We start from the raw sequence: 71,809 nt of genomic DNA on the forward strand, positions 1-71,809 counted from the left end.
GGGGCCAGGTGCATGCATGGGGCAGTGCTCACATTGCATTTTGGGGCTTCACCCCGCACGGCGTTTTGGCTTCCAGGTTGTTGCAAGAGGCCTTCAAAGCCCAAAATGGGGCATTGGGGGGGCGTGTGCACCCCTTCCTCCCGTGCCTTGTTTTGGGCCTGGAAAACCTCCTGCATCAACCTGGAAGCCAAAAATGGGCAAGGGGGGCAGGGCACATGCACAGGGGTGGGGGATCACGGGGAGTTGCACGCACGGGGGGGCGGGTTGCATGTGCAGGGACGCACCAGTGCATGCAGATTACATTATGGGTGCAGGCGCGGGCCGCTGTTGCAGAAGCGTGCACGTGCTTTCAACACCCGGCACCAAAAATGTTAGCCATAACTGGTGTAGAAGTTTCTGTCTCGTTCTGAGGTAATCTGCTTGTTTTTCATTCGTGCTTCTGAATAAAAGAAAAGGTGAGAGAATCTTCACACAGCTGCAAACCTGTGAAATCATTAGACTTTCGGTTCCAGAATTGTGCCACTCAAATCAAGATCAGATCTTGTGATCATAGCATGGCCATGAAGTCATAGTCCCAGGTTTTGATTTTTTTTTTTTAAAAATTGGGCTTCGTGTTTTTTCTCCGTTGGGTACAGTTCATATTTGCTGCCACTGAGGCAGAGGTGGGCTCCTACCAGTTCGCACCTATTTGGTAGAACCAGTTCGTCAAATCTACCGAACCGGTTAGAAGAGGTTCCACCAGTGAACCCGGAAAGCAGGCCACACCTACAGAAGAGGTCCCAAAAACTTTTTGGAAACCCACCACTGGTCCTTGGATATGATTGTTCTACACTATCATGCTCATATTTATAAAACTCAGTGCCTCTGTGAAAGGTAAGGATGACTGCTGCGTTTGTGGTGCAATCAGAACATTGCGTGTGTCGAAGTTGTTTTAACGCAAACCAAAGATGCCTCTTAAAAAACAAGTTTCCATCATATTCTTATGCATGCCAGGGCTGTGTGTGAGGTAATTTAAGGTGGTTCTGACAAGTGTCGTCAGCATCTTCATATCCGGTCACAAGGGGGGCAAGCCACTCCCATCCGGTCACATGGACAGCAAGCCACTCCCACAAAGGAGGCCACACCCACAGAGTAGGTTCGAACAATTTTTGAAACCCACTATTGCACTGAGGCAGTGAGCCTTGCTCCCAAGTCGACACCTGTCCTTTAGCTGTACTCTTCATCTGCGCATGTGCACACTGGGAACAGGCTCCAGCTGTTCCTCTGCCTCACTGATGTCTGACTCTGAAGGCAGCTGCTAACTGGCATACAGCTCTGGCACCTTCTCTGCCTCCGACACAGAGCCCTCATCAGAGCCTTCCCCAGACTCCAGGACTGGCCCATCTTCCTCCCCAACCTCCTCACTGTCCGAATCTGCTGCCAGCTCTGCTGGCCGCTGGCGGGCCACAATACTACCTCATCAATGAGCTGTGGATTTTGGGATTGTTGCAGCTTACGTTAACGCTGATAAATGATGTCGCTTGAATTGATGGGGAGAGATGGACTGAAGGCAACCTGAATTGAAGAGTACATTAACAGCAATGTTAGTTAAGCTGGAGAGCAGCCTAAACTGTTGGCATTTCCCTCATCCACATAACAAAACGCAAACTTTATGGTAATCATAGTTTGGCTGGATTTGCCACCAAAGGGGACCAGTAAGCCACCAAAAGGAAGTGCGATGTCTTTATTTGACTTTTCAATAGAATTATATAAGCCCTGCTGAGTTATAAATAGTTCTTTTGGCCTTACCACACAGGGAGGAAACACAAGGCTGTTTGTTTGTTATGAAGGAATACAATAGGGACCATTCTTCTGTGTTCTTAGCCTCCCAACTCTTCCCAGCATTCATTGGCCAATCGTTTTTTAAAAAAGGGAGAGAAAATAGATCTCGTAAGTAATGCCTGTTTTTATCATGAATTATCCAGGGTATTTCTGGATAACTCCATCATACATATCCAGGGTATCCCTTTGCAACAAAATTTACAAAAAGTTGTAAAACAAGGCAGTCGAATTACTTGCTGTGTAAGCCATTGTGGGACCAATTCAATTTTAATACTTTTGAGATCATAATTTTTAAAAAATTATAGCTCAGAGTTAGTGAAGCCCCGCAGTTAAATCTGTACATGAGGATTTGAGAAAGGTAAATATAATTTAGGAAGAAGTTATCTTGGGCCATTTCCCCACAAGGGCCATGATTCTGAATAAATGGAGTTTAACCTTCCAAATTCCCCCGTCAAGAATTCTGCGAATTGAGGCGCAGTGTCCCCAAAATTGCCAGTGTTGGAGAATATAGTTTTAGTCGTGTTTCTGAACCTCAGCTATTAGAAGATATGTGGACTTCAACTCCTAGGATCCCCCAGTTAGAATGGCCAGCTGGGAAACTCTGGGAGTTGAAGTTCATGGGTCTTAAATTGCCTCTGGTTAAGAAACACCGAAGTAGATTTATTCAACCATCATAAACTGAAGACAGTATTCCTCAACCTATGACCACAATTGAGCCAACAAATTACGTTGCTAAGCGAGACAGTTAAGTGAGTTTTGCCCCATTTTATGACCTTTCTTGCCAGAGTTGTTAAGTGGATCGCTGCAATGGTTAAGTTAGTAACCCGGCTGTTAAGTGAAACTGGCTTTCCCATTGACTTGGCTTGTCAGAAGGTTTCCAAAGAGGATCACACAACCCCCCAGGACACCACAACCGTCACACCACTCAGTTGCCAAGGGTCTGAATGTAGATCCCGTGACCGAGGGGATGCTGCAACGGTCGTAAGTGTGGGAAACGGTCATAAGTCACTTTTTTTCAGTGCCGTTGCCACTTTGAATGGCCGCTAAGTGAACTGTCGTTTTTTTTTAAAAAAATTAATTTTATCAATTTCATATATACATTCACAATTATATGATCTCATAACTGTTATTAATAATATGTATTTATAACAATTTTTTCCCTACAGTTGACAATATACTTGAAGATTGCTTTCTTACCATCCCATAGATCCATCTTATCTTACAACGGTCCTACTTCTTCTTCCCTCCCTCCCTCTTTCCTTCCCTCGTTTCTTCTCTCCTGCTCTCCTTCCTTCCCTCCCTCCTTCCCCCTTCCCTCCTTCTCTCCTTCCCTCCTTCCTTCCTTCCCTCCTTCCTTCTCTCCTTCTCTCCTTCCTTCCCCCTTCCTTCTCTCCTACATTCCCTCCTTCCTTTCCTCCTTTCTTCTCTCCTTCCCTCCTTCCTTCCCTCCTTCCTTCCTTCCTTCCCTCCTTCCTTCTCTCCTTCTCTCCTTCCTTTCCCCCTTCCTTTCCTCCTTCCTTCCCCCCTTCCTTCTCTCCTACATTCCCTCCTCCCTTCCCTCCTTTCTTCTCTCCTTCTCTCCTTCCTTCCCTCCTTCCTGTCGTAACTTGAGGACTACCTGTAATGAGAATGGTCTGCCGGGGGTGGGGGTGTTTACCAGTAGAGGCTATAAGTGACAAGTAAGTGACGAATGACAAAGCTTGAGATCCCATCAAAATGCCGAGAGATTTCCCAGTTGCATCCTTCCAGGAAGGTCTATCCCGCATTCAGGATGATAAACATTTAAACCTTAGTGAAAAAATGTCAGAGAGGCCAAATTAACAAAAAAAAAGCAAGCTCAAAGATTTCCAGAGCAGATATGAATCTTTTTTTAAAAAAAGTCAGATTCATGCTTTTTTTATTCTTTTGCCCAGGTGAAAATGCAGACAGTTCCTATTTTTAAAAAGTCCGAGAGGCCAAATAAACAAAAGAAGAAAGCTCAACCATTTCCAAAGCAGTCTGGAATCTTTTGTTAAAGTCAGATTCATGTTGGTTTATCCTTTTGCACAGACCAAAATGCATACAGTTCCTGTCTACGATCAGAAGTCAGGCTAGAACTTCCACGGTTAAGCAAAGCAGTCCTAAAACGAGTCACATCCCATATTATGGTGTTGGTTGAGTGAACCAAGGGTTTGTTAAGCTCTTCCCCAGGACTCTGTTTGCTGAAAGCTCCCTGTTGTGGCCCACCAGTGGCCGGCGGAGAGTTGGCAGCAGAGTCGGACAATGAGGAGGTTGGGGAGGAGCATGGGCCAGTCCTGGAGGCTGGGGAAGGCTCGGACGAGGGCTCTGTGTCGGAGGCAGAGATGGGGCCAAGGCCATCTGGCAGTTCTCAGCTGCCTTCGGAGCTACATAGCAATGAGGCAGAGGAACAGCTGGAGCCTGTTCCCAGTGTGCGCATGCACAGAGTTGCCAGAGGGAAAAAAACAGCTAAGAAATCAGGGTCAACTTGGGAGTAAAGCCACAGGTGGACGGTGAATGGCCCCTCCCATAGGAAATAAAAGAGGAGCGAAAGGGGAGTGGGCTTTTGTAGGAAACAATGTGTTTGTTTGTTCATTTGTTTCAGGAGTGTGAAGATCTGTCCGTGAATCTCAGAGACTCTGGGCCAAATCTTTCCTTGGCGTTTGGAAAATATTTGCATGGCAGCTTTCCAAGACAGATAAGGTCTGTGGTCATAACTCCACCTTTGAAAGACGGTTTACCAGGCCTTTGCTGAATGTGAATGAGAGGAATTCACATTCATTTAATAAAAGGGGTTTTGTCGGGACCAAGAATCTGCTTGGTGCTTTTTGGGGAAGCCTACGTCAGAACACAGCCTGGGGATGATGTGAGCCCAGGATGCTGCAACTGAAACTCTACGCCGGTTGCCGAGCGCAACATTTTGATTACGTGACTGATGTCTGCAACGGTCATAAATCTGAGGACTAGTCCCAAGTCACTTTTTTCAGCACCGTCATAACTTCGAATGGTTGTTGAAATGAACGGCTGAGGTTTTTCCTGCAGAGAAAGTGCTGTGGGCAGAGTATCTTCTTTTAATATCTCAGCTGTAGAGCCTGTGCCCCTGGTTCTACCTGTTGGACTGGAAGGAATGACTAATAAAACACTTTATGCTAATACAACGCCAGCCGGTTGAGCCGACAGCATTGAATTTAGACTCTTGTTTTGCTGAACGAGGAGGGCAGGTGCCCACAAACCGAAAGATAAAAAATGGAATTAGGAATCCCTGGTTATTGAGTGCAGTCACAACTTTGCTTCTATAGATCTGGAGGGGGTATAGGTAGTCCTTGACTTACAACAGTTCGGTTTTTTTATTTATTTATTTTACTTTTTAATAAATTTTTATTTTGAACACATAAGCACATCAACAGAAACAAACACATAACTTAAAAACAACATAGGAACAATAAGTTCCATCGTATATCATACCGCAGCTCCGAATCGGTTTCTTTACAGTTAGTATTTTCCCTACTATACATTTCTATCTTTTCATTCATAATCTCCTTGTTCGTTATCCATTTTTATGTACAATTCTTTATTTAAGATTTAAGATTTAAGATTTAGTTTATTTGTATGCCGCCCTTCTCCGGGAGGGACTCAAGGCGGCGAAGAACTCAAAGGGGGAAAAAGGGAACATAAAACACAATACACGTGATTAAAATAAACAAGAGTCATACAGCCATACAAGTCGAGAGGGGAGGGGAACTCATCAACCCCAGGCCTGCCGGCACAGCCAGGTTTTGACGGCTTTCCGGAAGGCCTGGAGAGAGGTGAGGGTCCGAATCTCCACGGGGAGTTCATTCCAAAGGATATTTATTTATACCCAGCTACTAATGACCCAATATTATTTACCTATATTATGCTTTATATTTTTACTGTTATTTATTCCCTTACATACAGATTATAGATATACATCCACATAATTATTCTTTTTCTTTGCCATTCTTATATTATTATTATTCCATTTGGAAGGTTATAAGGTATAGTTTGAAATGCTTTGTTTACCATCCTTCGCACCTGCTTGACACCACCTCATTTTCTCTTTCTTTTCTTTTCTCCCTCCCTTCCCAGTTCATTTTAGTGACCGTTCAGTGGAACTGGGAAAAAGTGACTTATGACCATTTTTCAGAGTTATGACCTTTGCAGCATTCCCCCATTGCACACGTGATCAAAATTCAGATGCTTGGCAACTGGTTCGTATTTATGACGGTCGCAGTGCCCTGGGGTCGGGCGATCCCCTTTCGCGACCTTCTGACAAGCAACGTCAATGGGGGAAGCCCGATTCGCTTAACAACCGGGTTACTACTGCAGTGATTCACTTAACAACCGAGGCAAGGAAGATCGTCACATGGGGCAAAACTCCCTTAACAAATGTCTCACTTAAGAACGGAAACGTTGGGCTCCATTGTGGGTCGTAAGTCGAGGGCTACCTGCGTATCCAACGCAGACACAAACGACACAAACACACAAACAGAATGTTCCCATCCCAGGCCCAGATTGCATGAACTTTACAGCCCAAATGGCTGGTTAGGCAATCAAAACACTGAAAAACACCTTGAGAAAATCAGGCACGTAGGAGGCAGCAGTAGAAGAAAGCCTGCAGTTTTAGGGAGCAGCTCCTTCGGAATACGTCTCTCCCTACGGAAAACGTGGTGCCGGAGAATTCTGCAACCTCTTCCTTCAAGATCGATAAATCGAAGCAGCGTCTCCGGTGAACAGCCTGGGGGCTCCTGTGCCGTTGTGAGAAAAATCTCATTTATTCATGCAATCCTCGTAATGGGAGATGCTGCGGGCTGCTTTTAAGCAGGCGCTTTCCCACGGTCTTGCAGGGTTCAGTTCCCCAAAGGCAAATTGCTCTGGGAGAGAAGGGGAGAAGCGGGCAAGAAGTTTCTGCCGGGATGGATCCCGCCTGGCAGTCAAAACTTCAGCGCCAGGCTTCAGGCGTGCCTAAGGAGCCACCCAGTGCGTGCAGGTACCAGGTAGTCCTCGACCTATAACCGTTAGCTTAGCGACCGCTTGAAGTTACAACGGCACCGGGGGAAAAGTGACTTAGGACCGTTCCGTGCACTTGTGACCCAATCCGCACACTTCTGAACGTTGCAGGAGCATTCCTCACGATTCTCGCAGGCGTCGCACAATTTGCACTTGGACGCTTGACGAACTGATTCACATTTACGACCGTTTGCAGTGTGCCCCGGAGGGTGTGGGGCGGGAGGGTGTCACGTGACTTCCCCTTCTGCAACCTTCTGACCAGCAAACAGGAAGCCAGAATTCACTTAACAACTGCCTGACCGATTGAATGACCAGCGTGATCCACTTAGCAAATCCCTCACTTGGCAACCTAAATTTGGAAGGTTGGGGCTACAAATTTCATTGGTCTGAAATGGCATAGAGCAGTGGTTCCCAGCAGTGGTTCCCCTTTGGGGAAAAGGGCGGCATATAAATGTAATAAATCCAAATCCCAAGCCCCACAGGGGGGGGGGGGGGCAGTTTGATTTTTAACTGGGGCAATTGGAACCTTGTTTAAATCAAGTGAATGGCCTTTTAGGCTTTCTCCGGAGTGGGTAGAGTTCACTTTTTGAGTAAAGTAAGAATTATATGGGATGGGGGGGGGGGGGGAGGAAATCGGGATTTTAAAGATGCTTAGACGGGGCATGGCCCAAAAAAAAAAAAAGGATTGGGAACCACTGGCCTAGAGTTTCCTGCCTGAGCAGGGGGTTGGACTAGAAGACCTCTAAGGTCCCTTCCAACTCTTGTTACTCTAAACAAATTAGAGTCTTCCTTCTAATTTTAGGATTCAAATTCTAAAGGGGGTTGGACTAGAAGACCTCTAAGGTCCCTTCCAACTCTTGTTACTCTAAACAAATTAGAGTCCTCCTTCTAATTTTAGGATTCAAATTCTAAAGGGGGTTGGACTAGAAGACCTCTAAGGTCCCTTCCAACTCTTGTTACTCTAAACAAATTAGAGTCTTCCTTCTAATTTTAGGATTCAAATTCTAAAGGGGGTTGGACTAGAAGACCTCTAAGGTCCCTTCCAACTCTTGTTATTCTAAACAAATTAGAGTCCTTCTAATTTTAGGATTCAAATTCTAAAGGGGGTTGGACTAGAAGACCTCTAAGGTCCCTTCCAACTCTTGTTACTCTAAACAAATTAGAGTCCTCCTTCTAATTTTAGGATTCAAATTCTAAAGGGGGTTGGACTAGAAGACCTCTAAGGTCCCTTCCAACTCTTGTTACTCTAAACAAATTAGAGTCTTCCTTCTAATTTTAGGATTCAAATTCTAAAGGGGGTTGGACTAGAAGACCTCTAAGGTCCCTTCCAACTCTTGTTACTCTAAACAAATTAGAGTCTTCCTTCTAATTTTAGGATTCAAATTCTAAAGGGGGTTGGACTAGAAGACCTCTAAGGTCCCTTCCAACTCTTGTTACTCTAAACAAATTAGAGTCTTCCTTCTAATTTTAGGATTCAAATTCTAAAGGGGGTTGGACTAGAAGACCTCTAAGGTCCCTTCCAACTCTTGTTACTCTAAACAAATTAGAGTCTTCCTTCTAATTTTAGGATTCAAATTCTAAATTGAATAGGCGACGTAAAGCAGGAGGAGGAAGAGAAGGACGGTGAACAGCGGGTCCCGGAGCTCCTGAAAGGCACAAATCCCTCTTCCCAGCGCCGTTTTCGGCTACGCTCCTCTCCTCCTCCTCCTCCTCCTCCTGCATCGCCTCTCTAAGACTGGCCTGGTGGGCGGGGATTGCCTTTCTCCTCCCGGGAAAGGCCCGCCTCCCCGCTCGCAATTCGTCCTTCCCGAAAAGCGGCCGCGGCGATTGGCCGCCGTCCACGTCACCGGCGGGGAGTGACCGTCCTTGCCAAACCCGGCCGCCGCCGCCGCTGTCAAAGTGGATCCCGGGCGCTGCGCTGCGATGGAGAGACGGGAAGCGGCGGAGCGGCCGGCGCGAGGGAAGGAGGAGGAGGCGGAGGAGGAGGAGCGGGAAGAAGGCGAAGGAAGGAGGGAAGCGGCCGAGTGAGGAGCGGCCCGGCCCGGGCAAGGCAGGCGAAAGCCCCGAAGCGGAGTCCTCCGTCTGCGCCGCTGCCCTCCTCTTCCTCCTCCGCCTCTTCCAGCCATGCTCTGCCCGGCGCGCTGCAGCTGATCCGCCGATGCCCTTCGGGCGCCTGCCCGCCTTCGGCCTCTCCCTGCCGGCTGCTGCAACCGCCTCCCGCGGGGCCGCTTCTCTCTGCCTCCGCCGCCGCCGCCTGAGCTCCTGCAGCCGCGGCCATGCGGGCTTTCCCCTTCTGAAGATGGCGCTGGGGAACCGCGGCCCCCGTTAGACTCCATGACTGTCAGAAACATCGCCTCCATTTGTAATATGGTGAGTGGAAGGGCGGGCGGAGGCCCCGCGGGAGAGGCGGGGACGGGTCACCTCCGGGGGTCGTCAGGCAGGGGAGCCGCCCGGCCGGCAGGCACGTCCGGCAGGAGCAACTTTTAAGCGGTGTTGTGGCGGTCGTTAAAGCTTCACTCCCCCTCCCTTACGGTCGTTATGCGGGGACTGGGTGTTTCGGGCATGGGGGGATCGCTGCAAGAACGGTCGTAAGCGAGGGTCTTCTTGTAAGTTCTGCGTCCACAGGGAGTCCTTGACTTATGACCACATTATGGTCATTAAGCAGGAAAGGGGTGCCTCGGGGATGGGGGATTGCTGGAAGAACGGTCGTAAGCGAGGGTCTTCTTGTAAGTTCTGCGTCCACAGGGAGTCCTTGACTTATGACCACATTATGGTCATTAAGCAGGAAAGGGGTGCCTCGGGGATGGGGGATTGCTGGAAGAACGGTCGTAAGCGAGGGTCTTCTTGTAAGTTCTGCGTCCACAGGGAGTCCTTGACTTATGACCACATTATGGTCATTAAGCAGGAAAGGGGTGCCTCGGGGATGGGGGATCGCTGCAAGAACGGTCGTAAGTGAGGGTCTTCTTGTAAGTTCTGCGTCCACAGTGAGTCCTCGACCTATGACCACATTATGGTCGTTAGGTGGGAAAGGGGTGCCTCGGGGATGGGGGATTGCTGGAAGAACGGTCATAAGTGAGGGACTTCTTGTAAGTTCTGCGTCCACAGGGAGTCCTCGACCTATGACCACATTATGGTCATTAGGTGGGAAAGGGGTGCTTTGGGGATGGGGGGGGGGATGGCTAGAAGAACGGTCGTAAGTGAGGGACTTCTTGTAGATTCTGCATCCACAGGGAGTCCTTGACTTATGACCAGAGTGGAGCCCAGAATTGCAGTCATGAGGTTGTCGCGGTCATTAAAGCAACCCCAAGTCTCCCCATTACAGTCATTAGGTGGGAAAGGGGTGCTTTGGGGATGGGGGTCTGGCTGGAAGAACGGTCATAAGTGAGGGAGTTCTTGTAGGTTCTGCATCCACAGGGAGTCCTTGACTTATGACCACATTATGGTCATTAAGCAGGAAAGGGGTGCCTCGGGGATGGGGGATTGCTTGAAGAACGGTTGTAAGTGAGGGACTTCTTGTATGTTCTGCGTCCACGGGGAGTCCTTGACTTATGACCAGAGTGGAGCCCAGAATTGCAGTCATGAGTTTGTCGCGGTCGTTAAAGCAACCCCAAGTCTCCCCATTACAGTCATTAGGTGGGAAAGGGGTGCTTTGGGGATGGGGGTCTGGCTGGAAGAACGGTCGTAAGTGAGGGACTTCTTGTAGGGTCTGCATAAGTCCTCGACTTATGACCACATTGCGGTCATTAGGTGGGAAAGGGGTGCCTCGGGGATGGGGGATTACTGGAAGAACGGTTGTAAGTGAGAGACTTCTTGTACATTCTGCGTCCACAGGGAGTCCTTGACTTATGACCACAGTGGAGCCCAGAATTTCAGTCATGAGGTTGTCGCGGTCATTAAAACGACCCCAAGTCTCCCCATTACAGTCATTATGCGGGAACTGGGTGCCTCGGGGATGGGGTGGTGGTGGAAAAAGGGTCATAAGTGAGGGACTTCTTGTAGGTTCTGTAGCCACAAGGAGTCCTCGGCTTATGACCACAGTGGAGCCCAGAATTGCGGTCATGAGATTGTTGCGGTTGTTAAAGCGATCCCGAGTCTCCCTATTATGGTCATTATGCGGAACGGGGTGCCTCGGGAATGGGGTGGAAGCCTTGGGTTGCTGAAAGAAGGGCCGTAAGTTGAGGAGTACTTCTACAGATGTTGTGCCTCGACTTACAACCACTGTTGAGGCCAGAATGGTGGTCGTGAAGGAGTTGCGGTCGTTAAACAAGCCCGTCTCTCCTCATTACGGTCATTATGTGGAGCAGGGTGCCTCAGAGATAGGTAGGCCCTGGGTTGCTGCAAGAACGGTCATAAGTTGAGGACTACTTCTCCAGCTGTTGTGCATCCAGTCCTCGACTTTCGACCACAATGGAGCCCCAAATTTATGTCACTGAGTGAGACATAGGTGAGATGGGTTCTGCCCTATTTTACAACCTGGCCACCTTTGTCAAGTGAATCGTTGCAGTTGTTAACTTAGGAACACGTTGTTAAGTGAATCTGGCTTCCCTCATTGACTTTGCTTGGCAGAAGGTCGCAAAAGAGGATCACATCGCCCTCGGGAAACTGCAACCGTCATAAGTGTGAGTCAGTTGCCAAGTGCCTGAAGCTTGATCACATGACTGTTGGGACGCAGCAACAATCATACAAATGGTCAGAAGACCCTTTTTTCAGCGCCGTCGTAATTCGAACTGTCAGTAAGCAAACTGTTGTTACTCGTGGACTGCCCGGCTGAGTAAGTCCTCGACTTATAATGGTTCATTTAGTGACCGTTCAAAGTTACAACGTCACTGAAAAAAGTGACTTACGACCACGTTTCACAGTTGCAACCTTCGTAGCATCCGTGCGATCCCAGTGATCAAAATTCAGATGCTTGGCCACTGGTTCATACTTATGCCCGTTGCCATGCCTCTGGGTCACGTGACCCGCTTTTGTGACCTTCCAACAAGCAACATCAACGGGAAAGTCAGAATCCCTTAACAGCTGTGTTGCTAACTTAACAACGGCAGTGATCCCCTTAACAACGGTGGGGGAGAAAGGTCGTAAAATGCAGCTCACTTAACAAATGTCTCACTCAGCGACAGAAATGTTGGGCGCAATTGTGGTTGTAAGTTGGGGGCTGCCTGTATTTGGGGCGGAGGGTATGGATCTGCAGGCAAAGAATTGGGATGCAAGAAATGGCTCTTCCCCATTCAAATGCAAAAGTTGCCAGGATAAACAAAAAAAACCCCCATGAATTCAATATTTGGGGCTGCTTTTTGAGCTCTGAAGGGATGTGGTGGCTCAGTGGCTAAGATGCTGCACTTGTTGATCGGAAAGGTCGGCAGTTCGGCGGTTCGAATCCCTAGCGCCACATAACGGAGTGAGCTCCCGTTACTCATCCCAGCTTCTGCCAACATAGTTTGAAAGTGCAAAAATGCAAGTAGGAAAATCGGAACACTCCTTTTGTGGGAAGGTAACTGCGTTCCGTGCGCCTTTGGCCTTTAGTCATGCCGGCCACATGACCACGGAGACGTCTTCGGACAGCGCTGGCTCTTTGAAACGGAGATGATCAGCACCCCCTAGAGTTGGGATCGACTAGCACATATCTGCGAGGGGAGCCTTTACCTTTAATTTTGGAGCTCTACCTCTGCTTCACAAGGAACTGACCCCGGGTTAGTAATTGGAGCAAGGCAGGAAAGGGGCTTTAACCCCTCTTTGTTTTATGAAATGGCTCCAGGAAGGGGCTGAGCCGAGTTTCTTTCATTGCCCCTGGCTCATACTTCATATTTTGAATATCTGCTCCCCAATCATCAAGATGCTCTCCACTCCTAAATTTGCAGCAGGAAATGTCCAAAAGCTTTACTTTCGAATGGATGGATGGAATAATGAGTCAAGGATGGCGGGACCCATCCTGGGAAAACTTGTTAGCTACGAAGTCATGTCCAACCCATTGCGACCCCATGGACAACGTTCTTCCAGGCCTTCCTGTCCTCTGCCATCCTCTGGAGTCCATTGAAGCTCACATTGGTGACTCCATCCAGCCACCTCATCTCTCTGTCTTCCCCTTCTTCTTTTGCCCTTCATCTTTCCCAGCATGAGGCTCTTCTCCAGTGAGTCCTTCCTTCTCATTAGGTGGCCAAAGCATTTGAGTTTCCTCTTCAGGATCTGGTCTTCTAAAGAGCAGTCAGGGTTGATCTCCTCTAGGACTGACCGATTGGATCACCTTGCAGTCCAAGGGACTCGCAGGAGTCTTCATCTCCAGCACCAGAGTTCAAAGGCCTCCATTCTTTGGCGCTCAGCCTTTCTTATGGTCCAACCTTCACAGCCATCCATTGCAACTGGGGAAACCATAGCCTTGACTCTACGCACTTTTGTTGGCAGGGTGATGTCTCTGCTTTTCTGAGAAAACTACTCACTCTTTAATGACATGAATGGAGAACTGAGTAGCGTTAGATAGAATGAAGCATTAAGCAGAACGTCGAGAGGTTATGTTGTGATTTTGGAAACTCGCTGGGATGCACAATGCTGTGGCCTTTTCTTTTATTTGGGAGCAACTTAACCCAATCCCAGATCGGTAGGATTTTGATTCCCCAAATTCCCCCAGCCAGCAATTGAGTTCAACTTATTATTTTTATAAATATCTCAAGATGGTAAAACATATCCTGCCCTCTTTCCCCCCCCCCCCCACTCCTATTTTCTACACAACAACCATTGTGTGAAATGAGTTGGGCTGAGAAAGAGTAAGTGGGCCAAGATCACCCAGCTGCCTTTCATGGATAAGGCAGGAGGACAACTCACAATTTCCTGCTCTTTAGCCCAGGGCCTTAACCACTGAAACAAGCACATTGTAGTTGTCCTGGATTAGTCCGACCACATAGGGAAATCTTAGTCCTTAACCCATATCACTTGATTAGCATCACCTTGTTTCATTGATGGCCAATAACGATGCCTTACTACCGGTTCGCAACCCATGCATGCCCCAGACATGTGCTGGGCGCATGTGTGTTGTTCAATATAAATGATTCTTTGCGCAGACACAGAACAATTTACAGTGAACTGCGCACCCGCAGATATTAAAATCCAAAATGGCGACGGCAGCGGTGAGGGAGCTGGTTCAGGGGCGTGGCAGGCCTGGGTCGCTGCCGGTTCTGCGACCGAGGCCTGAATCCCACTTCCGGTTCGGCTGATCCAGGAGCAACCCACCTCTGTCTGTGATGCAGTTGGAAAGTGCATTGGTGGAATGTATAATTAAAAGGGACGAAGGGCAAGATTGTACATCTGGGTTAGCCTCGGAACTGTTTACAAACAGGGAGTGTTCTCTTCATTTTGATTCATCATGGAGAGCCGTTCGTGAAATGAGGATTGTAATAGTGTCTTGAGTTGTGGATATGTTCACAATCACAGGCTGATCAGACTTGTTTCAGAAACAGGTTTTAGGTTGGGTGCTGTAATCAGTTACAAAAACATCGCTTTTGAAATCAGCATCTTGATTTTATACCCAGAGTTATCCTATTTTGGGGTTATGTTATGTTCCTTTCATCCAAAAGTGTGTTGCTGATTTTAATAGGAAATTAATAAAAATATCAGGCCAACTTCAGTCTGAATTCTCAGACTCGCACACATGTATCTAGAACCAGTTCATTGATAACTTTTTCCTGGTTTTGGCACTGTTGTGAATCACAGCACATCTGAATATAATGCAAAATATACTTTGGGAAGTCGAACTGCAAATGTATTTACATAATATTTTTCCTGCGGCCTCAAACCCCTTTCCCTCTCACAGTAATCCTATGATTATTTTAAACAATGGTGGCTTATGGCTTGCCCAAGCAAATGTTTTGATTTTTTTTCCTTAAATAGGCGTCTGTTAAATATATTACGACAGAAGCTTTCATGGGCTGAAATCCATTTCATCATGTCTATGGTTATGCTCTTACACCTCTTGCTCATGTCTTTCACACACATGGCACACAAGGGTACACATAAAAAAAAACACATAAACAAGCCATAGGGGGAAAAACCAGTCAAATGGCAGAATAATCTGACAGATTGAGCATAAAGGCAGAGATGGACAAAATGACCATTACTAAAAGGAATAAGATAGTGCCTGCACGCAATCCTAATATTTCTGGTAGAACAAGCAGGCAGATTTTTGTTTGAATATAAATGGGTGGAATGTGACATGAAGTACACACACTCTGCCTAAGATGCAATACAGCACAGGTTCGAATCCCAGTAAAGATATGGCTAGCTGATGAGAGCTAAATAGCTTGAAATAGATCTATACTAGTCTCCCTTTATTTATTTATCAGCACAAATACAACATAGATAGATAGATAGATAGATAGATAGATAGATAGATAGATAGATAGATAGATAGATAATGTTTTTGTAGATTTTCACGGGTGTAGGTGTGCTGGTCTTGTTGTATTCTGGTCTTTTCCCGTGTAAGATTGAGATTGGCTTGGCAACGTTTCAGCGAGGTTTCACTCGCCATCTTCAAGCTGGGTTTTGGGCTTAAAGTGTGATCGGAGCTGCCGTCTTTCTATAAATCTTTGGTGGGGGGGTGTGGAGTGCCGGCTTTGTTTCAGTAAGTGGAATGATTGGTTGTGTGGTTGTATCATGACTGGTAGATTGGTGCTGATTGGTGCTGGCTGTGTGTCCGTTGTTTTTTCGTGTTGTAACAGCCTTGGTGGTGGGTGGGGCTCGTTTGTTGACTAGGGCTTTTTTCCGTGTGTGTGTGTGTGTGTGTGTGTGTGTGTATGCTGGTCTTGTTGTATTCGAATCTTTTCCCATGTAAGATTGAGATTGTCTTGGCAACGTTTCGGCGAGGAGTCACTCACCATCTTCAGGCTGGGTTTTGGGACCCAAATACAACAAGACCAGCATATGCCGTCACCAGCTGCTCTTCTGGTTTAAAAAACAGGCTGTTTTCCGGGCCTTTTTTGGGCTGTTTCCAGGCAGAAAACTGGCCTGAAAATGGCCCAAAAAGTGGCCTGAAAACAACCTGAAAAAAGCCCCCAAAACAGGCATGCACGCACCAGCATGCTGCTCCAGAGCCGCAGTTTGCTGACCCCTGGTGTAGTGGATTAAAATGAAGATATTGCGGGACAGAAATGCCTCTGGATAATCTGATCTTCATTTAAGACCTTTCTAGCTGACTGTGAACGAGCTGTTATTTCTCGATGTTTCATCCCTTTATACAGTGGTGGGATTCATTTTTTTTACTACCGGTTCTGTGGGCGTGGCTTTGTGGGCGTGGCGGGGGAAGGATACTGCAAAATCCCCATTCTCTCCCCACCCCGCTAACTTGCTTCCCAGCTCCGTTCTCCTGTTCGGGGCAACAAAAGATCAGCTGGGAGGCAGCGGATGGGGGGGGGGGGGGCAGCCTATTTGCCGGTTCTCCGAACTACTCAAAATTTCCGCTACCGGTTCTCCAGAACCTGTCAGAACTGGCTGGATACCACCCCTGCTTTTATGCTTCTATGAGGTGGCACTGATTATTTTTTTGACCTGCCATAAAGGGTTGTATCAGGGCAGCCTTTCCCCAGCTTGGTACCATCCAGGTGTATTGAGTCTGTAACTCCCAGAATTAATAAGCCAGGATTAATGAGATCACAGATCATGCTAAGGAAAGGGCTATCCAAACTTCATTGGACATTATTAAGGCCGTGACTAAGTTGTTCTGTTGTGTTTAGGGGAGCTTACATGTAGTCTTTTAATTTTCCCAGTGTGTATTAAAGTGGTGCAAGAAGAGGAAGACTGTGTAATTATGAAGTGTTATTATTGTGCATTCCTTTCTGTAGAAATTGTATTGCATTTGGAGCAGCCTCCAGAAAAAAAAATGTTCACTGTCTACACATTCCTCAGGAAGGTGAGAAAATCACTGTTGTCATCATTGTTATTGTTATAAAATTTAGCTGGGAGAGGGATAAGAGATAGACTCTGAAGCAGGGCAAATACTAAAGAGTTTAACCACCCAGTCAAGTATTACTGGCTTCAGAGCATTAATTCAGCAGCTGAAAGATGACCAACCACCTGGAAGTACTCCACATAAACTGAATATTCTCTTCCCTAGAAATCATGAGGCAGTGGCGGAGCAGTAATAGTAACAGGGGGCCTTGGAGGTCATCTAGTCCAACCCCCTGCTCACACAAGAGACCTCTACTATTTCTAACAAATGGCTGTCTTAAAAGCCTCCAGGGACTGGAGCATCCACAATTTAGGAAGGCATTGTTATCACTGTTAAGAATTTTCTCCTTTAGTTCTAGGTTGCTTCTCTCCTTGATTAGCTTCCATCCATTGCAGTGGTGGGTTTCAAAAAAATTTGGAACCTACTCTGTGGGTGTGGCCTCCTTTGTGGGAGTGGCTTGTCGGCCATGTGACTTGATGGGAGTGGCTTGCCGGCCATGTGTTTTCTCTCTCTCTCTCTCCTTCCTTTTGTCTTTCTGTCCCTTTTTTCTTTTTTTCTTTCATCTCTCTCTCACTCTTTTTCTTTCTTTTTTCTTTTTTTATTTATTTGTTTCTTCCTTTTTCTTTCTCTCTCTCTTTGTGTCAGTCTGTCTGTCTCTGTGTCTGTGTCTGTGGGTGTGGGTGTGTGGCAGTGCTGGGTTTCAAAAAATTTTGGAACCTCTTCTGTAGGTGTGTCCTGCTTTCCGGGTCTACTGGTGGAACCTCTTCTAACCGGTTCGGTAGATTTGACGAACCGGTTCTACCGAATAGGTGCGAACTGGTAGGAACCCACCTCCGATCCATTGTTTCTTGTCTTCAATTTCAATTTGTTACAGCCACAACAGACTCTGAACAGAGTACAAAAACAATGAGAACATAAAAGCAGACACAGACCAGATTAAAATTATCTTGGCCTGGCAAGATTTTAATGTTTAAAAGAGGTGGTCTGGATCTCTCTGGGGGAGGAAAAAAAACTAAATTTGATAAAACTCAAGATTTATTTTTTTTTGCATTGTAATAATTTTCAAATTTCCACAACCTTCATTTTTTTGCCAAAAAATAAAAAAATCTAGTAGGAAATCAAATAAGCAAGCAGAATAATGAAGTAGTGTGATGTAATCAGGGGCTTCTGTAAAACTGAATTCAAGTTTTTAGTTTTTTTTAGTTTTATTAAGCATTTATAGGCCGCCCTTTTCCCTGAGGGGACTCAGGGCGGCTTACAATAATAGGGGAGGGGAGTGCAGGACAAAACACAAAAAGAAAATGTGAGTAAAAATAATTAGCGGTAAAAACACAACATTCATTCAACATTCGGGAGGGGCGAGAGTAAAGTCTTATCCCCAGGCCTGACGGGATAGCCAGATCTTGAGGGCTGTGCGGAAGGTTTGGACGGTGGTGAGGGTGCGGATCTCCACGGGGAGATTGTTCCATAGCGTCGGAGCTGCAGCTGAGAAGGCTCTCCTCCGCGTAGTCGCCAGTCGGCACTGGCGACTACGGTAGAAGTTCAGAAACTTCTACTTAATGGCTTTCCAATAAGGCCTGATTGGTCCGTGTAGGAAGAAGATTGGAGAGATGTATGACAGTGTTCCATTGTTCCTCGATTATGATCTCCTACAGTGTGTGTCTCTCCATCACACGTCAACTTCCAGTTTGTCACTGTGTTGTGTGATTGCGGAAGTTCAGGAAAATTATTTTTCACCGCTACTAACAATCTCCTCTTGAAGAAATCTGCATGCCTTCCCCACCACTGTCTTCCCCGGGAATCGGAACTACACCTAAAAGCCATTTATTGGAATTCAGTGTAAACATTTCAACATGCTACATTAGTTTCCAATGGTTACAGCTACTTGGAGGCTGAGATGAACCATTTGTCCAGGCTTCCCACCAGCCGCAGTTGTAAATCTCATCTCCCCAAACATAATCCCTTATTCAAGATTTGCTTTACTCCACAAAAAGCTCAAACACAATACTACTCAGCAAAAATTAAATCTCTTTGCTGCAAACAAGAATAAAGCTGAATAAGCAGATACTGCAGTACAAGGCCTAGAATAGGACTGCAGTCTAGGATTTAAAATGTAAAGTTTTTCCTTCCACTTTTCCCGGTGAGCAGATACTTGGCTGTTTTCTCGATGACTTTAGAAAGCATCTCATCTATGTTTTTCTTCTATGATCTAACAGTTTTCTCTTACCCTGGGAAGAACTGATTCCTGCCTCAACAGCCTTGTTCCTACAGTAATGTTTACCATTTCCCTTTCCTGCGACAAGAAGATAAATAAATCTCATCATGTTTTATATAAGAGACCTAAGGATGGAGAGTCGGGCCTTTGAGGTAGACCAGGCCTGGGAGCCAAAATTATGAATGCTAATACTACCGTGTTTCTCTGAAAATAAGACAGGGTCTTATTTTCTTTTGACCCCCTGAAATAAGCGCTGGACCTTATTTTCGGGGAGGTCTTATTATTTTTGAGGTGCAGGAGGCAGTGAGTGTGGTGAACCTCATGGCTGCTGCTGTGTTGCAATATTTTTGGGGAGGGCTTATTTTAGCATATGTACTCAAAAGCCTGATTGGGCTTATTATCCAGGGAGGTGTTATTTTCAGGGAAACAGGGCACTTTTATTATAAGGTTACTGTTCTGTCCCCCCCTCCGTAAGGTGAGTCACCTCGACACAAGATTACCGCTAGACAATTTATTCACAGTAAATTAACACATCGACAAGACTTTGGCAGCAACCCAGACTTCCACAGATAAGAAATACACACCAGAGCTTCTCCAGCTTTAGTATAATAGTTGAGTCCTGCAAACAGCCTCCTCCCAAAGTCTCTTCTTATATACTCTCTTGGGAGGAGCCTAATCACAACCACCTGGCCCCAATTATCTTCCATATCTCCGTAGTTGCTGTTGGCGCTTATCTGCCCGTCTTTGCCTGGCGTCCAGGACCAACTCCTTTAGCTCCTCCCCACTGCTCCAGGGCCTGACATCAGGGACCAACTCCCTTTGACTTTCACCACTGCTCCATGCCTCAGGCGCCTCCTGGTGGCCAACCAGCCTCTCTGGTCCCTGCTCGGAGTCTGAACCCTGCCCAGGGTCCTCCACATCTTCCAGAGCCGACTCATAGGGTCCCTCGCTATCGGAGTCCATCGGCAGCTCCAATGGCTCCTGCTGGCCCACAACAGGTTACTATAACAGAATTTTGCAAAGTCTGGATGCATATCCCAGCCTCTCTCCCTTTGTTTCTGAGAAATACCGTGTTTTCCCGAAAAAAACGACCTGCTCCAAAAGTAAATCCTAGCTTTATTTTTACACATGCGTCCAATATAAGTCCTACCACCCCCAAAATAAGCCCTAATTAAGATCCTGCCCACTCCAGGGTGCGCTAGTAAAAATTAAGCTAGTGTGGGGATGGGGGAGCTGCCCTACTACTTACCTTCGGATAGTTGTAGCCAGACTTCGCACCCCTTGGCCCATTTCTCATGCAGTCAGCAAGTCTTTCCCAAAGGCCTCTATAGCCAATAACAGAGCTCTCTTATCAGCTACAGAGGCCTTCAGAAAGCTTTGCTGGCTGCAGAAGAAATGGGCCGAGGTGTGCAAGGCTGCAACTATCTGAAGCCGAAGAAGTTCTTGAAGGCCTCTTGACAGCAAAAAGGAGGCCGGGGGTGAGGCAGGCAAGTGAGGTGAATCAGTGGACAAGATACCCCCCCCAAATAAGACCTTGTGGTTTTTTTGTGGCAAAAAATATAAGACTCTTATTTTGGGGGAACACAATAGAGAGGGTCAGGGCTGAGACAGAGCCGAGGTGGCGCAGTGGGTAGAGTGCAGTACTGCAGGACACTTCAGCTGACTGCTATTTGCAGTTCAGCGGTTCAAATCTCACCGGTTCAGGGTTGACTCAGCCTTCCATCCTTCCGAGGTGGGTAAAATGAGGACCCAGATTGTGGGGGTGATATGCTGACTCTGTAAACCGCTTAGAGAGGGCTGAAAGCCCTATGAACCGGTATATAAGTCTAACTGCTATTGCTATTGCTATTATCTCAAATTACATTTCTGCCTTGGATTTAGATTGATATTATCCGATTGCTGCCTTATTTGTGACTCTTCCTCCTGTTTTCCCACTCTTCCTTGCAGAATTCTTCTAGCTCAGTAACAACCTTAGGTTCTCTTGCATTTGCTGCAAGAATTTCGCAAAGCAAATTTTTAACTACCACGTTTCCCCGAAAATAAGACAGGGTCTTATTTTCTTTTGAACCCCCTGAAATAAGCGCTTGACCTTATTTTTTTGGGGGGGGTCTTATTATTTCTGAGGTGCAGGAGGCGGCGAGCGTGGTCACCTCATGGCGGCTGCTGTGTTTGCAGTATTTTTGGGGAGGGTTTATTTTTTGGGGAGGGCTTATTTTAGCGCATGCGCTCAAAAGCCTCATTGGGCTTATTATCTGGGAGGTCTTATTTTCAGGGAAACAGGATAATAATAATAATAAAATCTGAGGACTGCGAAAGCCATTCTAAAAATATCTGTTTTTCTTGAAGTACTTGATGGTAGTTTTAGAGCTGTGTTTTGGATTGTTCTTTTGTTGAATAATCTTTTAAACTACTGTTCATCTCTCAGGGAATTCATTCACGTGTAGAGTTTTGCCATGCAACACCTATTTTCTGCACAAACCGCAGAAGTGGAATGAATTAAACCCAGCCTGGTTTTTCTACCAGCCAGCTCATTTGCTCATTTGATCAGTCCAATTCTAGATTGCTCGTTTCTTCTTCCAAGGCAGTATATAAAAATAACTCACTGTGATTCTTTTGTATGAATGGGAAAGACAGAAATAAATGGCATTCCTAATTGCACCCCTTCTTCCTTTTAAAAACCAAACTCTTTTTTGATAACCTTATCTGAAGTCAAGCCTCCGAAGAATATCCACAATGGCTATTTTGGTATGATGTCAGCTCTTTGAGGTAGAACCAAACTTAGAAATCAACTCCATAAGTGGCTAAAATTACTTTTACTTGACAGTAGCTATAATAATGCGGTGTGTTAGGTAAGCTCCCCGTTGGGAGAGCGAGTACGTTCAGCGAAGCGTTGTGAGAGTTGTGTTGGAGAACACACAAACCAGCATACAGAGACACTGCAGCTTAAATAGGCTTTTACTTTCATGGAAATAGAGGTATCAGAGTCCATCAAACAGTCCAAGTCATACACGGATAAGACAGTCAGTCATCAAATGTCTTTCAGTTAAGAGATAATCCAAATAACATAGTCCAGTAACATATAATCAGTCCAGTAATCAAGGTTTGCTAACAGTTGCAAAACTTACAATAGCTCACGGCACTCAGATCAGCCCAGCGTCTAACAAACAGAGAGAGCGCTAACAGTCGTTCTGGCTCCATCTTATGGCCGATTGAGGAAAACAGCAACCAATCACATTTTACAGTGTGATTTAAAGTAACAGTCACACCATTGTTACATGATTTATATATTGCCAACCCAACCGTTAGAATTATATTCCTAACACAGTGGCTCAGTGGCTAAGAGACTGAGCTTGTCGATCAGAATGGTGGTTCGAATCCCTAGCGCCGCGTAACAGAGTGAGCTCCCGTTACTTGTCCCAGCTTCTGCCAACCTAGCAGTTCAAAAGCATGTAAAAAATGCAAGTAGAAAAATAGAGACCACCTTTGGTGGGAAGGTAACAGCATTCCATGCGCCTTCAGCATTTAGTCATGCCAGCCACATGACTAGGGGGACGTCTTCAGACAGCGCTGGCTCTTCGGCTTTGAAACGGAGATGAGCACCGCCCCCTAGAGTCGGGAACGACTAGCACATATGTGCGAGGGGAACCTTTGCCTTTTAGCTATAATCTTGCAAGCCTGGTTGTATTGTACCTCCTCTTCCTTCTGATCAATCAATTAGGAAGGTGCTGTCTGAACCTCTTCAAAAATACTATCTGTTTCTTGTGTTGTAGGAAGTTATCACCCAGCCCTCTCCCAGAAAATTAAATACCCTAGGAAATATTGAAAAGGCAGAATATTTCTCTGGATGTGAAAAGGAAGAAACATGCTTCAAAAGGACAGAGTAACTCTCCCTGCAGCTTCCTGCCCCCACCCACTTTGTCCATGAGCCATTAAAGCCTGAGCTAGTCCCTTTACATAACAAAGAGTTCTCCCCTTCAGCCCCAGGGGATGGGATCAAGGCATGATAATATTGGCCCTTTACCCAACTGACCACACGGCATCTGAGAACTCAACCAAACCTGGACTCAGCCTAGAGAGCTGCCCCTGCATGGCCCCATGGGAGTCTGACAACCAATCAGAATACATTTCTTACACAGGAACAGGAAACAGATAGGTGGGACCGAACAGATTATAAAAAGCCCTGCAAGCCCCTCCCTTGACCCTTCATCTTCACCCAACACCTGGAAGCATGTGATCACCTTTTCCCCCCCAGGACCTCAAGCCATGCGATCCTGTCTACCATTAAACATTAAACCATCTTTCTAAGCAGCCTCCATGCCTCCAGTGTCTTTTTCCCCACTTGGAGCCGAACCCCAGAAGGACATTTTTTCCAACAGTGTATTTAAAATATTTCTTGACACCTCACTTTGGCAACAGAGTGGGCATCACTCCATCATGGTCAACTTCCTTACTCTCTACATGAATCCAGGTGTGACTTCTAGTGTGCTGAGTTTGGGGGGGGGGGAGAGAGCTCAGCAGAATGAATGAGTTGAAGATAAACTATGTAAAGGCTTTCTTATTGGAACAGCTACAAGCATGGATACCCACCAGATGCAGAAAATCAAGATCCTGGCCAGAGCATTGCAATTGAACTTCCGTCCAGCATTTTTAATGTACCATCATCTTAATTATTATTATTTTTTTGACCCTCCTTTATGGATGTTCCTGTTTGGAAAGAAGGACACATTTAAAATCTTGTGTAGCCTAGATCCGACAGATAATTTTTGACAGCAAGATGAAATTTAAAGAAATACATGACATTGTATTAGGAGCTCCCACCTACAGGCAAGTTGCTTTCATTTTTTAAAAGCCTGCGTGCTTTCTGCAATTATCTGGTTTCACTCTCATTCTGCCATTCGACTCTTCTGAAAACATTCTCTTACTGGGGTGGGGAGGGAAAAAAAAAACAGAGTTTCTCTCTTAATCCAAGCAAGTAAAAACATCCCATTCCTTGCAACTTAAGACAAACTAAAATAGCAGATAGGGAAAAAAAATTGGATAAGATTATGAAGCTAAATAAACCTGGACAGCAACAGTAAAACTGGGGGAGTGTTTATTTTTGTATGTTAGTCTGGGGAAATGATTGATGGCAGGTTAATGGATTTGGTTGGGGAGGGCAGGCAAACAAACCATCTTCCTTTTAGCGGTTTATTCCAGTTTCTTTCTTCAAAAAGAATGGATCTCGTGCTCTCCTCCTCGTTTAAAGTTGCCGGCATTCCCATGCTCATTTATGGTTATGACGATATGGATAAAAAGCCCCTTTATGAGTTTTTTGAAGACCATATTTCTTTTCTTTTATTCATTTGGTTTATCAAACGTGTACAAGATAGCAGGCATAAGTATGAACATTGACATGAACAAAGGAAATGAGTATAAATAAACGGGGACAGTAGGACAGGGACGGTAGGCATTCTGGTGGGCTTAGAGCCGAGGTGGCGCAGTGGGTAGAGTGCAGTACTGCAGGTCACTTCAGCTGACTGCTATGTGCAGTTCAGCGGTTCAAATCTCACCGGCTCAGGGTTGACCGCCTCCTGCCGATTACCTCCCAAAGACCCATTAGATCCCACAGATTAGGCCTCCTCCAAATTCCATCTGCCGGCCAATGACGGCTGTCGTCCACCCGGAGGAGGGCCTTCTCTGTGGCTGCTCCGGCCCTCTGGAACGATCTCCCCGTGGAGATTCGGACCCTCGCCACCCTTCAGGCTTTCCGCAAAGCCGTCAAGACCTGGCTGTTCCAGCAGGCCTGGGGCTGTTGAGTTCCATCCCCTACTCGAATTGGTGTGCTTGTTGAGACCTTTTAAATTGTTTTGTATTGTTGTTTGTTTCTGTTGCCTTCCCTTTTGTATTGTCCCACCCCCCCCTCCCTTAGTTTTGTTAGCCGCCCTGAGTCCCTCGGGAATAGGGCGGCATACAAGTTGAATAAAACCTAAACCAAAACCTGACTCAGCCTTCCATCCTTCTGAGGTGGGTAAAATGAGGACCCGGATTGTTGTTGGGGGCGATATGCTGACTCTGTAAACCGCTTAGAGAGGGCTGAAAGCCCTATGAAGCGGTATATAAGTCTAACTGCTATTGCTATTGCTATTATGCATGCCCCCTTTATGGGCCTCTTAGGAATGGGGTGAGGTCCAGGATAGAAAATTTAAGGTTGAAGCTGTAAGGGTTAGAGGATGTAACAATGGAGTCGGGTAGAGCATTCCAGGCGTTGCTGAAGCCGTATTTTCTGCAATCGAATTTGGAGCGGTTTACCTTGAGTTTGTATCTATTGTTTTCCCGCGTTATTAATGAGGTTGAAGCTGAAGTAGTCGTTGACAGTAGGACGTTGTAGCAGACAATTTTATTTATTTATTTATTTTATTTGTCAACAAGTAACAGTACAATTTTGTTTGTATACTGCCGCTTACATCATACCGCAGGCGGCGTAGTTCCAGGTTGTCCAAGCCCCAAATTTCAAGCCTTGGTGGCATAGGGAATTCCACTGTGAGTAAAGGAGTGGAAATACTTCTTTCATTCTTCCCGTGAAATACTTCTGGACCCGCTCAGTCGTATTAATGTCCGATATACAGCGTGGATTCCAGGCAGGATGAGCTGTATCCGAGGATTGGTCCGGCAAAGGTTTTGTATGCCCTAGTTAGCAGTACAATGTTACGGGAGAGGAAGCTTCGCAAAATTAGGATAACGACTCTTAATGCCTTTTTGTCAATGCTGTTACAGTGGGCTGTGGGGCTTAATATTTTGGGGCGCTAAAAGGATGAGAGCATTCATAGTCTTTGCAGCAACATTGAAACACCGATGGAGTAGAAGGAGGGTGTGAGCACGCACAGCTCTCTGAAGCATTGCCTGCGAGAACCATAATGTGCCATTTTTCGTGAAGCGAGAAAACTGTCCTTTCTGGGACTCATTTGTCCCTCTCTGATTCTATTTGAATTTGAGTTTGTGGGAGAATAATGGCCTCTTTCTTTCCCCCCCCCCCCCAGGGCACCAATGCCTCCGCTCTGGAAAAAGACATTGGGCCAGAGCAATTTCCACTTAATGAACACTACTTTGGACTGGTCAACGTAAGTATTATCACTCCATTCTGCCTTCCCTAACATGGTGCCCTGCCGATATTTGAGTATCAGCCCCTCTCTTCCTTAGTGGGAATCCTTTAGCCAAGCTGTAGCCAGGCAGTATAATTGAAACAAACTTGGCTGGGAAACATTGACATGTTCAGAGTATCTTCCCCTGAAAAGTGTAAATTTGCAGATATGAGGATTACATTTACAGTTATGGGGGACAGCCTGAAAGTTGAAGACTCTATTACAATGTTGTAAAGGGGTTTGACTAAAAAATACACAAATAAACTGGGTGAGACCAGGCTTAATAGCAGTGGCTGTGAGAGGGATCTTGGAGTCTTAGTGGACAACCAGCTCAATATGAGCCAACAGTGTGCAGTGGCAGCCAAAAAAGCCAATGCAATCCTAAATTGCATTAACAGAGGGATACAAGCAACATCAAGTGAGGAATTAATACCACTCTATAAAGCCCTAATAAGACCACACCTAGAGTACTCCATCCAGTTTTGGTCACCACACTATAAAAATGGTGTTGAGACTCTAGAAAGAGTGCAGAGAAGAGCAACCAGGATGATTAAGGGACCGGAGGCTAAAACATATGAGGAACGGTTGCAGGAACTGGGCATGGCTAGTCTAATGAAGAGAAGGACCAGGCTGACATGATAGCAGTCTTCCAATATTTGAGGGGCTGCTACAGAGAGGAAGGGGGTCAAGCTATTTTCCAAAGCACCTGAAGGGCAGACAAGGAATAATGGATGGAAACTGACCTAGGAGAGATTCAACCTAGAAATAAGGAGGAACTTTCTGACAGTGAGAATAGTCAAGTAGTGGAACAGAAGTTGCCTTTGGAAGTTGTGGGAGCTTCATCACTGGAGGCTTTCAAGAAGAGACTGGACTGCCATCTGTCAGAAATGGTGTAGGATCTCCTGCTAGATGACCTATAAGATCCCTTCCAACACTGTTAATCTATCTAATCTGTCTGAATGTAAATGTGTATGGCAGCTGCATTCTCATGTCCTTGCAAAGAACGTACTGTGCTTAACCCTAAGGTGCTTTTTGAAAGAGGCAACTGGACTTTCTCATTTTTCTTTGAAAAAACGTCTTCTTTGACGTCTCGCTTCTCATCCAAGAAACTAGAGAACCGAGGTGGCACAGTGGTTAAATGCAGCACTGCAGGCTACTTCAGCTGACTGCAGTTCTGCAGTTCGGCTGTTCAAATCTCACCGGCTCAGGGTTGACTCAGCCTTCCATCCTTCCGAGGTGGGTAAAATGAGGACCCGGATTGTTGTTGGGGGCGATATGCTGACTCTGTAAACCGCTTAGAGAGGGCTGAAAGCCCTATGAAGCGGTATATAAGTCTAAGTCTAACTGCTAAACTTCTTCAGCTGTGACTAGATGGTGGGGAATGGAAGGAAGATTTTTGCACCGCTCAGATGACCTCTGAGAACACAGACAAACCTCCAAGTGGCCTCAACCGCCCTCTAAAAGGATGCAAATGAACCAGCTGTCTGCAAGGAGTTTAAATCCTTCCGCTCCCCAACCATCCAATCAAAGCTGAAGAAGCTTCTTGCAACATCTTTAGAGGAAAAAACAAGGAAGTCCTCTTGGAAAAAAAAGCACCTTTGGGAGAACCATGACCTGGACAGCCGAGAATCTCCATGGACATAATGTAAAGGTCTGGAAGGACAGTGAGGTCATTTACCAATTCATTAATACAATACAATAGCAGAGTTGGAAGGGACCTTGGAGGTCTTCTAGTCCAACTCCCTGCCTAGGCAGGAAAGCCTATACCATTTCAGGCAGATGGCTATCCAACATCTTCTTAAAGACTTCCAGTGTTAAGATCCCCTTGGAATTAAAAAATAAAAAATAAAAAAGATCCCCCTGGAATCAAACGTGGCACGACAAAACCGCGCTCGACTAATCCGCGCCCGATTAAACCGCGTCGCTGATGTCATCAACAGGGCGACAACAGCGAGCGCGGAGAAAGAAGGGCGCTTTAAATAGCGCTTTGAAAGCAAGCCGATTCAACTTAAGGTAAGGGTTAGCTTTAGGGTTAGCTTTAGGGTTAGCTTTAGGGTTAGGTTAAGGGTTAGGGTTAGGTTTAGGGTTAGCTTTAGGGTTAGGTTAAGGGTTAGGATTAGGGTTAAGTTTAGGGTTAGGTTAAGGGTTAGGTTTAGGGGGGTTAGGTTTAGGTTTAGGGGTTAATTTTAGGTTTAGAGTTTACAGCGTGCTTCTGTCTCCGCGCTGTTGTCGCCCTGTTGATGACGTCAGCTACGCGGTTTCGTCGAGCGCGGTTTAGTCGAACGCGGTTTTGTGGTGGAACCGGAATCAAAATGGACAGCAACTGAATTGCCATTCGATTGCTAAATCAAACTCAATTGTCATTTAATGCCTAATCGGAGGGCAATTTAAGACACCTGTGATCTTCGTTCATTCCTTGATTGGTTGCTTTGAGTAATGATGAGCAGTGGTAGGACAATAAAGAGCAAGTTGGGTTAATAACTAGGCGTTGCATTAGCTGTTTTTTTTTTTTCATCCCTGCAGTTCGGCAACACATGTTACTGCAACTCCGTCCTGCAAGCTCTGTACTTCTGCCGGCCGTTTCGGGAAAATGTGCTGGCGTATAAGGCCCAGCAGAAAAAAAAGGAAAACCTCTTGACGTGCCTGGCAGATCTTTTCCACAGCATTGCTACGCAAAAGAAGAAAGTCGGGGTGATTCCCCCCAAAAAATTCATCTCAAGGCTACGGAAGGAGAATGGTAGGTGTAGATCCCAGCTATTCAAGACAATGAGGAATGGATCTACCTAGTAACGGTATTCAGCTGGTTCGGACCCGTTCGGGAAAACTGGTAGTGGCAAGCTGCCGGCAACTCACCAGTTCCAGCACTATGCCGTCCTATTTAGCCACATTTCCTAAGCTGTGTGCATGTGAGCCAGCCATGTGCGCATGGAAAGCGCATGCACAGAAGATCATGCACATGCTCATATTTTCGGTGCACCGTGAACCGGTGGTAAAATTATGTGAAACCCGCCTTTTGAGTATCTGTGTTCTGACCTAGGCTCCCCCAGCAGCACGAAGCCGAGTCCTCATCCCGACAAATCCATTTTATTTAATTTACAGTCAATTCCTCTCCAGCAAAGCCTTTCCTCTTCCACGGTCTTTCAAGATAGTTCACAATTACCGACCTTTATCAGGCTTGGAGAGCGGCCAAGCTGATATCTTTCAGATGCCACAATTGGCAAGAATGCAGGAATGAACTAATTGTCTCCTGCAAATTCCATTCCCCTTTCGCTCCTCTTTTATTCCCTATGGGAGGGGCCATTCACCGTCCACCTGTGGCCTTACTCCCAAGTCGAACCCCTGTTCTTTAGCTGTTCCCTTCGTCTGGCCACTCTGCGCATGCGCACACTGGGAACAGACTCCCGCTGTTTGTCTGCCTCACTGATGTCTGACTCTGAAGGCAGCTGATAACTGGCGTACGGCCATGGCCCCCTCTCTGCCTCCGACACAGAGCCCTCATCAGAGCCTTCCCCAGACTCCAGGACTGGCCGATGTTCCTCCCCAACCTCCTCACTGGCGGGCCACAACAATATGGCTTTTCTTAACTTGATTTTTTTTTATTCCTTTCATTCTTTTCTTTCTGTATTGGTTTCACTTGTGTCTTTATCCCTATTGTTGTTAGCAGGCCAGAATTGTGTGCATTATAATATGAGCAGCTCTAGCCATCTTTTACATACATACATACATACATACATACATACATACATACATGTTCTGATCCCCCTCGTTCCACACCCAAGCACACTCCGAGCCAAAGATAAGTTACAGCATTTAATTAACAGACAGACAGGTCCTTGGCAGCAAACCAGCACAGACAAGCTTGGGCAGCAATAAACACAGATAAGGCTTGGCAGCAATCCAGCCTGCCAAGCTCATAACAATGTTCTCTGACATTCGATCCTGTGTTGACTTCTGCAAGAGGGGCGTGTGCACAAGTAGTCTTTTTATAGTCTGGAGAGGAGCCTAATGACCACCAGCTGAGTACATTCACCTCCTGTAACTGTGCAACTGTTTCTGACGCCTATTAGCTCTTCGGTACTGTGCATCCAGGAACAACTCACTACTGGCTTCCGGCTCACTCTCCCTTGTCTCCTCCCCACTGGTCCAAAGGTCATGTGCCTCCTGGTGGCCAACCAGCCTCTCTGCGCCCTGCTCAGAGTCGGAACCCTGTCCAGGGTCCACCACATCCTCCAGAACTGACTCATAGGGCCCCTCGCTGTCGGAGTCTGGTGGCAGCTCCAACTGCTCCTGCTGGGCCACAACACTCACATAGATGGATGGATGGATGGATGGATGATAGATAAATAAATAAATATAACATCTTTTTTTTAAATAGATCTTTTTGACAACTACATGCAGCAGGATGCTCACGAATTTTTGAATTACTTGCTGAACACGGTTGCCGACATTCTACAAGAGGAGAAAAAGCAGGAAAAACAAAACGGCAAGCTGAAAAACGGCAACATGAACGAAGCGGAAGAGAACAACAAACAGGAGCTCACCTGGGTGCACGAGATTTTTCAAGGAACCTTGACCAATGAAACGAGATGTTTGAACTGCGAAACTGTAAGCATTGGCAGGATTAAAACAAGAATTACCTGTAAACAGCTGGCTAATCCTTGCCTAGTCAAAGAAATCTCTACCTTTATAAAGTCATCGAAATGAGGATGGTCCTAGTTGGTAAAGGCAATATTTATTTATTATGTGCGTGTTTGGGGGCCATTTATCTGTCCCCATTTATTGTGAACATTATTTTTTTTAAAGGGACTGATCTCTCAGCCCAGTTTCTTTATATATGCAAAGAGCACGGTGCATAATTTTAATATATACAAATCTATCTGCAAAAAGCAGGCACGTTTACATAATTTAAATATGCAAATCTGTACCAAAAGCACAATGTACATGTGTTTAATATGCAAACACCTGCAGAAATTTCTGGCCTTACGATCACAACTTGGCAGAGTTTGCAGTAGAAATCACATCCAGAAAGCACACACAGATAACTGATTCAGCAGGCTTCATTAACTTCTTTATATACATAACAACACATGAATAAATGTACAATACCAACAGCAGATTCTTCCAACGTGGGAGAGAAGAGAGATTGTTTCAGTTCAGAGTTCAGAGCAGACTACTAGATTAGTTTCATTTCAGAGCTGAGCACAGAGCTAAGCCACGCCCAGACCTTTTGCTTAAGTTTCTGTTTTGCAAACAAGCCCCATTGGCTGACCTGTTATCATGCCAGTTCATTGGCTGACCTGTTACCATGCCAGTTCATTGGCTGACCTGTTACCAAGCCAGTTCATTGGCTGACTTGTTACCATGCCAGTTCATTGGCTGACCTGTTACCATGCCAGTTCATTGGCTGACCTGTTACCATGTCTCTGCCAGTTCATGAATACTCTGACACAACTGAAACTAGAATTTTGGTTGTTGAGTGAAGTGATGGTTATGCGAGACCACTTTGCTCAGTGACTGCCATCCCGGCTCTCCGTTGCCCTCATTAGACAATTGTATGGGTCATTCAGGGGAACACATGGATGCCTCCGGGTGATGGAAGCCAGGACCTGTTGCCCACCCCACCGTGCCCAGAAAGCCTTGACCTGTTACAGGGCCCAGAAACGTGCATACTTAACTTTGCATTTTTCTGCAGCGTGCCCAGCTAATGTGAGGAACACCCTTTCTACAAAGACTGCCTTGCGCCATTCTGCAAGTGGGTGTTCAGCTCTTCCGTGCACCCAAAGGAACTCCTGTGGGGTGCAGAAATAGAGGACTTGAGCTCTGTTTCTGCACCCTACAGAAGAAGTACAGGCCTTTGTGCCCAGAAGGGAACTCCTCTAGTGGGAAGCAGAAACGGAGCTTAAATCTTGGCAGAAGGATGACAATTCCCTTCAGCCAGTGCCCAGAGACAAGAGGGAATTCTATCATCAGGAGGCAACCTTCATGGCCAAGTTCTCATTTAACGTTCTAGTGAAGCCGGTAGAGAGGATTGCAGATAACAATCTCATGATTGCGGGGAGCTTGGCAAATGATGATAAGTATGAGCAGGTTGCCAAGCCATTATTCCATAGGCAGCGCAACTTTTTGGGACAGCCAGAAGTGTTTTATAGACTGTACAACACTCTTTCCAAGGCCACCTTAATTTGGGAGAGCCGTTTAACAGCTACCATGTTTCTCTGAAAATAAGACCGGATCTTATATTAATTTTTGCTCCAAAAGATGTGTTATTTTCTGGTTAGGTCTTATTTTCGGGAAAATATGCTGTATTTTTCGGAGTATAAGACGCACCTGGAACACTGCTATCATGTCTCCCCTGGTCCTTCCTTTCATTAAACTAGACATACCCAATTCCTGCAACCATTCTTCATCTGTTTTAGTCTCCACCTAATCCTCTTTATTGCTCTTCTCTGCACTCTTTCTAGAGTTGTCTTCATCCCACCTTTTTTTTAAATGGAACAAGGTGGCAAATATTCTTAATAATATTTCCTCTTCGTATTTTCCCCACAGAAAGAACGCTGGGAGGTGGATTGGGCTGAAAGAGAATGACCCAAAAGTTACCCAGACAGTTTTCACAACTAACTATAAAACTATAAAATAAAATCCTGCCTTAGAGTTATGTCAAATACACGGTCCTAGTTACAAAAGCTGAACCATGATTAGATGCTACCTCTGCATTGGACCACAAATGCCTGAGCAGGAGGTTGGACTAGAAGACCTCCAAGGTCCCTTTTCAACTTTGTTATTCTATTCAAAATGCAAATCTGTGATTGTCGAAATTCATTTGGCAATAATTGCGATTGGGGAAGCTGGCCGTCTCCGTGTTTCTCTAAGATGCAGTGAGGCCTTCCTGGTGTATGGACAGGATGAGAAGAGGGTAAATTAAAAATGTTGCAACACTTTAAAATGCCATTAAATCTTGTTTTTGTTGTGGCAGGTTAGCAGCAAAGATGAAGATTTTCTTGATCTCTCTGTTGATGTAGAACAGAACACGTCCATAACTCACTGTTTAAGGTAAACACATTTTCACAATGGCCCGCATTGTTTTTGCTTTACAGTCATTAAAGATAAGTGGGTTACAAAAAGAAAAAAAAGTGATATATTGTATTTTTCTGAGTATAATGTCATCTCTAGGGTTTTCACTGTTTGACAGTGGGAAAACAATGGGGAAACATTACAAAAGCATTAATAAAGTCCAGGAAAAGCGTGGGGGGGGGGGGGGAGTTAGAAAGAAAGACAAATGTTAGAAAGAAATGTAGAAAATGTTAATAGTTTTTTTTTATTTGGAATCTTGTATGGCTTTTTACTGTTTTATATGTCCGCGTTTCTGTTAACCGCCTTACAGGCCATGCTAAATTAGGTGGCTGTATGTATTTGTCAAATAAGTGAACAGGTAAAGAAATTACAGCAAGAAGGGAATTGCACACTTGACATTTGTGTAACAGCCTCCCAGGCTTGTTGTTGGTGCATGCACCAGTATGAGTCAATCCCCTACTCAACAGTGAGCGGGAAGCAGTGGTGGGTTTCAAAAATTGTTCGAACCTACTCTGTGGGTGTGGCCTCCTTTGTGGGAGTGGCTTGCCGCCCATGTGACCGGATGGGAGTGGCTTGCCACCCATCTGACCGGATATGAAGATGCTGACGACACTTGTCAGAACCACCTTAAATTACCTCACACACAGCACTGGCATGCATAAGAATATGATGTAAACTTGTTTTTTGAAAGGCATCTTTGGTTTGCGTTAAAACAACTTCAACACTCGCAATGTTCTGATTGCACCACAAATGCAGTAGTCATCCTTACCTTTCACAGAGGCACTGAGTTTTATAAATAGGAGCATGATAGTGTAGAATAATCACATCCAAGGACCAGTGGTGGGTTTCCAAAAATTTTGGAACCTCTTCTGTAGGTGTGGCCTGCTTTCTGGGTCCACTGGTGGAACCTCTTCTAACCGGTTCGGTAGATTTGACGAACCGGTTCTACCGAATAGGTGCGAACTGGTAGGAATCCATCTCTGGCATGAAGCTACCCTGAAGCCAGGCGTAATAAAACAATTAGGTTTAGGTTTATTAAACTTGTATGCCGCCCTATTCCCAAAAGGGATTCACAGCCGTGTCTGTGCTATTCAAAGACATCTAACAATTGGTACCTCTGTCATTTTTCAGAGACTTCAGCAACACCGAAACGTTGTGCAGTGAACAGAAATACTACTGTGAGACTTGCTGCAGCAAGCAGGAGGCTCAGAAACGGTATGTAAAAAGGGTTTGCTTGTCGCTGTGCAACTTAAGTTGCCTTCTTGGATAGATTTTCAAGCGGCAATTAAAGCAAACTGAAATCTTTTTGGCTCTAGGTCCTTGCTGAAGACCCAGTATTTTTGCTGTGATTTCTTCAACCTACGTTGGAATAACATTTCAGATAATAGCAATAGCGCTTAGACTTATATACCACTTCACAGTGCTTTATAGCACTCTCTAAGAGATATATAGAGTTGTTCTAGGGTGCCAGATTCGGAGAGTGAGGAGGTTGGGGAGGAAGATGGGCCACTCCTGGAGTCTGGGGAAGGCTCTGATGAGGGCTCTGTGTCAGAGGCAGAGAGGATGTCATGGCCATCTGACAGTTATCAGCTGCCTTCAGAGTCAGACATCAGTGAGGCAGATGAACAGCTGGAGCCTGTTCCCAGTGTGCGCATGCGCAGATGAAGAGTACAGCTAAAGGACAGGGGTCGACTTGGGAGCAAGGCCACAGGTGGACAATGAATGGCCCCTCCCAGAGGAAATAAAAGAGGAGCGAAAGGGGAGTGGAGTTTGCAGGAGACAATTAGTTCGCTTAATTGGTTCATGACTCTCCGAGACTCTTTGCCAAGTGTTGCAGATATCGGCCTGGCAACTCTCCAAGCCAGATAAGGTCTGTGGCTGTAAATCCTCCCTTGAAAGACTTTGCTGGATGCGAATGAGCAGAATTCACAGCCAATTGATAAAAGGGTTTTTTGTCGGAACAAGGAGTTTGCTTCATGCTCTTGGGAAGCCTCGTTCAGAAGAAGAGTCAGCATATTTCCCCCCAAACAATCTGGGTCTTTTGACTTTGTAGGATGAGGGTGAAGAAGCTTCCAATGATCCTCGCCTTGCACCTGAAGCGGTTCAAGTACATGGAGCAGCTACACCGGTACACCAAGCTCTCCTACCGAGTGGTCTTCCCCTTGGAGCTACGACTCTTCAATACATCGGGAGACGCCATCAATTTGGACCGCATGTATGACTTGGTGGCTGTTGTCGTTCACTGTGGCAGGTAAATTGCACTCTGGGCTCTGCCAGGAAGTTAAACCCGACGTAAGGAATAAAGGAATAACTCTCTATGGCTCACTCGAGTGCCTATCCATCCGGAAGCCAAAATAAGGCTCCTTTCTCTTACACCAAAGAGTTTTTATATATCCAGGTACACCTGAGGCATTCATAAGTAGGCAAGCTTGTAAAGTTAAAATGATAATATATTTATATGGTCCTTGGGAGGTTCTAAAATTTATGTATTTATATATTATAGCATAGCATAAAATAGGAGTAGAGTAGATTAGAATGGAATGGAATGGAATAGAATAGAATAGAATTCTTTATTGGCCAAGTGTGGTTGGACACACAAGGAATTTGTCTTCGGTGCAGATGCTCTCAGTGTACATAAATAAAAATAAAATACATTCATCAAGAATCATAAGATACAACCCTTAGTGATAGTCGCGTAACCCGTCAAAAGCGCGTTCCACAAAAGTGCGGACGACGAAATCGCGTATGTGACGTCATCACAACGCGACGAAAAAGATCGAAAAATTGAAATAAAAATTAGGTTTAGGGTTAGGTTTAGGGTTAGGTTAAGGGTTAGGTTTAGGGTTAGGTTTGGGGGCGGTTAGAGTAAGGTTTTGGCTTTATTTTTACATTTTTCGATCTTTTTCGTCGCGCTGTGATGACGTCACATACGTGCTTTTGTTGACCGCAATTTTGTCGTCCGCGGTTTTGTGGTGGAACCGATAGTCGTAGGTTACTAATAAGCAATCAAATCGTACTAGGAAACAAATAAAGCAGTATAAATTGTAAAGATACATGCAACATGGTTATAGTCATCAGTTGGAAGAGATAGGTACTAGGAAGGAGGAGAATAATACAGTCTTAGTAGATAATTTGACAGTGTTGTGGGAAATAGTTGTTTAGCAGAGTGATGGCGTTCGGGTAAAAACTGTCCTTGTGTCTAGTTGTCTTGGTGTGCAGTGCCCCATACTGTCGTTTTGAGAGTAGGAGTTGAAACAATTTATGTCCAGGATGTGAGGGGTCTGTAGATATTTTCCCAGCCCCCTTTTTGACTCTTGCAGTGTATAGGCCCTCAATGGAAGGTGGGTTGGTAGCAATTTTTTTTTTCTGCAGTTCTAATGATCCTCTGAAGTCTGTGTCTGTCTTGTTGGATTGCAGAGCTAAAGCAGACAGTTTTGGAGGTGCAGATGACAGATTCAATAATTATTGCAGGAGATTGGTTGGGTTGAAAGCCAGACAGAAAAGGCAATCAGCCTGCTCAGATTTTTGGAAGGAAGAGATAAAGGCTTCTGTATTGATCTTTAGCCCCCACAAAAAAAATTCCCACCTGCATTTTAGTGAGAACGAAACAAATGAAAAAGGTCTCTTCTCTTTTTCACCATCTGTCAGTATACAGATGTTTGCATAACCAATTTTGTGTGTACTCTAGCAGCTGCAAAACATGTTTGTGTATGAGGAGAATTTGGCCGGCAGCTTTCGCTTCTCTGTAATAAACACAAGGTCACACTAAACATATCTTGTGTAACCTGAGCACTGCTCCCATACAATCCATGAAATATTCAGGTGTGGAACTGACCTATTCTTAGAAAACTAACTGATCCCTTTTCCACATTCCCCAAAGTTGGGCAATCTGTCCCATCACGAAACCTTCAAATGGAGCCTTTTGCCTAGTGCAGGAGCACAGCTTAGCTGATAAGAGCTGCCAGAGAGATCTTATCTTTTAAAGGACTACGGATTGACTTAGTGAGAAGGAAGGAAAGGGATATTTTTTTTCTCTCTCCTGTGCTTGTTGTGGCCTGCCAGCGGAACTGGCAGCAGATTCGGACAGTGAGGAGGTTGGGGAGGAACATGGGCCAGTCCTGGAGTATGGGGAGAGCCGAGGTGGCGCAGTGGGTAGAGTGCAGTACTGCAAGCCACTTCAGCTGACTGCTATCTGCATTTCAGCAGTTCAAATTTCATCGGCTCAGGGTTGACTCAGCCTTCCATCCTTCCGAGGTGGGTAAAATGAGGACCCAGATTGCGGGGGCGATATGCTGACTCTGTAAACCGCTTAGAGAGGGCTGAAAGCCCTATGAAGCGGTATATAAGTCTAACTGCTATTGCTATTGCTATTGGGGGAGGCTCTGATGAAGGCTCTGTGTCGGAGGCAGAGAGGGGGCCAGAGCCATCTGACAGTTATCAGCTGCCTTCAGAGTCAGACATCAGTGAGGCAGACAAACAGCTGGAGCCTGTTCCCAGGGTGCTCATGGGCAGAATTGCCAGACAAAGGAAACAGCTAAAGAACAAGGGTCGACTTGGGAGTAAGGCCACAGGTGGGACGGTGAATGGCCCCTCCCAGAGGTAATAAAAGAGGAGCGAAAGGGGAGTGGAGTTTGCAGGAGACTATTAGTTCATTCCTGCATTCTTGCCAAGCATTGCGGCGTCTGAAAGATATCGACCTGGCCGCTCTCCAAGCCTGATAAAGGCCGGTAATTGTGAACTATCTTGAAAGACCGTGGGAGAGGAAAGACTTTGCTAGAGAGGAATTCACTGTCAATTAAATAAAAGGGTTTGGTCGGGACGAGGACTCAGCTTCGTGCTGCTGGGGAAGCCTAGTTTAGGACAGTGGTGGAGACAAATAGCCTAGTTAAGATACACTCATTTGGTGCTTCGTTTTTAAATTCAGACAAATGATGGTTGGTTGGCTGGTTGCTTACATGCAAAACATTGGACTAGATATTCTGGTCTCATCCTAACAAACAAAGGAAGATAGCGATTTCCGAACAGTTTGGTTCTCAGTCCAAAATGCCTGGTTTTTCTGCGGATGACACGTTTTTCTTCATTGGCTGATGTGGGGTTCAAGGGTTCGGTGTCTTTAATGCTGGGATTGAGACGGTGGACATTCAAATTCATTAAGAGCCCTGATAAGAAAATAAGGGCCCTATGTATAACAAGCTGGGGGCTGAAAGATGAATGAGTAATGAAGTGGATGAATGAGTAATGAATGTTCATTACTCATTCATCTTTCAGCCCCCAGCTTGAATACTTTTTTAAATATATTTTTATTCCATTAAAGTAAAAAAATAAGACGCTTAAGATAATAGTTGATCTGGATACAGGTAGCTTACTTAACCCATTCCATGGTGGTGTTGGGAGAAATGTCCATCTGGGTTCAGTTCCAAGTGGGGAAAAATACCCTGGAAACATGGAGGCTGCTTGGAAAGATGGTTTTAATGGTGGACAGGACCATGTGGCTTAAGCTCCTGAACAGAAAAGGGAGATCACATGCTTTCAGATGTTGGGTGAAGAAGAAAAAGAAGGCGCTTGATTAGAGTTCTTGAGGGTTTTTTTTTATATACTCTCTGTTCGGCCCCACCTCTCTGTTTCCTGTTCCTGTGTAAGAAATGTCATTCTGATTGGTTGTCAGACTCCCATGGGGCAACTCTCAAACAGGCTGTGTTTTGAGTCCACGTTTGGTTGAGCGTTGCTTCTTCCCAGGTGCCCTGTGGTGAGATGGGTAACGGGCTAATACTATCATGCCTTAATCCCACCATCCTGGAGCTGAAAGGGGGAGCTCTTTGTTATGTAGAGTAGACCGGCTCAGGCATTTTAATGGCCCATTGACGAAGGTGGGGGCTGTTAAGTCTGTTTCCTGCCTAAAAACCATGTTTCTCCATTTCTTATCCAGGGGAATGTAATAGTCTGCCTTTTCAATATTTCCTAGGATTATTTCATTCTTCTAGGAGAGGGGGTGGGTGCTAACTTCCTACAGTGGCAGCTGTTCATTGTATTCGGAGTCCAAGCTAGGTTGATGAAGAGATGCCTGGAGACAGAGAGAACTCCCTGCTGTCTAAACTACGGGAGGGGAGCCAAACCAGGACATTTCCTGCGTTGTTAAATCCAGAGATGCCTCTCACCAACAATGAGCCAGGTGAGAAAAATAGTCACAGGACCAGCATGTGAAGCTGCTGCCCTTGATCTGGCTCTCGTCATTGGCCCTGTCAGTGCAAATAACTGCAAAGAGATGATTCAGTCCCCCCAACAACACACAAAGATTCAAATGTCATTTTCTTTTCTTTTTAGTGAAGAGGGTTTTTGTTGTTGTGGCTGTTCATTTTAAATGGTTTTTTTTTGAAAAAAGGTCAGAAAGAGAGAAATCCAGCCAGCATGACATGGCAAATCAACCTTGACATTTTTTGGCCCCCTCTCCCTGCAGGCCATCCTGGTGGTAAGCAAACAGTGGATAGAAATGATGAGAATCTGAGGAATACTGCTCTGGCCCAGCTCCCCAAACACAGCAGACCCTCTGAAGTCCACTCAAATATTCCTTTAATTAGGAGCCCCAGCATCCCCCAGCAAACAGTTTCCGTCAGGGTCCCGAATAGCATCCAAAATTAAATCTGAGCCCAAGGCAAAGTATTGCTCAGAGCTCCCAATTTATGAAGAGAGCCATGTTGGCACATATGGGAAAACCCGAATCTGAAAGCTTCCCAGTTTTCCCCCACCCAGTTGAAAGTTCAAGATCTTGCCCCCACACCCACAAGTCCATAACATGGTCCAATCTCCCACTGCCACGCTGGCAGTTTCACCCATCCAGTTCCGGTCAGGTGCAGAGGTGCAAAGACAAAGAATGACCTTGGCTTTCTAGAAAGAATGTTGTTATGGCTACATAGCATCTAACTCCATACAATCCCCCCTCCGCTTTTTCCACAATAGAAAATATCATAGTAGAATAATAGAAAGTGTGGCAGGCCAAAGATCCAAAAGAAAAGATGGCTGCAGGCCTGACAGTTTCTCTCTCACCACAGGCTAACAATTCGGACCGGCAGGGAGATGAATAGTTATCTGCCACATCTATTCATCTCTGCCCTCTGCCTTTTATCCCCAGAGCTAGGGTGGGGCTTCGCTAGCAGCGGTGGCTCTTCCGTCCCAAGGACCGGCCCCTAGATTTCCACTGCTCTCCTCTCCTCTGCCACATCTATTCATCTCCGCCCCCTGCCTTTTATCCCCAGAGTTAGGATGGGGCTTCGCTAGCAGCAGTGGCTCTTCCGTCCTAAGGACCGGCCCATAGATTTCCACTGCTCTCCTCTCCTCTGTTTTCTGTGCATCTGCGTGTTCAGGCACTGGGCCCAGCTGTTCCTCCTCTTGTTCATCAGCCACCTCCAGACCTAGGGGCTGTTGACTCTCCATCTGAGGGCTGACAGATGGCCCAGGCTCCATCTCTCTCTCTCTCTCTTTCTGCCAGCTCCATTCCCTCTCGGAGCTCCCAGGTTGCCTTGATGCTGACCCAGACTCCCACGCCTCCTCCTCTTCCTCCGATTAGGCTGCTGGAGGGGGGCTGGTGGCTGACAGACCATAATAAATAACTTTTTTTAAATTTATTTATTGTGCCCTTTTCTATGCCGCCTGCTTAAAGAACTCTGGAGCGCGGAAGCACAAGTGACACCAACTGATGATGGCGAAGAGCTACAGGGGCAAGAAAATAGATTCTCCAAAGCCAAGGCTTGTTCGGTGGACAGAAAACAAGAATAACAAACATTATCTGAATCCGTTTGCGCGTGGTTGCTTAACCCAGGAGGGTAGATGGGAGGAAGCGGGCCCCACAGCTTTGGCTAAGGGCACTGTTTTAAAAAGGACAGCTGAACATGCTACATAAAAACATTCCTTCGCACTGAAGACTAGATGTTAGATATAATGTTTAAAGAGCCATTTGCTTTTGTTTTATTTTTCTGTAGCATACTGAGTCTAGGCCAGTGTTTCTCAACCTTGTCAACTTGAAGATGTCTGGACTTCAACTCCCAGAATTCCCCAGCCAGCGAATGCTGGCTGGGGGATTCTGGGAGTTGAAGTCCAGACATCTTCAAGTTGACAAGGTTGAGAAACACTGGTCTAGGCTGTCCAGGGGTGGGTTCCTGCCAGTTCTAACCTCTTCTATAGAAGAGGTTCCACAAATCTACAATGCCGTTTAGAACCGGTTCCAGCTCCCCCCGCCCGTCCGCACATCATCAAGATGAAGAGCGAGCGGAGGAATTCTGGGAGTTGAAGTCCACAAGTCTTAAAGCTGTCAAGTTTGAACACCCCTGGGTTTTCTTTTCTAAAGGGTTAGGGGTTCAAGGGTCTTGTCACTTGACAGCTTTAAGACTTGCCTGCTTCAAATGCCAGAGTTCCTGAGCCAACATGACTGGAGGAGGAATTCTGGGAGTTGAAGTCCACAAGTCTTAAAGCTGTCAAGTTTGAACACCCCTGGAGATTTTTTTCTAAAGGGTTAGGGGTGCAAGTGTCTTGTCACTTGACAGCTTTAAGACTTGCATGCTTCAAATGCCAGCGTTCCTGAGCCAACACGACTGGAGGAGGAATTCTGGGAGTTGAAGTCCACAAGTCTTAAAGCTGCCAAGTTTGAACATCCCTGGGTTGTTTTTTTTTCTAAAGGGTTAGGGGTGCAAGGGTCTTGTCACTTGGCAGCTTTAAGACTTGCGTGCTTCAAATGCCAGAGTTTCTGAGCCAACATTTTGCTTGCTAAGCAAGAGCGTTTTTAAGTCAGTATCACCACATTTTACAAGTTGGCCACGCCCACCCAGTCGCATGGCCGGCAAGCCACTCCCACAAAGCAGGCCACACCTACAGAAGAGGTTCTAAAAAAATTGGAAACCCACCACTGTCTAACACACACACACACACACACACAAACACACACACACACACACACACACATCCTTACTCCACTTAACCTGGTCAAGTAGTCCTGGAGCTGTTTTGTTGCTATTTTGCCCAGGCCCTTGAAAAACGTTGTTTCTTGCGAAAGATCATTCCTATACTCTGCTTGCATCTGCTTTAATACATTCGGGGGGGGGGGGGGCTGTTTGGTAGGATTTTAGTCCTAGGGAGACCCAAAGAAAAACGAATCCCCGTCTGTTTCTAACATTCCCCCATCCTTCTTGTCTAAACATCCTCTTTCAAACGTATTTGAAAGATCTATGCGTTTACTCCGTGGAGCCCCATAAGTGGAGGCGGAGGAAGAGAGAGGAGTAAGAGCTCTCTTGAGCTTATACGGGCAAGATGGCAGCAAGAGGAGAAATAAGTAACTCTTAATCAGCGGTCACCAACTGGGGGTCCGCGAGAAAGTTTTGGTGGTCCGTAGAAAAATTATTTGCATTTTTTTATATTGCACCAAATCAAGGGTCCCTCAACTACGACCCCACAAATGAATGTTTGTGTTGCTACAGAGAGTCTCCCCCTTCAGGGTCTTTTTGTGAGGGTCGGAGGGGTGCAGAAATTCCAATTTGGGGTCTGCTTCAGCCTCCTGGTGAGGGGCTTTGGGGGAAGGTTGAAAGGAAGCGCCACTGATGGCAAAGAGCTGGAGGGCCTTGTTCCAGTGGGACTGCATCATGGCCTGGAACTTGATGACCAACTCAGCCCGCTGAGCCTCCAGGCGCCGGTAGCTGGCCTTGCACTCCCGCAGGTCTTCCCTCTGCTTGGAAAGCCTGTGCTCCTAGTCCTCAGTGAGGTGCTTCCGCTGAGCCTCCTTCTCGGTCAGATCCAATTTGAACTGAGCTGTTTTGCCAACTCTTTCTCGTGGTGGCTGCTTAGCTCCAGCAACTGCTTCCTGTTGGGGCCCTAAGGAGCCCGGGCGGGCAGGCGAGGAGTGGCAAGTAGAGGCTGGCGAGGTGCCCCTCGACGTGAGTGACATCAAGTTGGCCACGCCCAGCCAGCCACACGACCACCTTGCTACACCCAGCCAGCCAATCATTAGGGAGACCGTATTAGTGTTCGTGGGATTATGAATGTAATGGTCCCTGAGGTCCGAAAGGTTAGTGACCCCTCCTCTAAATAGTCTGGAGAGCAACTTTGATAGTTAATTGGGTAACCGACGCCTCGGAGTAGGGCCTTCTCTGTTGCCGCTCCGGCCCTATGGAATGAGCTACCCCCAGAGATCCGGACCCTACCCATTCTCATGGCCTTATAGACCTGGCTATTTCGGCAGGCCTGGGGCTGTTGACCTCTGGATTGAGGTCCAGCCCCGCTTAGATTGGGTGCATGTTGTGTCTTTTTAAATTTGTCGTGTTTTATCTGTTTTTAATTTCTTTTAATTTCTGTTGCTGTAAGACGCCCGGAGTCCTCCGGGATTGGGTGGCCTATAAATTTAATAAACAGTTTAATTTAATAAACAGTTAAACTTTGGACCGGTGACTCTCTCTCAGCCCTAGGAAGAAGAGAATGGGAAGCCAGTTTCAGAAATGTTGCCAAGAAAACCACAGGGGTTTGTCCAGGTAGATGCCAGTCCTCAAGGTTGACTGGAAGGAGCAAGTGTGCACACATACAGAAACAAACAGCCTCTCGCACACCTTCCTTCCTGTGGCTTCCCTTTCTGGCCCACTTGCCATCGGCCCACTGGTGGCGTCAACTGAACATGGAGGCTGGTGTGGAGAAAGTTCACCTGCAGAGCCCCCTTCCCATTTGTGTGTGAAAGAAACAGCGAGAAAAGGATTCAGTGTCACCCTTTGCTTCTAGGAAGAAGAAGAGGTCAACACGAATGTTACTTCCATGACTTTTGCTTTTAGAGAATTCTCTAGGATTCTGGTCTTTTAATTTTAATTTGTGTTTTTTTTTTCTTTCCTTCCTTCCTTCTTCCCTCCCTCCTTCCTTCTCTCCCTCCTTCCTTCCTTCCTCCCTCCCTACTTCCTTCCCTCCTTCCTTCCTATTTCTTTCCTTCCTTCCTCCTTTCTTCCCTCCCTCCCTCCTTCTTCCTTCCTTCCTTCCTTCCCTCCTTTCTTCCTCCCTTCTTCCTTCTTCCCTCCTTCCTTTCTTTCTTCCTTCCTTCTTCCCTCCCTCCCACCTTTCTTCCCCCCTTCCTTCCTTCCTTCCTTCCTCCCTTCTTCCCTTCCTCCTTCCTTCTTCCCTCCTTCCTTTCTTTCTTCCTTCCTTCTTCCCTCCCTCCCACCTTTCTTCCCCCTTCCTTCCTTCCTCCCTTCTTCTCTCCCTCCCTCCTTCCTTCTTCCTTCTCTCCCTTTCTCCCTTCTTCACTCCCTCCCTCCGTCCCTCCCTTCTTCCTCCCTCCGTACCTCCCTTCTTCCTCCTTCCTTCCTTCCTTCCTTCCTTCCTTCCAGCGGCCCTAACCGTGGACACTATATCACCATTGTGAAAAGTCATGGCTTCTGGCTATTGTTTGATGATGATATCGTAGAGGTGAGTAAATCGACAATTTTAAGCCAACCGACCGAGCCTTAATTGAGCCCACTCATTTCATTTGCTGAAAGCAAAATTCTTATTATTCTAAGGCAAAGTTTCTCCACCTGGTCGACTTTAAGATGCGCGGGTTTCAACTCCCAATATTCCTCCGCCAACTCGATAGATGTACTATCCCCTCTTCCCCTTGTGATTTGGAGGAATTATTCCGTGTTTTTTTCAACAGTGCCTTCAAGGACTGATTTTTTTTAAAAAAAGCCAAGATGGCCGCTACAATACCCACAGTCCTCAACTTACAAACCATTGCTTAGCAACCATTCAAAGTTACCTCCCCAAGGCTACTCCCAGCCCAGATTCAGATCCCCCCTCCCACCTTGTGAAATCGCATTTTGGGCGCTTGGCAACTAACACACATTTACGGCCCTTTGTAACAACCCATGTACTTGATCACGATTTACATTTTTGCTGGAAATGAACATTTAATTTGGTTTCCAGCAAAAATCACCCTTTGCTGACATGGATTTGCTTCTATTCGCCATATTCCCTTAACGCCCATGGCATTTCTTTAATGACTGCAGTGATTCACTTAATGCCCACCTTAAGAAAAACGTTGCAAAATATCATTTGTTGACGCCCTTAATAACCAGCCTAACCTATGACCATAATTTCAGCCTCATTGACAGTCATGAGTCAAGGACCATCTTTTGTGCAGTCGAAGGAGACACTTCTAAAACCCAGGTGGAACTTCGATCATGTTGTTGTTGCAGTCATATTGTCACAGAAATTTTTTGTTAACACTTTTTTTGACCATGCCATTTGGATACAGCCCTTTGTAGCTCAGCCTTATAACTCCACTTGCTGATCGAAGTTCCGTCTTGGAAGTTTTGACAACAATTTTGTTTGCTTTATATTTATCAAATCACAATCTAATACATATAAAGGTTCCCCTCGCACATCTGTGCTGGTCCTTCCCGACTCTAGGGGGCGGTGCTCATCTCCATTTCAAAGCAGAAGAGCCAGCGCTGTCCGAAGACATCTCTGTGGTCATGTGGCCGGCATGACTAAACGCCAAAGGCGCACGGAACGCTGTTACCTTCCCACCAAAGGTGGTCCCTATTTTTCTACTTGCGTTTTTTTTTTTGAACTGCTACGTTGGCAGAAGCTGGGACAAGTAATGAGCTCACTCTGTTAAGTGGCACTAGGGATTCGAATCGCCGAACTGCCAACCTTTCTGATCAACAAGCGTCTTAGCCACTGAGCCACCTTTACCTTTACATATAAAGAACATTGCATGCAGAAGAGCTGCAAATTTTCCTCCTCCTAGAGCCGAGGTGGCGCAGTGGTTAGGGTGCAGTACCACTTCAGCTGACTGTTATCTGCAGTTCAGCGGTTCTAATCTCACCGGCTCAAGGTTGACTCAGCCTTCCATCCTTCCGAGGTGGGTGAAATGAGGACCCAGACTGTGGGGGCGATATGCTGACTCTGTAAACCGCTTAGAGAGGGCTGAAAGCCCTATGAAGCGGTATATAAGTCTAACTGCTATTGCTATTGCTACAGCTGTTATTGTTTTAGACGGAGAAACACCTTACCATAACTTATTCAGTGTTGTATTTAGACGTTTAAATTCCTTCATTCCAGACTCAATCTGAATTTGAAATTTACGTTGGCATATTAAAAGTTAAGGGCAGAACTGTAATTGAGAAAGGAAAAACCACAATGCAATATTATGCAAAAATGATTTTGTGTTGTTATGTCTTGTCACATGTCACTGACTGCAATGATGTTATTGAGTCAGCAATCATTATACAGGTAGTCCTTGACTTATGACCACAATTGAGCCCAAAATTTATGTTGTCTGAGTGAGAAATTTGTTTTTTTACGACTTTTCTCGCCGTTAAGTAAATCACTGCAGTTGTTAAACTAGTAACACGGTTGTTAAGTGAATCTGCTTTTCCCCATTGACTTTGCTTGTCAGAAGGTCGCAAAAGCTGATCACAGGACACCACAGCTGTCATAAATGTGAGTCAGTTACCAAATAGTAAGTCATGTGGCTGCGGGGATGCGGTCACCTTGCACCTGAACGGTCGGAAGTGTGGAAAAATGCTCATAAGTCACTTTTTTCAGGGACGTTGTAACTTCGAGTGGTCACTAAATGAACAGTTGTAAGTCAAGGACTACCTTTACCAAGATGGTACTGTTAGGAAGGGTGCGGGGAGGGAAGCAAAAGATTTTTTTCCCCCCAAGAATCAATTGAATTCACACAAAAGAGTCTTGGATTAAACAAAAGCTTAATAAACTTTGAGTTGTAAGATTTTCAGACCAGAAGTAACCCAAAGCTCTACATGGGGCAGCCCTTGAAGAGCATTCGGAGACTTCAGCTTGTCCAGAATGCAGCCGCGCGAGCGATTGTGGGTGCACCCCGGTACACCCACGTCACACCTATCCTCCGCGAGCTGCACTGGCTGCCTATTGGTCTTCGGATACGCTTCAAGGTGCTAGTCGTTACTTATAAAGCCCTTCATGGTATTGGACCTGGGTACTTGAGAGACCGCCTGCTGCCAATTACCTCCAATAGGCCTATTAGATCCCACAGATTAGGCCTCCTCCGAATTCCATCTACCGGCCAATGCCGATTGGCTACCACCCGGAGGAGGGCCTTCTCTGTGGCTGCTCCGGCCCTCTGGAACGAGCTCCCCGTGGAGATTCGGACCCTCACCACCCTTCAGGCTTTCCGCAAAGCCCTTAAAACCTGGCTGTTCCGACAGGCCTGGGGCTGACGAGTTCCCGTCCCCGCTCGAATTGTGTGCTTGTTGATTGTTTTTAAATTGTTGTAGTTGTTTGTCCATTGTCTTTCCTCCTGTTTGTATGCCCCCCCCTTACTTTGGTTTGGGAGCCGCCCTGAGTCCCTTTGGGAATAGGGCGGCATAGAAATGCAATAAATCAATCAAATCAAATCAAGATCTCAGCTGTCCACAATCTTTCCCGCAATGAGGGAGAAATACATGCATACCGTATTTTTTGGACTATAAGATGCACCGAGTATAAGACACATCAAGATTTTGAAGAGGTAAATCTAAAAAAAAAAGTTTTGCACTCTGCAGGCCTCCCAAACCCTCTGCACGCCTTGTTTTTTGCAAAAAAAAAAAGAGGGGTGGCATGCAGAGCTTTGGGGAGCTTGTAGAGTGCTCTTGCGGGCTGTGGGGGGCAAAAACGAGCAAAAAACGGGCCATTTTTTTGCAAAAAAAGAGAGGGGCATGAAGAGGCTTTGAGAGGCTTGTAGGCTGCTCCTGGAGGCTTGGGGGAGGCAACAATGAGCAAAAACGACCCATTTTTAGCTCATCTTTGCCTCCCCTCAGCTCCCAGGAGCACTTTGCAGGCCTACCAAACCCTCTGCACATCCATTTTTGTGAAGGGGGCGGAGTTTCAGGAGGCCAAAAATGCTGTATTCCGTGTATAAGACGCACCCAGATTTTCAGCCTCTTTTTGGGGGGGGGGGAAACGTGTGTCTTATACTCCGAAAAATACGGTACATATTGCAAGTACAAAGTATATGGAAAGAGTAACTATTTTGCACCCGCTTGTCTGCTTTGCTGAAACCTGAGGCCAAATCCCATCGCTGTAAACATGACGTCCGTTTCAGCATTCCTGAAACTTTTGATAGCGTCTCTCTCTTTCCTTTTCTCCCCCTTAGAAAATCGATGCGCAAGCTATTGAAGAATTCTACGGCCTGACGTCCGATATATCAAAAAATTCAGAATCTGGATATATTTTATTTTACCAGTCAAGGGAATGATTGGGAAGACTTGTGACTTTCTCCATGCCAGAATGGATCCTGACCAACACTTTTAACTGACTACTCTGTAGATCTGACCAATACAGCCCACGCAGGATCATTGCTTAATCGTTGACTAAAACTCCTAACTTATGTCTAGAAGATTCTCCCATCTTAAGTCCTCAACGAAAAAGAACAAATGTATAGAGACTCACATTCATCAGGTGAATCCACCGAATTGAGGTATAATGTTGGATAGATGCTTGCATCGCCGTTAAGGACCATTTCTTCACCCATTCCTATGCAGCAGTGATTTTTTTTCAGACGGTTCCATGTGGAGTTGTTGAGTTTTTTAAACGATTCACGAGTGTCCCTCCTCAAAAATTAAGACCACTCAAAATGAGAGCAATCTATGCGACAACCACTAGGGGGCCTACGACAACTTGCCACAGCCAACTCGCCATGGGACGAGTGGCACTTAGATCGAAGGAATAGAAATAGAATCATTAAAGGATGCTAAAGGAAGGACAAAAATGAAACCTGGATGACAATAATTAAACGGAATTGTTGAGTGGTTGCATGGTGAGTTGGCCATGTCGGGTTGTCGTGCAGCGAGTTGGCCGTGGCAAGTTCCCATTCCATTACTAAAGGTCACTATCAGACTAAATCAGTGATGGCTAACTTTTTGGGGAGCAAGGGGAGGGGAGCACGGGGGGGGGGGTTGTGTAGGTGTGCCCACACGCCTCCGGAGGGCAAAAAGGCTCCGGGGGGGCAAAAAACGGCCTTACGAGCAAACCGGAAATCCGTTCCTGAATTTAAGGTTCAAGGAAGCCTCCGGAGGACGAAAAACAGCCCGAAAAGGAGGCCAAAATCAGCTGGCCAGCGCGCATGTACACTCTGGAGGTGACAGGGCGACACTTCGTGCGCCCTAACAAATGGCTCCGCATGCACATGGATGCCACAGGTTCGCCATCACGGGGACTAGGAGGTTCATTGCTGGGAGGAGACAGAGGGAGGAAGGAAAGAAGCTGTATCTGAAAAGCAAGAATATATTCCGCTTAAGGAACAGGAGCAGTTGAAGATACTTCACTCAAGCCACTTCTCCCAAACCAGGAACCATAGTTGATAGCAGTTCCTTAAAGCAGCTTTTCCCAGCCTGCATATTTCTAGATTTTAGGCTGCAACTTGCATCTTGAAATTTTTACATGCTGTTCAGGGGATAGCGTAAGTTGTTGTCTAACATATCTGGGGTGGCATCCATCACAGGGGATGCTGATTGTTCTATCTATTCGGCCCATAACTACAGTGCAGGTTGTCCTCAGTTACGACTGCAATTGATTGAGCTACGCCCAATCTTATGACCTTTATGGCAACAGGCGTTAAGTGGAAACGGTGGCCGTTAAACAAACTTGTTTTAGCCAACGGACTAAATGGAAGAACATGATAAGTTCCCCGCAAATAAATAAATAAATTGCAGAAAATCGCACTCCACAGGATGCCACAAATGGCCAGTTGCCAGGCATCCATGATGTGATCACATGACTGGCGGTCAGGATTTGGAAACCGGGTGGTGAATTAATTCTGGGGAAGTCCAATCGTAATTTTGAACGGTTGCTAAGCAACCGGTCATAACCCAGGACTACCTGCACTGATGTTAAGACGGAAGGTATAAATGTATTGTAAAGTGCGCACGTGGTTTTTTTAAAAAAATTGATGAATTCCAGGAAGCCTTACCCAGCCCGTGAGTTTTTAAGGGGCCTTTAAGGGACGAGTGATTCTGAAAAGAGCAGTAGAGGTGAGAAGGGTTTGTGCGTGCTGGAGGAAATCTGAAATCATTGCTTTAAAGGCAATTGTTGCTCGCGGAAAGGAAAGATAAATAATTTTTGGAACTGGGCTTGGGCTGTGGATTATTTCACGCGGTGTTTCCCCTTGGTTGAGCCCAGTCTTCCGAGTCCTCGGCTGGTTGAAAAAGAAATCAAATTGGCAACGCCAAGCCATACATTCCCTTAAAAGGATTTTAGTCTCGCTTAAATCGTGCCGCAGATCCACATTCCCTGTTTATTATAGGGCAGCCATTTACCATTTTTGTGAGTTGGGTGGATAGACACACACACACACACACACACGTCTAAATATCTATATAGATATAGATATATATCTCCATTTTGTAATACACACACATTTTGTAAATATTTAAGTCTATCTTTTCATGTGGGCTGTACTCACTTTTGTTACCAGGGGTTTAGACAATAATCACTGTGTGTTGCGTTATTTTGAGGGGACAGCACATTTACACTGCTATACAAGCTGTATGCTCACTACTTTACATTGTAGCCAAGTGTCATTTCTTCAGTGTTGTCACATGAAAAGATATACTTAAATATTTACAAAATGTGAGAGGGTGTACTCACTTCTGTGAGATACTCTGTGTGTGTGTGTGCGTGCGCACAGACACACAGACACAGTTTCCCCGAAAATAAGACAGTCTTATTTTCTTTTGACCCCTGAAATAAGCACTTGGCCTTATTTTTGGGGGAGCTCTAATTATTTTTGAGGTGCAGCGTGGTAACCTCATGGCTGCTACTCTGTTGCAATATTTGGGGGGAGGGCTTATTTTCAGGGGGAGGGGCTTATTTTTAGCATATGTGCTCAAAAGCCCAATTGGGCTTATTATATGGGGAGGTCTTATTTTCAGGGAAGCACCAAGCTGGCTCTTTGGATTCTAGCAAAACGATTAGGGGATTTCTCCGAGTTAGCTTCATTGCAAAAGTTACAGTTTTGTTCTTCACCCGAAGAGAGACCCCCAAAAATGTGGTTCTTGCTTTTTCAGATCTGTTTTTGTATCAATGTCACATGCTTTATCCGAGAGTAACTGGATAAGCTGAGCGAATAAGAAGCACAATCCAAAGTTCTATAAGGTTTAAACGCATAAGCAGAATCCCACGTGAGCAGGGATTTTTAGTTCTTCTCCCTCTTGGAAGATTGAACAGGTGGGTGTTGAGGATTAATAAAATCCTCCACTTACGACCGGGAGGCCAGCAACAGTCTATGCTGAGCCCTGATTGTGTGAGAGATCCTGCATGCTGCTGGATTGAATAGTGGTGCAGAGGCCTACAGATTCTCCACGTTTCGGTAAATTCCGTGGACTGCAGAGAGAGCAAAACGGGGTGGCATCTTCTGGAGTTTCCTAGTGTCTGTAATATTATGTCCCTGCAGTAAGAATCAATTCTTGGGTTCTGTCTCTTTCAATTTTTAAGGTATGAGCAAGAAATGGGATTTTGGATGAGTGGAAAGGATTGTAATTTTGAAGGCTCACAATAATGAGTTCAGTGTGATAAACTAAGTGGAGTGGGGGAGGTGGTCAAAATCGATTTAAGTGACGGCCGCATCAGGGTTGTGTTCGACCTCGGGGATTGGGGTGGGCGTGGCTAGGATGGGCATGGCCAGCTTGACATCACTCGTGTTGGAGAGGGGGGCACCTGTGGTGGCCCAAGCTCTCTGCCAGCAAAAGCAGACTCCCAAGCTCCATTTTTCAGCCGCGACAGCTTCTTGTAGTCCTCCGCCAGGGAAAACAGCTTGGCTGAAAATCCGTTTTCAGCGGCAGACCGCCTGCAGGAGGCAATCGCGGCTGAAAACACAACCTTGGACGGCTGCATGCAGCCCTCCCGAGCTCCGTTTTCGCTGGCAGAGGGGCCGGTCCTTCGCTCTTTCCAGGGCAGCCTCATGGGCAAGATCTAAGCACCCCGCAGGCTGGATCTGGCCCACGGGCCTTTTAGTTTGACACCCCTGCAGTAGAGGATAAAATTGCAAGATCAATAAGGGAGGCACAGAGTCGCTGAGAGTTGAGGGTTTTTCAATGCTAAGAGGTAAACCTAACATCTATTTTTGGTTTCCCTACAATCCCGCTGAACTTTCTAGCTTAAGAAATACAGGTAGTCCTTGGTTTACAACAGTTCACTTAGGGAATGTTCAAAGTTACAACAGCACTGAAAAAAGTAACATATGACCATTTTTCATAGTTAACGACACTCCCAGCATCCCCACGGCCACCTGATCAAAATTCAGATGCTTGAGAACTGACCCACATTTATGACCATTGCTGTGTCCCGAGGCCATGGGATCCATTTTTGCAAATTTCTAACAGGCAAAGTCAACAGGGAAGCCAGGTTCACTCAACAACGGGGTTACTCATTTATCAACTGCAGTGATTCACTTAACGGCGGAGGCAAGAAAGGTTTTGAATTGGGGCAAAATTCTCACTTAGCAAATGTCTCACTTCGCAGCAGAAATTTGGGGCTTGATTGTGGTCGTAAGTCGAGTATTACCTGTAAAAGGCCAGTTTTCGGTGGTCCCCATCAAGTTTTAATGTCGTAGAATAAATGGGCTACAGTTGATTACAATTCTCTTGCCAGTCATTTTACAACATTTTATAGAGTTACCTTGAATAGGTGCTTTAAAACCAATGTTGGGATTCAAATAATTTAACAACCGGTTCTCTGCCCTAATGATCAGTTGGGTAGGCGTGGCTCAGTGGTCATGTGACTGGGTGGGCGTGGCCCACTCAATGTCACTCATGCCGATGGGCGCTTCGCCTTAGCTGTTACAATGTAATGAGGGTTAACGGGAGAGGCAGTTTCTGTAAGCAGGGCAATCAAAATTAGGCTAGAAACAACACCAGAATGTTTCCCTCCTGCCTTCCTTACAGGATCAGCCCTGTAAAGTGGGAAAAACAAAATGAGATTTCTTCCAACAACCGGTTCTCCGAACTGCTTAGAAAGTTACCCACTCGTTCTCCCGAATAGGTGTGAACTGGCTGAATCCCACCACTGTTTAAAACTCACAAAGCACTTCTGGTTGTCATAAAGCAGGAGTGTCAAGGCCTGGGCGCTGGATCTGGTCTGCAGAGCTACTGTGGAAACAGCTTTGCCCACCACAGGCGCCCCGACACGATTTACGTCACACTGGCCGTGCCCATTCTGGCCACGCCCACATGCCCCCCCCCCGGTCAAATAAAACACTGATGCGGCCTTCAATGAAATCGAGTTTGACACCCCTGTCATAAAGTGTCATTCTCCCCCTGCCCAAGGTCCCATGATAGCTCACTTTTATTGACCAGTTGCAGCGTCCCATGGTCACATGACTGCAATTTTACAATTTTTTTGCTAGCTTCAGGCAAAAAGCTCCCATTCAGAAAAATGGGTTCCCTTAACAAGAATTAACACTCCAGGGGAAGGATACTGCAAAATCTCCATTCCTTCCCCACTTCAGGGGAAGGATACTGCAAAATCCCCATTCCTTCTCCACTCCAGGGGAAGGATACTGCAAAATCCCCATTCCTTCCCCACTCCAGGGGAAGGATACTGCAAAATCCCCATTCCTTCCCCACTCCGGGGGAAGGATACTGCAAAATCCCATTCCCTGCCCACCCACTAACCTGCTTTCCAGCTCCATTTTCCTATGCAGGGCAACCAAAGAAGACCCAGCTGATCAGGCAGGAATAAAAACATGTATTCATATCAAAGCGCTCTCAAGTTTTGATCCGTAGCTCAAATAAGACAACAAATAATCATCCATGCATATAGATGCATACTTGATTATTCAATGTTCAATTTCTGGCAGCTGAGTATGGGAATGGGGGCGGGAGAGAGAAACTGGGACATAACCCTGGAACTCTACCAGTTTCAAGCCTTACAAGGTTTGCAGCCTTACCAGGGCCAAAAGGAAGAGGAAGAAGGGCCGCAATCCAATTTAAACAAATCAGTTCCCTGGCATATAACACGGAAGAGTTCTCGTTTTGGGAACCAGCTAAGATGGTTTGACCCTGAGTTGAATTAAAGTACTGTAGCTTGAAAGAAATCACTTCCTGAATTTGAATATATGGGGAAACTATGGTTTGTTTATTTAAAACTGAGCATGGAGGTATGTAAGTGAGTGGCGCGGTGGCCTAGAGGTGGAGCTCTCACCTCACAATCAGGAGGCTGTGGGTTCGATCCTAAGTAGAGGCCGATATTTTTCTCTCTGGGAACAATGAGAATATATCTGCTGAGCAAAAATCCGCATCGGCAACAAGAAGGGCGTCGGGCCAGTAAACACGCTACTAGCTCCATTCCGTTGCCCAGATGCCACCCTGCAAGGGAATATGGGGTCATTAAAGGAAGATGATGGAGGTATGTAAGTATGGGTAAGAAAGGAACAGGGTGATCCTACAAATTGACTATGGCTTATTTACCCAGCAGGAAGCCACGATTTCCCACGTCCCCTACTGGATGCTATAAGTATTGTATTTGATTCAACGATGTGAAAACTGCCTCTGGTATCCATTCACGCGTGCAAAAGAATTTTGACGCGTCAGTCATCAGGCGACCAGTAAGCATGTGTAAACCAGTTCACGGCTAGCCTATTCCCAGTCCACTTCTTGCATCAAAAGGACACGTGGTGGGGATGCTACTTCTGACGAAGGTGCTGAAACGATAAATGATAATGACCTTGTTTAACTAGGAACTGGAATCAAGGAGGGGCTGGGCACTAAAGGGCATCTAAGCAAGCAGGCAGCCTCACGGTAACTCCCGCGCCGATGGGAATTGCCCTTGAGTGACTAAGGCCTTCCACTTGTGTTGCTATGTTGCACAGCATTTTTCCGAAGAGGGGCCATCGCTTTTCTGAGTGGCCAGCTCTCTGATGGTGGATGAGTAAATGCACTTTCTAGCTGGGTGTTGATCGGTGTAATAGAGATGTTTTGTATGTTGCAAAAGGTTGCCGCCAACCATTTTTTAACAAATAAATAAATAAAAAGCTACCCTCGATGTATGACTTGAATGTTTGGAAACGGGTGTTTTAGGAAGAGAAGTTTTGCATTACTGGAGATTTTTTTTTAAAAGGAAAGTTAGTGACTATATTATTTTTGTGCTGTAAAAGAGAGGAGGATGAAATAACACTTAAATATCCCGAATTCCATGTTTGTCTCTTTTTGTTTGTTTGTTTGTTTCACTTTCTCAAAATTTGAGGATAATAAATTACGGCGTTGTGGTTATTAGTTACACAAAAATGGGAAGTCACAACTGCCAGGTTCTTCAGCTGGTGTTGCATTCGTATGCACTGGGTTCTTTCTAAGGATCTATGATCCGTGATGGCTTCCGGCAGCCGCTACTGCCAGTTCGGTCAGGGACGTGCTGTGCACGCACGCTTGATGTGCGCTCTGCACACATGCGCAATACAACAAAAATTGCTCTGCGCATGTGCAGAAGCCAGAAACAAGATGGTGGCGCCTATGAGGCCGCAAGAAGAACTGGTTCAGGGGCGTCGCAGGCTTGGGTCGCTGCTGGTTACAGCAACCTAAGCCGCCAAGCTACTACCATTTCGGCTGAACTGGTAGGAACCCACCACAGCCTCTGATGTCATAATATAGCAGCATAGTATAGGTCAGGGGTGTCAAACTCACGTCATCACATGACATCGTGACTTTTTTTAACCTTCGCTAAACCAGGAGTGGGTGTGGCCAGCGCATGACGCTTCCGGCCCGCGGGCCATGAGTTTGACAGCCCTGGTATAGGTGCAAATCAAAGCAATCCAACTTTTGCACGTGGCAGATGGAGGTTTTGACTGGCAGAGCGCTGCAGGAGGCCGCCCAGGCCAAAAATGGGCTGTGTGAGGGGGTATGTGCCCCGTTTTGGGCTGCTAGAGGCGCCACAAGCCATCCTTTGCTATTTCTAGGCCGACCCCATGGGCCAGATTTAATCACCCCATGGGCCGCATCCGGCATGCGGACTTTGAGTTTGACACCCCTGGTTTAGACTATCTTTTCAATTTTGTTTTCAGAACTCAAATATTTTGTGACCATCTCCAGTTTTTCATCTTCTACGCCACTATTTCCTAGTATTGTGACATCAATTATGTCAGAGTTTGCGCAGCGTGACTATTTTGAGACAACCCAGGAGCCAAATACAGTGCACAGAGGTTTTGTCTTTCAAACAATGGTTTATCTACAAGTTGTGTGTGTGTGTGTGTGTGTGTGTGTACATACACATAAACACACACACATACACAAGTACATGTACACGTACTAGGCAAATACCAGGCAATCAATCAATCTTCAACTATAACACGGAGGCATACACGAAGAACTACAATGGAGATAGAACATGAGGAGAGATACACCCTCACATGGCCTCCTTTATATAGACAGCTTCTTAAAGGGGCAGTAACCCTTTTGACTCATTCACATTTCTTCATCTTGGTTTACAGTCTTACAGCAGCTGGTCAGCTATTAAATCATCATCACCTTAACAAATTATCCATACTTTCTTTTCAGCCAGAGTTAAATCTGGTACGTTATGAGCCCAAACAATATTTTAACCTGTTCGTTTTCAACTACTTCGAATCTATCTTCCCACCAATTTTACATTACAATAGGGTTAACTAGTTTTGAAGAGTAAACCCTTGGTTTTTCTTTTTTTAAATTTCTCACAAAATCACGATATAATCTTTCTAAACATGAACATCCTGACTGGATTTATGTGCACGTGCCAAATGGATCTGGCAAAGTGATCAAGTGGGAAAATCTCTTTCCATCTCGGATAGAATGCTTGAGTCCCGCTTCTACCTAATTAATGTGGCCTTTATCCAGAATATGATGCACCTCCTTAACTTCACCAGCCTGCATCCTTAAATATGGTCCTTCAAAAATTCACTCCCTTCTCCATGGTGAACCCATCATTTCTGGTCACATAGGAACGTACAACACACACACACACCCTGCTCCTCACACAAGAGTCTGCCTTCCTACTTAGTTCAATTCTACACACCCCAGATCGTGATACACCAGAGCAATTCCAGAGAAAGGTTACTAAGACGATGAAAGGATGGTAACAAAGTCCTACACAGAATGATTTAACTGGTGTGGAGATGCTTGCAGAAGAGAAGGTTGAGAGCACATGATGGCTGTCTTCAGATATCAAGAGAGAAGTCACACTGTAGAAGGTTAGGGCTTATTCTTGCTTGTTCCAGGGAACTAAACGAGAAGTAAGGGGATGAAACTCCAAGGGTGGAAATACAGATTAGACATTGAGTGGAACATTTTGACAATAACAACTCTCTCACTGCAAGGAGGTTTTCATAAGGCCTTCAAACAAGTTGGATAATCATCTATCAGGGATAGTGCAACGAATCCTATAATGTCCCGAAGTGTTATGGCCCGCCAGCTGCCAGTGGAGCTGGCGGAAGACTTGGACGATGAGGAGGTTGGAGAGGAACTTGGGCCAGTTCTAGAGTCTGGGAAAGCTCTAATGGATGCTCTGCATCTGACACAGAGATAGAGGCAGGGCCGTCCAACATTTCCCATCCACCGGAGAGGCAGCTCCCTGTGGAGGCTGAGATAAGTGGGGAGGAAGGATAGCTGGGGCCTGTTCTAGATGCGTGTATGCGCAGAATTGTTAGGAGAGGAGAACAACTGGGGACAAGGAGTCGACTCAGGAAGCAAGGCACACCTGGATGCTGAATGGCCCCTCCCTGGCTGGGGAATAATTAGAAGGAAAGGAGAGTGGTGGTTGTAGGAGACAACAGTTCAGATTTCTGAAGATTTGGCTCACAGGCTGCTTGCCCAAACTTAATTTATACCTTTGTGACTGGGAACTCATGGCCTGGCAACTATCGCAAGGAACTGATAAGGTCTGTTACTGCAGTTAACTCTTTGAAGGACTATTGCCTGGACTTTTCAGTGTGTGAATGCCATTAATTCACAGGAGATAAATAAAAGGTTTTTTGGGGGGGACAAAGAGTTTGTTTCTTGTTTCTGCTAAGGCTGGGTCAGAACAAGAAGTTGGACTTCTTAGGCTCCTTCCAACTATGATTCTATGCATGACATGTTGAAAAACGAATTTTATAGAGTTGAGGAACTGATTAGCAATGAATTCTGAATGTAACAGCTGTCCTTGGCAGTTTTCCTACAATGATATGCCTCTCTGCATGTTTAATTCATCACCAGCCCTTTTATTCCTAATTCTGCAGCTTTATCTAAACTAGGCCTGTTTGACAACGCTGTGTGGAGATCAACGGAGTAGCTTCAGGGACCAGTTTGAGTGTTCCGAGAATAATTCGGTCCTCAGTTTGTCTGAAGATGATCTGTTTTGATGGATGATCGCTGAGATGATTCAACAAGCGGTGATGATTGTACTCTGAGGCAAAAACAGACTCCAGTTGCACATGCAAAATCAATGGGGAAACTGATTGGAGGTCACACGCGGGGTTGGGATTGAGAAATTTTAGCATCCGGTTTGCCTGAACCGGTCCAAACCAGCTGAAACCTACCTCTGGTCACACATCACTCCCACTCCTGTCATGTTTTTCACCTGCATATAACACCCACCCACTCACCTGTGCTCAGTAACTCCTATCCTTGGTTGGTATCCATGCATTCACCCATAGCACTCTTGTGTTCCCACCAAATATCCATGCACTGCAGTGTAAGACATGTACACCTACTGTAGAAATAGAAACTGTTAGCAATAGCAACAGCACTTAGGCTTATATACCGCTTCAGAGTGCTTTTACAGCCCTCCCTAAGCAGTTTATAGAGTCAGCCTATTGCCCCCAACAATCTGGGTCCACATTTTACCCACCTCCGAAGGATGGAAGGCTGAGTCAACCTTGAGCCTGGTGGGATTTGAACTGCCAAATTGCAGGCAGCCGGCAGTCAGTAGAAGTAGCCTGCAGTACTGCATTTTAACCCCTGCCCCGCCGCGGATTGTAAATGGTAGCAAAATGGCTAAATAGAAAATTTATTTTTAATTTATTTTTTAGGCCATAACTTTATAGATGCTGTGGGAAATTATCATCCAGCCCTCTCCCAGAAAAATGAAATATCCTAGGAAATATTGAAAAGTCAGAATATTTCTCTGGATATGAAAAGAAAGAAACATGTTTTAAAAGACAGAATAGTTGCCTGTAGCTTCCTGCCCATCCCCACTGATAATGGGCCATTAAGAAGGCCAAGCTAGTCCCTTTTACATAATAAAGACTTCTCCACTGCAGCCCCAGGGGGGATGGGAGTAAAGGCATGATAATATTGGCCCTTTACTCAACTGACCACATGGCATCTGAGAACTCAACTAAACCTGGATTCAAAACATAGCCCAGAGAGTTGCCCCTGCATGGCCCTATGGGAGTCTGACAACCAATCAGAATACATTTCTTACACAGGAACAGGAAACAGAGAGGTGGGACTAAACAGGGTATAAAATGCCTAGCAAGCCCCTCCCTCAGCCCTTCTCTCCTTCTCCACCAACATTGAAGCATGTGATCACCTTTTCTGTTCAGGGCTCAAGCCATGTGGCCCTGTCCAACAATAAACCATCTTTCCAAGCAGCCTCCATGTCTCCGGTGTCTTTTTCCCTACTTGGAGCCAAACCCAGAAGGACATTTCTTTCATCAATGCGACAGAGACCAGGTTCAGCTTCCTGCTTTATATAATCCCATCGAAAACCACACATCTGCACATTGACATCCTTTCTTTTTGGGAAACAAAGCATCATGAAATAAAATCGATTAGAGGAGAACCAGCCCTGTGGGATTGTTTAAGGCAGGGGTAATCAACCTTGGCAACTTCAAGACTTGTGGATTTCAACTCCCAGAATTCCCCAGCCAGCAGGGTCTCACCTTTCCGTTGTTCTCTGTTCCTCTTCTGTCACCCAACAATCCCCGAGTAAGTAATGTGTCAGGCCTTCAGCGGTTCCTTTAAGAATCTTTGGCATGCCACACACTCATTAAGGGGGGGGGGGGAGAAATAGCAAGGGGTAGAATGTGTTGTTTTCAAAATAAAAAATTCCTTTCTAGAAGCTCAAGGTCATCTTTTGTCTCCGCACCTTTGCACCTGACCGGAAGCAGCTGGGTGTGGGTGCTAGCGTGGAAGAAGAAGATTGGACCATGTGATGGGTGTGGGGCAGTGGTGGGTTTCAAAAATTGTTCGAACCTACTCTGTGGGTGTGGCCTCCTTTGTGGGAGTGGCTTGCCGCCCATGTGACTGAATGGGAGTGGCTTGCCGCCCATGTGACCGGATATGAAGATGCCGACGACACTTGTCAGAACCACCTTAAATTACTTCACACACAGCAATGGCATGCATAAGAATATGATGTAAACTTGTGTTTTTTAAAAGGCATCTTTGGTTTGCGTTAAAACAACTTCAACACACGCAATGTTCTGATTGCACCACAAACGCAGTAGTCATCCTTACCTTTCACAGAGGCACTGAGTTTTATAAATATGAGCATGATAGTGTAGAATAATCATATCCAAGGACCAGTGGTGGGTTTCAAAATTTTTGGGAACCTCTTCTGTAGGTGTGGCCTGCTTTCCGGGTCCACTGGTGGAACCTCTTCTAACCGGTTCGGTAGATTTGACGAACCGGTTCTACCGAATAGGTGCGAACTGGTAGGAACCCACCTCTGGTGTGAGGACAAGATGATGAACTTTTAACTGGGTGAGATTCTGATGCAATTTCCAGTATTGGGATTTCATAGCATAATGCCAAGATGTCTAATCTATTGAATTGGAACTTTAAGTATCGTTCTGCTTTGGACTCTGATTTAATTCTACATGATACTTGGAACACTGACATGATGTTTGTAAACAACTCAATCCCTACTCTTACTTTTGTTACCTCCCATAGATTTCTGATGCCTGAATGGGATCCCAAGAGCTGTCATTGTTTGTAAAACACAGCTTTAAAACAATCTGTACCACGGGGGTGTCCATATGATTCAAAACAAAATGAGCAAATGGTGGAATTTAAACTCCATCTGGTTTTTTTTTTATGGGCATCGTATAAAAATGTGGCCACCATCCTGACTTATTTTAATACATCCTATGGACACCCCTGTTTCCTAGTGAAAACGCCTCCATGCCAAACAACTCTCTCTCACACATGGTGGCCTTTACAATGTAGATTAAAACATGAGGGTTCAGGCCAGGGATGGGTTGCTGCCGGTGCTATTGCCAGTTTGCTTCGCGTGTGTGCATGCCCATCGCATGTTGCTTGCGCATGCGCAGTTGCCTGTTAATTGTAGTGCGCATGCACAGAACATTTAGAAAAAGAGTAAAAAAACATGCCAGCAACAGCATAGGTGACCAGGGAAACGGTTCAGGGGCGTGGCCAGCCAGCTGTCCCTATTGGTTCAGTGGCCCAGTCGCAAAGTCCGCTACCGGTTCGCCTGAACTGGTGCGAACCGGTAGCAACCCACCTCTGGTTCAGACCCCACTCATGTATAACACGATGGCCGGTTATGAGATTTCCAGGAATGGAAGAACTTCCAGGGTGCCTGCTGGTAGCTAGGATAGCCTCACTTCTCATAGAGTGCAGAGAAGAGCAACCAAGATGATTAGGGGACTGGAGGCTAAAACGTGTGATGAACTAGGTATGGCTAATCTAGTGAAGAGAAGGACCAGGGGAGACATGATAGCAGTCTTCCAATATTACAGAGGCTGCCACAGAGAAGAAGGGCTCAAGCTATTTTCCAAGGCACCCGAAGGCCAGACAAGGAATAATGGATGGAAACTGAACAAGGAGAGATTCAGCCTAGAAATAAGGAGACATTTTCTGACAGTGAGAACAATCAACCAATGGAACAGAAGTTGCCTTCGGAAGTTGTGGGAGCTTCATCATTAGAGGCTTTCAAGAAGAGATTGGATAGCCATTTGTCAGAAATGGTGTAGGGTCTCCTGCTTGGGTAAGGGGGTTGGACTAGATGGCCTACAAGGTCCCTTCCAACTCTGTTAATCTGTAAGATCTGTAAGCCAATGGTGAAGATGACAGTTGGCAGGCAAATGGAGAGAACAGACTAATTCATGTAATCTTCAATTCTCCCTTTCTTACATTTTTTGCATTCCTTGGATGGATTCATCTGACCTTGTACTATATATGTAGAAGATGGATGATAATCCAAAGGAAAGATATCTAGGATTCAGACACTAAAAAACTGATGATTATTGTACTTCAGTGCAGTTCCTCTTAACTCGTATTTTTCCCCCCTTCATTTCTTCAAAGTTGCTCAATGTTTCCTGGGGTCTCCATACATAAACTAAAACATGGCAGAAAATATTTTGCATTTGAGAAATTATGTTAAGAATTGTCCTAGTGCTTGCTGTAAGGACTAAGATTTATAAGGATGGTAAAAAGGACCTCAACGTTTAAGTATAACCACAAGCCGTGGAATGCTTTTATCTTTAAGTGCACACAGTTAATTCAATATTTATATCATTTACAATAAACTTTGGATATTTGAGACCTGATTCTAGCATATGTTTACTTTTTATCAGCTCTAATCCATTCCTTAATGTTAGTGTTTGCTTGTGGTTTTAAGAGCCGCAAAGAGTTTCAAACAGCATTTAAAGCTGAATTTAATTTTAGGTTAAAAAGGTAAAGGTTCCCCTCGCACATATGTGCTAGTTGTTCCTGACTCTAGGGGGCAATACTCATCTCCATTTCAAAGCCTGAGAGCCAGCGCTGTCCGAAGACGTCTCTGTGGTCATGTGGCTGGCATGACTAAATGTCGAAGTCACACAGAACGCTGTTCCCTTCCCACCAAAGGTGGTTCATATTTTTCTACTTGCATTTTTACATTCTTTCGAACTGCTAGGTTGGCAGAAGCTGGGACAAGTAATGGGAGCTCACTCAGTTACGCGGCGCTAGGGATTCGAACCACCGAACTGCCGACCTTTCTGATCGACAAGCTCAGCATCTTAGCCACTGTGCCACCGCATCCCTTGAATTTTATATTACATGTATATTATTTATCTATACTTGTTTGGCTTTCAATTTTCTATAAAATATGTTTTAGCAAAAATTTGTTGGTTCAATGATTATTAAATTGAAAATAATTATATCTTCATAACTATTTTTATGCCACTGAACTTTAGCTTTCTGAATTCAAAGGGAAAAATGCATAATATTCAGATGAAATTTTATCAGAGGCTAATATGCCAGGTATTTGCTGAAGTTCTTACTTTAGTTCAATCCTGTTAAAGCTATCAAAGTCTGTTTATTGCTCTTGCTAAAATAGAAATAATATTCTATTCTATCAGTTCAAATGGAAAAGGATAAGTCTTAATCTAGGATGTTTCTCGACTTTGGAAACTTTAAACTGTGTGCACTTCAAATGCCAGCATTCCCCAGCTGGCATGCTTCCTGTGGTTAGAAGTCCACAAATCTTTAAAGTTGCTAAGATTGAAAACGACTGTTCAAGGAAAAAAAGATAGTTGTGTTAAATAATCACCCCAATTTTTTAAAAATCACTTTCTATGAGTTTCAAATATACCATCTTGGTCACAATTGCTATAACTCAGGCAAACAATTTTAACAGTATTGAGAGTAAGGGCTCTATAGGGTTATTCGTATTTTTTTTTCTTGCGAAGTAATTTTTTTTCCTTTTTTTATATACTGACAGTTTAATCAGTTTAAGAAACTAATAATTACACTTCTTTATTTCTTTAGGTTGCCCCAGACTAATTAATACAACATACGCAAAGCAATGTTTTCTGACGGAAATGTAAATCCAAGAGAATTTCAGGAATAGCAATAGCGCTTAGACTTAAATACCACTTCACGGTGCTTTATAGCACTCTCTAAGCAGTTTACAGAATCAGCCTATCGCCCCCAACAACCTGGGTCCTCATTTATCCCCCTCGGAAGGATGGAAGGCTGAGTCAGATGTGAGTCGATGAGAATTGAACTGCCAAACTGCTCGGGGAGGGGGAAAAACAGGCCTCCCGGAGGTTTCTGGCCTCCGGAGCCCGGAGGAAGCAGTTTTCTCCCTCCAAGAGGCTCGAGGAAAGCCTTTGGAGCCTTGGGAAGGCGAAAACTCTTTTCCCCCCCCGCCGTGGTACAGGAGGCCAACTAGGCCATGCCCACTATAGCCACGCCCACCCAGCAACTGTGCAGGGAACCTGTTGCTGAAATTTTTGAAGCCCGTCCCTGGACATAACTCACTTCACAAATGTCTCACTCAGCAACAGAAACCTTGGGCTCAATTGTGATCGTACGTTTACGACTACCTGTACCTTCGCTTCTGCTTAACTTCTACCTCAAATTTCAGTGCAGATGTTCCTCTTGGGGTTGTTGGGGTTTCACCAAAGGATTTATAAATCAGTGGTCCCCAACCTTTCCGGCTGGGGGAGAAGAGGGGAACCGGGCCGCACGAGCAGGAGCACGCACACAAACGCACAAAGCTCAGTTTGTGTAAGCAGCATGTTGGCACACATACGCATTCATGCACAGCTCAATTTGCACGAGTGGCAGGCTGGCATGCACATTCATGCATGCGCTACTGGTGTGGCCCAGCTGTAAATAGGCCCTGGCCTGGTAATGGGCTGCGGCTCACGCGGTTGGGGACCTCTGATTTAAATACTGTATATCCCAGTGTTCTGACCTAGGCTTCCGGAGAAGCATGAAGCAAACTCCTTGTCCCCTTTTCTCAATTGACTGTGAATTCTGTTCATTCACATCCAGCAAAGTCTTTCAAGGGAGGATTTACAGTCACAGACCTTATCTGGCTTGGAGAGCTGCCAGGTTGATATCTGCAAAACTTGGCAAGGAGTCTCTGAGAGTCACAAACTAATTAAGCGAACTAATGGTCTCCTGCAAACTCTACTCCCCTTTTGCTCTTCTTTTATTCCCTGTGGGAGGGACCATTCATCATCCACCTGTGGCCTTACTCCCAAGTTGACCCCTGTTCTTTAGTTGTTCCCTTCGTCTGGCCAACTCTGTGCATGCGCACACTGGGAACAGGCTCCAGCTGTTCGTCTGCCTCACTGATGTCTGACTCTGAACGGCAGCCGATAACTGCCATGCGGCTCTGGCCCCTCTCTGCCTCCGACACAGAGCCCTCATCAGAGCCTTCCCCAGACTCCAGGACTGGCCCATCTTCCTCCCCAACCTCCTCACTGTCCGAGTCTGCTGCCAGCTCTGCTGGCCGCTGGCAGGCCACAAAAAACTAGCTCCATTCCATTCTTCCGCATGCCCAGAAAACATGCAAAGTGTTTCATTAAAATACCTTTTCTCATCTTTTCCCCAGCATTGTTTTTACTAAAGGGATCGTAATTCTTACGTTGAGACGTACTTCAGATTTAGAAGTAATGTAAATTTAGGATAGTAAGTGGTTCCTTGTAAATTTGTTGATGGAGCCCAGCCTGTGAGTCTCCCAAACAGGAATAGATCTGATAATCTCCCAGGTGACAGTTGCTATAGCATTTTTCAGAATGCCGTTGCCATTTATTCTTCAAAAGCTAGTGTTGTACTTCAATGTGGGAGGCATGATGTTCTATTAATGTCACATTTGACTGGTTTCTCTGTTTTTCTATTGTAAGGTTATACATTGTTAGTAGTACCCACCCACCTGGAGTTTCCAGAAAAGCAATGGCAAATAGTCGCTCCTTTCAAGACTATGCCTTGCATGTCAGTTACATTTCTTCCTCTGTTGTTGTTGTTGTTGTTGTTAGTTGTGAAATCATGTCTGACCCATCGTGATCCCCATGGACAACGTTCCTCCAGGCCTTCCTGTCCTCTACCATCCTCTGGAGTCCATTTAAGGTCATGCTGACTGCTTCCATGACTCCATCCAGCCACCTCATTCTCCGTAATCCCCTTCTTCTTTTGCCCTCCATCTTTCCCAGCATTAGGCTCTTCCCCAGTGAGTCCTTCCTTCTCAAAGTATTTGAGTTTCCTCTTCAGGATCTGGCCTTCTAAAGAGCAGTCAGGATTGCTCTCCTCTAGGATTGACTGCAGTCCAAGAGATTCGCAGGAGTCTTCTCCAATACCATAGTTCAAAGGCCTCCATTCTTTGGCTCTCAGCCTTCCTTATAATCCAACCTTCACAGCCATCCATTGCAACTGGGAAAACCATAGCCTTGACTATATGCACTTTTGTTGGCAGGGTGATGTCTCTGCTCTTTAGTCTGCTGTCTGGATTTGCCATAGCTTTCCTCCCCAAGAGCAAGCATGTTTTAATTTCTTGGCTGCATTCCTTATCCGCAGTATTCTTGGAGCCCAGGAAAATAAAATCTGCCACTATCTACATTTACCTCCATTTACTTCTTCCTCTACCCTATTTTTAATTCCCAGCCCTTTTAATTTTTTATTCCCAAGCATTTACCGTATTTTTAGGAGTATAAGATGCACCTTCCCCCTCCCTCCCCAGAAGAGAGTGAAAATTTGGGTGCGTCTTATTCACTGAATATAACCCTGCCCCCCCAGGGCCCCCCCACCCTTTGGCCTTTGCCTCCCAGCAATTTACCTCCTTGCAGCAAATGGGGAAAATGGGGCTTGCAGAGGCAGCAATAGGCTATGGCAATCCCTGCAGCCTGAAACAGCTGATGATCAGGAGGCCCATGCTGAAATTGAAAGTGAAACTTGCTGTTTGCTCCAGGAGGCAAATTGCTGCTTATAAGCACTATATGCTTAGAGCTCCAAGCATCATTAGAGACCCCCCCCACACACACACACACTTCAGGGTCTGTTTTTGTTGCTCCCCGCTGCGTAATGGAGTGAGCTCCCGTTACTTGTCCCAGTACTGCCAACCTAGCAGTACTAAAGCATGTAAAAATGCAAGTAGAAAAATAGGAACCACTTTGGTGGGAAGGTAACAGCATTCCGTGTGCCTTCGGTGTTTAGTCATGACGGCTACATAACCACGGAGACATCTTCAGACAGCGGTGGCTCTTCAGCTTTGAAACAGAAATAAGCACTGTCCCCTATAGTCAGGAACGACTAGCACATATGTGCGAGGGGAACCGTTACCTTTACCTTATCATTCAACCCTAAACCTATCCAATGGCTGCTGGGAAAAAAATCTTTACCTTAACCATAATTTGCCTATATAAAGATATATAAATGAATAAATATAAATCCTGACAACAGAGAGCACACTTCATGAGTTCCTAGGACATGTAGGTTACCACAACAGAGAAAACAACTACTTTAACCATTTGTTCAGCTTAGTGTACACACACAAAAGAACCTTTTCCAGGAATGTACCTTCTTCTCTTTCTTCTGGCATAGCAATAGCAATAGCAGTTAGACTTATATACCGCTTCATAGGGCTTTCAGCTCTCTCTAAGCGGTTTACAGAGTCAGCATATCGCCCCCACAGTCTGGGTCCTCATTTCACCCACCTCGGAAGGATGGAAGGCTGAGTCAACCTTGAGCCGGTGAGATTAGAACCGCTGAACTGCAGATAATAGTCAGCTGAAGTGGCCTGCAGTACTGCACCCTAACCACTGCGCCACCTCGGCTCCCTGTTGGATGACAAATTCCCCTCACTCAGTAGAAAATGCTAAACTTTGCAGAGAATCTAGGGGCCGGAATTATAAACAAAGTATAATAGATTTATTTTAAGTCTAATTATACAAGATGTGTGCTCTAGAAATGCCCATTAAAATGACGCAAATACTTCAAGCAGGCATTAAGTGGCCGTGAAATTAATAGGCACACAAAAAGAACTGTTGCAATGTATAATCTTCTAAGAGGCTTACTAAATATTACGAGGCGTTCAAATGAAAAGTAACCCTAGAGGTGATGGGCCAACAGTGGTGGGATTCAGCCAGTTCGCACCTATTTGGGAGAACCGGTTGTTAACTTTCTAAGCAGTTCGGAGAACCGGTTCTTGGAAGAAATCTCCTTTTGTTTTTTCCCCACTTTACAGGGCTAATCCTGTAAGGAAGGCAGGAAGGAAACACTCTGGTGTTGTTTCTAGCCTAATCTTTATTGCCCTGTTTACAGAAGCCCTCATTGCATTGTAACAGCTAAGGCGAAGCGCCCACAAATTGAGTGACGTTGAGTTGGCCACGCCCACCCAGTCATATGACCACCGAGCCACACCCACCCAGCTGGTCATTAGGGCTGAGAACCGGTTGCTAAATTATTTGAATCCCACCACTGTGGGCCAAGGCAGCACAAACCTTTATTTATTTATTTTTTTAAATTCCCGACTATTAGATGTCCCTGGCTTATAGAAAGGATTGGAATGAAGTTCTGTTTAGAAAGCTGGGAAGAGTAATTATTTCTTTATTGTTACATTTATTAATTCTTTCCTTCTTCTAGAAGCCCAAGAAAATACACAGTGAAGTCTTCCCCTAATTATTTTTCTTCCAAATATACCTCTGCAGGCTAAATTGGGCTGAGAAGTTAGAGGCAAGTCAGAATGCATTGAGGTCTCATCCAACTCCTTAACTGTTAATGGCAAAAGTAAAGGTTCCCCTCGCAGATATGTGCTAGTCGTTCCTGACTCTAGGGGGCAGTGCTTATCTCAGTTTCAAAGCCAAAGAGCCAGCGCTGTTCGTGGTCATGTGGCTGGCATGACTAATTGTCGAAGGGACATGGAACGTTGTTACCTTCCCACCAAAGGTGGCCCCTATTTTTCTACTTGCATTTTTTACGTGCTTTCGAACTGCTAGGAAGACAGAAGCCGGGACAAGTAACAGGAGCTCACTCCATTACGTGGCTCTAGGGATTTGAACCGCCGAACTGCTGTCCTTTCTGGTTGACAAGCTCAGTGTCTTAGCCACTGCGTCTCTGCCCCTTAACTGTTACCCCAGCCTTAACCCAATTTGACACCATGTAGTTATATAGCTGTCATCATTGGAAGTAACAATAGCAATAGCAGTTAGACTTATACACCGCTTCATAGGGCTTTCATCCCTCTCTAAGCGGTTTACAGAGTCAGCATATTGCCCCCAACAACAATCCGGGTCCTCATTTTACCCACCTCAGAAAGATGGAAGGCTGAGTCAACCCTGAACCGGTGAGATTTGAACAGCCGAACTGCAGAACTGCAGTCAGCTGAAGTAGCCTGGAGTGCTGCATTTAACCACTGCGCCACCTCGGCTCTAAAGTCGCTGTTGACCTTCTTCGATCTGGGGACACAGGAGATCCTTGTCCAATATAATATAACTGCAAAATGCTGGGATAGGATAGAATGGTTTGTGAGAACTATGATTGAGTCCTCTGGTTTTGTAATTGAATGTTTAAAATATAGCTATGACGCTTGCTTCCATAAGGGATGTGGTAGCCTAGCAACAGAGTAGTCATTTAACTTCATGAAGATTGAATTTCCTGAATCAATAGTAAGTCTTTGTGAATATGTCAGGGCAGCTTGACCAGAATGGTATAAATACAAAAAGACACATATAGAAGACTTTTTTCTCCCTTTTATCTAGTGGTTGAAAATTGTGACTGATTTTTAGAGATTATTAGATGCACTCACACTTAGATGTTCCCTCCGTCGCTTTCCTCACAGATGCACGTATCTCCAGGTTGAGTAATATTCAGTAATTGGTCTCTCTTTAGCACTTTCCTGATTAAATTAATCCTCTGCATCCATGAAAAAAAAACTTATGGGGACCACAACTTTCAAACGCTAAGTTCATTGTAGAATCTGCACAAGTTTTAAGTGGCCACGTTAAGAGTGTAGACTTTCTCTGTAGTCCAGGTTTTATCTCTGATTTCTATAGACCGGGAGTGTCAAACTCGATTTCATTGAGGACCGTATCAGGGTTGTGTTTGACCTCGGGGAGCAGAGTGGACGTGGTCAGGGTGGCCGTAGCCAACTTAAGATTGTTCCTGTCAGGGGCACCTGTGGTGGCTCAAGCACTCTGCCAGTGAAAACAGGCTCCCGAGCTCCATTTTCGGCCGCCACAGCCTCCTGTAACCCTCTGCAAGTAAAAACGGAGCTCGGGAGGGCTGCGTCGCTTCTTGTTCTACCCTCAGGTGCCTTGGAGAATAGTTTGACTCCCTCTTCTTTGTGGCAACCCCTGAGATATTGGAACACTGCTATCATGTCTCCCTTAGTCCTTCTTTTCATTAAACTAGACATACCCAGTTCCTGCAACCGTTCTTCATATGTTTTAGTCTCCAGTCCCCCTAATCATCTTTGTTGCTCTTCTCTGCACTCTTTCTAGAGTCTCCGCATCTTTTCTACATCGTGGTGGCCAAAACTGGACGCAATATTCCAAGTGTGGCCTTACAAAGTGGTATTAACACTTCACGTGATCTTGATTCTATCTCTCTGTTGATGCAGCCTAGAACTGTGCTGACTTTTTTGGCAGCTGCTACATACAGCTGGCTCATATTTAAATGGTTGCCCACTAGGATTCCAAGATCCCTCTCACGGTTACTACTATGGAGCAAGGTACCACCTATACTGTACCTGTGCATTTTGCTTTTCTTGCCTAAATGTAGAATCTTACTTTTTTCACCATTGAATTTCATTTTGTTAGATAGCGCCCAATGTTCAAGACTGTCAAGATCCTTCTGTATCTTATGATAGGTCACGACACCCTTGCTTTAGACTGTTTCAGAGTAAATAAAAGTTTTGAGCATTTTAATTACAGAACTGTGACGGGAAACAGGCAAAAGAACTGGATGTTATACAGAAGCCAAATGTGGTAATTCCTTGCCTTGGGAAACTCCATTATATGTGTGAAATACTTCAGCTGTTCAACCATTACCTATTTCTTCTCGTTCCCCTTGATGAAGGATTTGCCAAATATTATAATTGATGAGCAGGATTTCTGATTATGTTTCTGCAATACTGAGCCTTATCAGGCTTCTGAAGAGTTTGATTAAAAATTAATCCTTGTAACAGGAAGCATTCTGACCACCACAATTATCCATTCTTAACTGCAAGCTACGTTTTATCCACTCTATGCAGTTCAGATATTTTAAGATTTCTGACTTCGTTATAGCAATAGCAATAGCAGTTAGACTTATATACCGCTTCATAGGGCTTTCAGCCCTCTCTAAGCAGTTTACAGAGTCAGCATATCGCCCCCACAGTCTGGGTCTTCATTTCACCCACCTCGGAAGGATGGAAGGCTGAGTCAACCTTGAGCCGGTGAGATTAGAACTGCCGAACTGCAGATAACAGTCAGCTGGAGTGGCCTGCAGTACTGCACCCTAACCACTGCGCCACCTCGGCTCCTGACAATAGAGACAATAAAAATGACAATAAAAAAATCTTTAAAAAATAAAAAAGCAAAGCCAAATACTAAAAAAATAATAATCTTAAAACCCTGCCAGCCTCCAAGAAATCTAAGTGAAATTCCAAAAGTCAAAATATCTACCAAAAAAGGGAGGGGAGGGAAGGGGCAAGAACTGTTAGCATTGGAAATTGTGGGGTTTTTCAAGGCTTTGTCATATGCTGAATCTTCTTTGTGTTCATTCTCCATTTGGAGGTTGTGTTTTTTTTAGAGTTAAGCCATATTCAGCAAAGAATCATTCATCTTCCAAATTGTTAAAGGAGCTGGAGTTTGTTAAAAGAAAGATTTAATAAAGTCAGACATTTTAGGGTGATAGGTTATTCTCTACTTCCTCTTGAAAATGTTAGTACTTGTCAAATCACTGTTCACACTACACCTCGTGTTACAGTCAAGGTAGGAGATCAAAAGCCTTTCCC

At 45.5% G+C, this 71,809-nt stretch overlaps 1 protein-coding gene across 1 annotated transcript; it reads left to right on the forward strand.

Annotated features, from left to right (window-relative positions):
* The first annotated feature begins 8,726 nt into the window (after window positions 1-8,726).
* Window positions 8,727-49,092, forward strand: USP46 (ubiquitin specific peptidase 46). Its single transcript, XM_032224581.1, has 9 exons — window positions 8,727-9,216; window positions 26,009-26,089; window positions 28,634-28,847; window positions 30,486-30,715; window positions 33,084-33,160; window positions 34,313-34,396; window positions 35,235-35,432; window positions 44,524-44,602; window positions 48,294-49,092. Exons 1-9 carry the CDS (start codon window positions 9,181-9,183, stop codon window positions 48,393-48,395), a joined length of 1,101 nt encoding a protein of 366 aa, XP_032080472.1. The 5' UTR covers window positions 8,727-9,180; the 3' UTR covers window positions 48,396-49,092.
* The last annotated feature ends 22,717 nt before the right edge of the window (window positions 49,093-71,809 follow it).

This window comes from Thamnophis elegans, chromosome 9 (assembly GCF_009769535.1).
Source record: "Thamnophis elegans isolate rThaEle1 chromosome 9, rThaEle1.pri, whole genome shotgun sequence".
NCBI classification, from domain to species: domain Eukaryota; kingdom Metazoa; phylum Chordata; class Lepidosauria; order Squamata; family Colubridae; genus Thamnophis; species Thamnophis elegans.

What these genes read in the sequence shown, in the direction of transcription:
- USP46 (XM_032224581.1), top strand. Translation starts at nt 9,181, where the DNA reads ATGACTGTCAGAAACATCGCCTCCATTTGTAATATG. An exon ending in AAGGCTACGGAAGGAGAATG is followed by an intron (nt 28,848 to 30,485) that starts GTAGGTGTAGAT and finishes TTTTTTAAATAG; the next exon opens with ATCTTTTTGACAACTACATG. An exon ending in GTTGTCGTTCACTGTGGCAG is followed by an intron (nt 35,433 to 44,523) that starts GTAAATTGCACT and finishes CCTTCCTTCCAG; the next exon opens with CGGCCCTAACCGTGGACACT.